A 72,089-nucleotide genomic window follows, 5' to 3' on the forward strand; every position below is an offset into this window, starting at 1 on the left:
TATCTCTCCATCTCTTTTGCAATAATATAGGTGAGAAAAGGATGATTCATTACATAACAAGAGTACTATCTGCCAATGGCTCCCCTGGGTGGCCAATAGAGGGACAGCTGTGTGCTCACTTTTCCATCTGGGATTAGCTCAAAATACAGGCAAGGAATTCACATGCAATCTTGGCTGTCCAAAACTAGGAATCTTTTCAAAGGCTTGAGAAAACCATCATGAGACCAAGTAGGACTCCTTTTGACACTCTCAGTTCAGAATTTTGAACAAATTTGTACTTGTAGTCATGCCCTGACTGGATAAATAATAGCATCTCCTGGTTGTCATAATTATTTGTATTAAAACTCAGTATGGGCAATGCAATAAAGCACCCTTCTTAGCACATTGTGTCCTGATCATAATGAATAGTGTGATTAAACCTTGTCTGTCTTCTCCTAACATGATTAAAAAGGATCAGTTATTAGGTAAAGGTACAGAGCAAAGACAAATGCTTCTTTGTCAGCAGCAGAAAATCCTGGCCTAAAGAGATACCCCCAAGTTGTAGGTACCAGTGACACCACAGCACATTCCTGGGGTAACCACAGAGCTCAAAGCACAGTTTGGGTCTTTGTATAAACAAGAGAGCTACACTGGTCTGAGAGAAAGTAAACGAGTGGGGAAGTGTTAGAATGAACTTGTGCAGAATAAGAGGCGGCTGTCACTGAGAATCAACCCCAAAATGTAAAAGCATTTTTACATGGGATCCAAAGCTTTTCATCTCTAGTCATCTCATAACAGGGAGTTACACTGTGTGTGGAGTTAGTATTGGGAGATCAAGTTTTCCCTAAGGAATTCAATTGTGCTCTTTTATGAATGGATCAACCGAAAATATCAGTCTCCATAAATAATAAAGGCCTGTGCTAATATAATGAGCAATGTGTATAGTTATATGTCTCAGCCTCTGGCTTTAAAAGGCTCTTACTTTAAGTGGGAGAAAATCCTCACATCTTGGTTTTCCCACTTATTAAATAAGACAGAAAGAAACTTCCACTTACTGAATGTCAAGCATTGTGAGAAGCAAATTCTGCATATGCCATCTCATTTCATCCTTACTCCAGACCTCCACAGAACCAAGTTTTATTCTCATTTTTCAGATTAGGGAATTGAGAAGAATGGATCTGGTGCCCAGTCTTGCAGCATGGCAGAGTCACCCAGCAGTAAGACTGTAGGCTTGGATTGAGATCAACTCAACTGAAACATGTCCTGGCCAGGGCTTTTTTAAACAAGCCGCTCAGCACCCCTCAATCTCAAGGTTCTCATCTATAAAATGGGGATAACAGCACATACCCTCTGGGCTTGTCAGTACTAAAGTAAAATACTATCCATTAAGTTTCCAGATTAGTTCCTGACACTTAGTTGATGTGCATTAAAGGGTACCTATGAGGACGCAGACCACAATCTGATGTTAAATGGGCCAGATGACAAGGGTGCACTGCAAACATATGGATCTAGACACAGTTTTAGGGAAATAATATTGGCTTTGATGAGCTTCTTTGAAAGTTCTGACATCATCTCTTGCTCCTCTGCCTCTAACCCTCTTAGAGCAGATAAATTGCATGGTTGCTTCTGAGAGAAGAAGAGAGCCTTGAACTCAGTTCTCCTGCCTTCCTGTTTAATGACTGGTGTTGATGGAACTCACATCAACCTCTTCTTGCAGGTGTATATAGAAAAAAATATATCTACATAATACAAGGCTTCTAAGTTTGCCTCCTCAGGGCCGGAATATTCATTACAAAGCATTTTGCGGGAACACCTAGTTACTATGTGCCAGGTACACTTCTAATTGTGAGGTCACATCAGTAAATAAGACAAAGATCCCTGCACTCATTGAGCTTACTAACCAGCAGAGAGAAAGATGAGAAATAAATAAGTAAATTATACAATATATGAGAAAAAGATCAAAGTGCCTCAGGAAAGAAGAAAAGAGATGAGGATAAGAGATTGGGCACATGGGGATGGGACAGATTGGGACAGCTCTTCAATTGGGTTTCAGAGAGTCTCACCCAACTGGCATCATAATTAATATCCCCTCAGAGATAATAGCTCTGAGCTTAATCTGCAGGTGTTTAATGCTGCTTTGTGTGAAAAGTGGATTGAGATGATAACGTATGAATAATTATTTTAATTGATGTTTGAGTATCAGAGAGGCATTGAGCACACTGGTGGGATTATGGCAAGGCATGTTTGTGCCCAGGGATCCTTCATCTCTTTAAATGGATTTTTCCATTCACGCCTCTTTTCTGAATGCACAGTAACTCTTCCAGGTGATCAGAAGCTGTTATCTTAACCTAGAAATATCCTCTCATTTATTCTCCCCTCGTTAGCAGAATGGGTTGAAAGCAGCTGTGAGAAACCTCAAAATTAGCAGCCAGAGATTAGAGAAGGAGAGTGTTTAGTCAGGTGGCTAAAATAGCACCACAGTGCCTGTTACTCTACCTGTCCATATCCAGGTGGCAGAAACTCATGGGAAATTTTCTGCCATTTGGTACTTAATAGTCACATCTTTCCAATGAAAAAGATGACACTATGCATAATGCTTGTAATCAATGCTTGCCCTATTGTTGCCAAACAACCACTAGAAGGAGTGTTACAGAGGAATACATAATCTCCTAGAAGAAAATGATCCAAACGTGTGGTCTGATACTAGTGTTGATATTCTCATTTGCATGAAAAAGAAAAGAAAGCAAAATATTGACAGAGGTTGTCTTTGGTATTGGTGGACTTACGGGTCATTCTTATTTTTCTTCTTTTTATACTTATGGTCATTTTTTGGAACAAAAAAAAGACATAAATAAAATTCGTATTTAATATACAATAAAAAATAAATCCAATCTTGTTCTCACCAAAAAATCTGAACTCCTTGACTAATGGGCTGAACCCATATGGTGTGTATGCAGTGTTAGTAGAAGGTTACACAGGTGATGTGCTAATAAATATTTTAAAAATGGCTCTCTTGGAGTTCCCATCGTGGCGCAGTGGTTAACGAATCTGACTAGGAACCATGAGGTTGCAGGTTCGATCTCTGGCCTTGCTTAGTGGGTTAAGGATCCGGCATTGCCATGAGCTATGGTGTAGGTTGCAGACATGGCTCCGATCCTGTGTTGCTGTGGCTCTGGCGTGGGCTGGTGGCTATAGCTCCAATTCAACCCCTAGCCTGGGAACCTCCATATGCCGTGGGAGCAGCCCTAGAAAAGGCAAAAAGACCAAAAAAAAAAAAAAAAGGCTCTCTAGCCTGCTTCTTTATCCCTCAAAAAGCCCTAATTTTTAGTTTGCCAATTTTGATGTAAGTACTCCTTCCATGTCAATTTCAAGCTACTGATGTCATGTCACTGAATGTGTTACCTCATGCACTGAAAAAATCCAGAATTTGCAATCTCTCATTTTATTTCACGAGGAAATAAACCTTACAAGAACAATTACTTAAGACATGGAAGAGCAAATGACATTCTACCAAAAGACCCTCCATTGTGTCACTGAACAAGAATTTGGGAAGATATGCTCACATTTGGTACTGTGGAGCCTTCATGTGTACTCTCATATCAACTGGGTTTGTGTTCACATCTGCCTGAACAGGGTTATGCATGGAGCAAATATGATCTTGCACACTGTTGGCTCACTGAGGCTTTTTTTTTTCTCTGGGAGAGGAAGAGGCAGATACAACTACTTCTTGTCTTCTTCCATGTTAAGCTCTCCGGAGAGCCACAGAATCTTTTGCTAGCAGAAATCTGCTGCTCTATTTCCTTAACTGCCTTTACAAGGTTTTGTGTTTTCATTTAAGTATGGAGATTCAGATTCATAATTTTTCAACACAGGAACTTTCTGATCCAGCATTTCAGGAATATTGCAAAGATTCCCTCTGCAAAACCAAGGACAGGGATTGAACCCACAATCTCATGGTTCCGAGCCAGATTCGTTAACCGCTGAGCCATGATGGGAACTCCTAGAGTTCTAGTTTTTGAGAAAGGCAGTAGACATTCACCGTGAAGCCTGATTATTACATAAAAATCACAGGGCAATGGTATTTGATGCAGATGGGGATAGGTTATGGCAAGGAATACATACTGTGAAATAATGTTTACTACTTATTAAACACACACTACATGACAGGAACAATCTTCAATTAAATCTTTGTGGCCACCTTATGACCTAGGCACTGTTATTAATCCCTACACTATGGATGAGAAAACTACTTGAATTTATAAAGATGGTAAACAGTGATTCAAAACTAAATCAGCTTTATCTGAATCTACTTAAGGGGATTCTCAAAAGCACAACACCATGTTGCCTCCCCAGCATGTGACTCAATCCCTGGAAAACCTGAGAGTGAGAACATACTCTGTCAGAGACACTACTGTATGGTTGCAAAACCCATGTCATGTCCACTTGGTTACATGGCTAAACTTTATTTTTTAGGCTCCTTAAGATGTGTTGGAGCCATGTGACTGAATTTAGATCAAATGGAATGAGGTCAGAAGTAACGTTAGTCACTCTTGGCCAATAATAACCTCCCATGCCCAATGCTTCACTCTCTTTTCTCCTTCCATGATGACCATGGAAGACACATTTTGAATATGGAGGTGACACAAAGTGTAAGGAAGCTGTTTCTGAAGGGTTGTTGTTAAGCCACAGAGACTTGGGTATATTTGCTAATGTAGTGTGACAGAGACTACCCTAACTTATTCATAAACTCACTGAAACTTTTTGGTTAAAAGAAAAAACAAACAACCTAATCAGAAACTGGTCAGAAGATCTAAACAGACATTTATCCAAAGAAGACAGACAGATGGCCCAAAAGCACATGAAAAGACTCTCAGTATCACTAATTATTAGAGATGATAGGTACAAACTACAATGAGGTGTCACCTCACACCAGTCAGAAAGAATGGCCATATCATCAAAAAGTCTACAAACAATAAATTCTGGAGAGGCTGTGGAGAAAAGGGAACCCTCTTACACTGCTGGTGGGAATGAAATTGGTGCAGCTACAATGGAGAAAAGTATGAAGGTTCCTTAAAAAATGAAGTATAGAAATACCATATGATCCAGCTATTCCACTCCTGGGCATTTATGCAGATAAAACTCTAATTTAAAAAGATACATGCACCCTAATGTTCAATGCAGCATTATTTACAATAGACAAGACATGGAAGCAACCTAAATGTCCATCAACAGAGAAATGGATTAAAAAGATGTGGTACAGACATACAATGGAACATTATTTGGCCATAAAAAGAACAAAATACCATTCGCAGCAGCATGGATGAACACAGAGATTATCAGAGAAAGTCAGAGAAACACAAATATCATACGAGATCACTAATATGTAGAATCTAATAAAAAGTGATACAAAAGTATTTATTCACAAAAACAGAAACAGACTCGAAGATTTCCAAACCAAATGTATGGTTACACTGGGGGAGGGATAAATTGGGAGGTGGGGTTTGGCATATACACACAACTATATATAAAATAGATAAGTAACAAGGACCTACTGTAAAGCACAGGGAAATCTACTCAATACTCTGTGATAGGCTATATGGAAAAACAATCTGAAAAAGAATGGATATATATACATGTATAACTGACTCCTTTGTTGTGCACATGAATTTAACACATCATTTAACACATCTATTACTCTAATAAGATAAAGGCAATGTTAACTCTCCAGAAAATGTGCATAGAGAGAACATATTTCAAGATAGTAAAGGCCATATATCACAAACACATAGTGAACATCATATTCAGTGATGAAAAGCTGAAAGCTTTTCCTCTTAAGATCAGGAACAACACAAGGATTCCCACTGTCACCACTTTTATTCAACATAGTTTTGGAAGTCCTAGTCATAGCAATCTGAGAAGAAAAAGAAAAGAAATCAGAATTGCAAAGGAAGAAGTAAAAATGTCACTGTTTGCAGATGATATGATGCTATACATATAAAATCCTAAAAAGGCTACCATAAAACTACTAGAGTTCATCAATGAATTCAGTAAAGTCACAGGATATAAAAATATACAGAAATATTTTGCATTTATAACACAAATAATAAGATATCAGAAAGAGGAATTAAAGAAACAATCCCACTTATCACTGCATCAAAAAGAATAAAACATCTAGGAATAAACCTACCTAAAGAGGCAAAAAAACCTGTACTCCAAAAACTATCAGACATTGATGAAAGAAACTAAAGATAACACAGATGTAAAGATATATTGTGCTTTTGGATCGGAAGAATCAATATTTTTAAAATCACCATACCACTCAAGGCAATCTACAGATTTAATGTAATCCCTATCAAATTACCAATGACATTTTTCATAGAAATGGAACAAGAAAATTTTAATTTGTATGAAAACACAAAAGACCCTCAATAGCCAAACCATGCCTGAAAAAGAAGAATGAAATTGGAGGAATCAGGCTTCCTGACTTCAAAATATACCACAAAACTACAGTAATCAAAGCAGTATGGTACTGGCACAAAAAATAGGCACATAAATCAGTCAGACAGGAGAGACAGCCCAGAGATAACCTCATGCATTTATGGTCAATTAATCTACAACAAAGGAGGTGAGAATATACAATGTAGAAAAGACAGTCTTTTCAATAAGTGGTGCTGGTAAGATTGGAAACTACTTGTAAAAGAATGAAATTAGACATTCTGTAACACCATTTAAAAAATAAACTCAAAATGGATTAAACACCTAAATGTCAGACCAGATACTATACAACCCCTAGAGGAAAACACAGACAGAACACTCTTTGACGTAAACGACAGCAATATTTTTTGGATCTACCTCCTAGAGTAACAGAAATGAAAGCTAAAATAAACAAATTGGACCTAATTAAAAGCTTTTGAATGGCAAAGAAAACCATAAACAAAACAAAAAGACAAGCTACAGAATGGGAGAAAATATTTGTAAGTGATGTGGCTGACAAAGGATTAATATACAAAATATACAAACAACTTATACAGCTCAATATCAAAAACAAAAGCAAAAATAAAAACAAAAACAAAAACCCCAAACACAACAATACAATCAAAAAAATGGGCAGAAGACCTAAACAGACATTTCTCCAAAGAGGATATACAGATTGCCAAGAGGCACATGAAAAAATAATCAATATTACTAATTATTAGAGAAATGTAAGTCAAAACTATATGTACCACCAGTGTAGGGTGGTACTATATGAGGTACCACCGTACACTGGTCAGAATGACCATCATCAAAAAGTCTACAAATAATAAATGTTGGAGAGGGTGGGGGAAAAGAGAACCCTCCCATACCACTGGTGGCAAAGTAAATTGGTGCAGCCACTGTGGGAAACAGTATGGAAGTTTCTTAAAAAAAAATCTAAAAATAGAGTTACCATATGATCCAGCAATCCCAGTCCTGGGCATATATCTGAGGAAAACTCTAATTTGAAAAGATACATGTACCCCAGTGTTCATCACAGCACTACTTACAATAGCCAAGACATGAAAGCAACCTAAATGCCCATTGACAAATTAATGAATAAAGATGATGTGGTATTTACATACAAGAGAAAATTACTCAGTCATAAAACAGAATAAAATAATGCTATTTATAGCACCATGGATGGACATAGCGATTATCATAGTAAGTAAAGTGAGGCGGACAGAAAAATAATTATCATACAATATCACTTTAGAATCCACAGAATTTTAAAAAGGATACAAATGAACTCACTTACAAAACAGAAATAGACTCACAGACATAGAAAACAAACTTTTAGTTACCAATGGGAAAGGTGGGGATTGAGAAATTAAAGATCTGGAATTAACATATATATATTAATATATATAAAATGCATAACCAATAAGGACCTACTGTATACACAGGGAACTATATTCATATCTTGTTAATAACCTATAATGGAAATAATCTGAAAAAGAATATGCATACACACACATATATACTCACACATAACTAAATCACTTTGCTGTAAACCTGAAACGTTGTAAATGAACTATACTTCAATAAAAAAAAAATTTTAAAAAAAGAACACAATGTGGCCAGAACCTTGCTGTGTTCAAATGTCTGTCTCAGAGCTGTCTTCCAGACTTGTAGAACATAGTCCTTATACCTCTATTTTAACTCTTACTCTAACAAATTGCAATTTACTGCTTGCATGTTTTTCTGTAAGTTCTGTCAAGGCAGGACTAGCCTTTATCATATGTTACACCTGTGTATTTCCATGATTATGTGATATGTGTTTATCTCCTGACAGACTGTATGCTAAGGACAGGGATTATATGTTTTTCTCACACTACAAGCCCAGTGTCAGGCACAGGCATTGTTTTGTGTTATGTTATGTTACGGGGGCTGAATGTCTAAGACTGTCCTGATGCCCAGACTTGGGCTATGGGGGATGAAGAGGCGACTGGATTAACACCTGTGGGCACTGTGCTGGAGAGCTGGTCTCTGAGATACTTGGTGTTTCCTAATTTCACAGAATAGAAAACTGTTCTCTGCCAGCACGTGATGAAACTGGGATGTGGCCAGAGTCAGACAGAACCTGGGCTTCAACTCTTGCCACCTAACTCCTCTCCTTCTACTGCTGAGTATCTCTTCCCATACCTCCTCCAAATTGTTCTCAGTCAGGCATGGTCAGAATAGAGTCAGGAATAAGGGGTTCAGCATCTTTCTGAGATATTGGCCCACGAGCCTTCAGGAGGCCCCTGATCCCTACATCTACGGATACCCTGGATGGATCTCCATATGGCACTGGAAAAATTCATGCATTCTCAATAGCACCTTTTCAGTTCTGGTTGTTGAAAGCAAGCACTAAGTGAGTGAAAAGGCAAGGTGAAAACAGAAACTCTTCTGAGTGGGCCAAGTGAATGAGGTACCTTGAGACCGATGAGAAATTTATCATGGCATTTTATGTATCATAACGATCTTTTTGGCCTTGCCTCTTTCTCTCTTTTCATGTCTTTTGTATATTACTAACCTTCTGCTATGTGTGTTAGGAAAGACCTACCCTATTTGAATGGACCAAGGCTTTGTACACAGGGCACTTCTGGAGACCACTGAGCCTAGCGCACCACAGACTACACATCTCCTTAGTTTGAACTGCAAATAGCTACTTTGCAAAATGCAGAGCTGTCTTATTTCTCAGCTGGTGAGGACCTATTCCTTTGAGGTGTAGAGAATTGGCATCAGGCTCATCTGCTTTTTTGCAACTTAGCCTGGCTATCAGAATAACAGGGGACACCTTAAAAATCTTTAGGGCAAATTCGGAAGTCTACGCTTTGTAGATTCAAAATATAATCAGGAGTTCCTGTTGTGGCTCAGCAGGTTAAGAACCCAACATAGTGTCCATGAGGATGTGTGTTCGATCCTTGAACTTGCTCAGTGGGTTAAGGATCAGACATTGCTGCAAGGTGCAGCATAGATTTCAGATGTGACTCAGATCCGGTGTTCCTGTGGCTGTGGTGTAGGCTGACAGCTGCAGCTCTGATTTGACCCCTAGCCTGGAACCTTCCATATGCCACAGGTATGGCCATAAAAAAGAGAAACAAAAACAAAAAAAACCCAAAATATAACTTTAAAAAATCTTGGAGTTGTATAAATAAATCACTCTTTAGTATCCCTCCTCTCAAAATATACCAGAAACAATGGAATCATGCTCACTTTGAAGACAAATTTTTTGTCTTTGATCCCATTTAATGCTTCTACTTTTATTTATTTGATTTGGTTTCCTGAGGGAATTGGGAAGGTGACATTTTATTTTCTGTGGTCCCATTGCTTTGAGTTGTTGGATTCGAGGGTCCCTATGCTTCTATATTGAATTAAATGGTGTACAATTAAGGGTCTGCAAGCAAATCTTCACTCAAGATAAGAGTCCCATTTCATCCTGTATCATTCAGAAGAAATCAAAGACTCTGTCAGTTAATAACATACAAATGTCATGGACTTAACTTGCATTCTCTCAGGGGAATCTAAAAAACAAACTTGGCCCTCTTCCCAGCTCATTTAAAAGTGAGAAGTCAAAGGAATGAAGCTGTTTGCACCAAGCAGAAATAGTGATAAATAATGCATGGGCATTTATTATTTCCGCAGTTCCTCACTTTCCTCTTGATCAAGGTCCTGAGAAAACTTTCTCTACCTTATGCTGCTTCTCAGCCAGCAGAATAGCCCAATAAGAAACACCAGGTAGTTCACGCCTCACCTCATTTGTGACAGAACCTGGGAGTCACGAGTACTCTGCAGGCCACACAGAAGAATGATGCCCCCTGCCAGGCTCTGCCCCATATCTCCACTTCACCAAGAAAATTCCTCTTAATAGCATCTTACAGCAGGCTTATGTTTAGGGAATTGGCCTGATGGGGGTGGGGGTGGATCAAGTTTACACAAAATTATGTAGCCATTGGAAAAGAGGGGAAAGGAATGTTCTGTGCAGAAGAAAGGGCAGCCAGACTACGAACTGTCACCTAACTTGTAGCTCATGGGTCCACTGTGGGCCTCATAGGGCAGTTGGACACTGTGCAGTTCATGGGGCCTTTTTGGAAGAGCAAACTCCAGGTTCTTTCCTTATGGCACTGGGAGGAACTGATTGGCTTGAAAAATATGATCCAGATGTTCCCAGCCAGAGGTCCAAGGAACAAGTCCCTCCACATGCCAGAAGACAAGACAAAGTTTTCCACGGGGAAAATATGTTTAGGGGAGAAATAGCAAATGATGGCTCTCAAACATAATTGATCATCTTGTTAACTTTTTTTTACGAGAGTCATTCATGCTAACAGTGTAACGTTAGGCAAGTTACCTAACTGTATCCTTTATTTTCAATCTGGGAAAATTAAACTGACGACATGAGTTAATATCCATAAAGAAATAAGAATAATGCCACAATATAGTGAGTATCATATAAGTAATAAGTGATTATTTATTATTACATAATAAAGTGATCTTTGTTGCAGAATCCGGCATTGCCATGGACTAAGAGTTTAAGAGTTTATGACACATAGTTTAAGCATAGTGGGGGGAAAAAAAAACATGAACTTGAAGGTCAGACATCCATGGTTTCTAGTACTAGCCCTCACTGGTATTTCTAGCTCTGTGCTCTTGAGAAAGTTTACTTCTGTACCTCAGTTTCACCTCTGCAAAATTTGGATTCTCTTAGTACCTTGCTGAAATATTTTGAGAACTGAATGAGGTGAGGTTACATTTGTAAGGTTCTTAGCCCTGTGTCTGCCTGCATATTTTAAGCCCCATCAAGTTATCACTTGCTATCATAATCACCTTTATCACCACAACCCTCATCTCAATTAATATTCACAACAAACCTACAAATTGAGAATTAGTATAGATGGAAAGTTAAGGCTCAGAGGAGTTAATCAATTTGTCTGAAACCACACAGCTAGTAAGAGACAAAATGCAGATTTGAACTCAGTTCTGTCTGGCTTGAAGATCTCCATGTGGCTGAGACATTAAGTGCTTAAAAAAAAAAAAATCCATGTGGTCCCTATAGTCCCCAAACTTGCGTGCTATCAGGTTGGGCCAAATGAAGGAATCTAGCAAATGGAAAATGATGAGTCATTTCTGGACTGAAACACTTTCACTTTGCTGACACTCTTTCATCCCCCTCTTCCCTGCTGTGGCAGAATTGGAAAGCATCTACGCTGATATGATGTGTCATAGACTGAGGGAGGCTGAATCCCAGGCTTCTAATACTTCTGTCACAGCTGCCAGTGCCGGAACCATTGCTGATACTGTCATTGCCACCAACACACCTCCTGCAACCACTGGGGTTCCCGATGCTGCTTTAAGACACTTCCAAATGCCACCTGTCAACATCCCACTAGGGGCCCCACTGGCAGAATTTAGTTGTTTTCAAGGGAGTCTGGAATACGTTGCCTACTTTTCACAGAAGTGCAGCATAGAGGGTTGGAGGAAAGCTGAGGGCACATGATTGGCATGGATTCAAATAGAGCAGTAAAGACAACACTTGCCAAGGGAGCTTAGAGCAGCAGTTAGGATAGGCTATCTGGTCAAGGAGAGATGTATTAGTTTCCTGTTGCTGCTATAACAAATTATTATAAACTTAGTGGCTTAAAACAAGACAAAGTTATTCTCTTATAGTTCTGGAGATCAGTAGTATAAAATGAATCCATTTTACTATGTAAGCTAACATAGTCACAGATTTCAGGAATCAGGGTACATACATATTAGGGGTCCATTACTCTGCCTACCACAAGAGATTTGGGCCAGCCTCTCTGAGGCTGCATAGAATTGAGATGAGTAGAGAAGGGTAAGGAAAGCAGTGAATTCTAGGCAGGGGAATTTACAAGTGCAAAGGCAGAGGGGCAGCAAAGCACACAGTCTGGTGGAAGGCAGTGTTTAGATAGTTATGACTAACAAATGGCTCATGTGGGGCCATGATGAAATATCAATCTAGAAAGGAAGGTATGGGCCAGATGCTAGAAAGCACTGATTTCAGAGTTTATGTTGCAGTTAGTAAGGAAGGTTTTTGAATAAGGGAATTATGTTTAAAAATAATAATAAAAAAAACTCAAAAGAAAGTTAAAAAAAAAAAAAAGCTCCTATCTAATAATGTAAAGAATGACAATAGCTAAGATTTACCAAGACTTTTAACTCCCAGGCACTGGGTTTTTCATATTTAATAGCTCATTAACCTACATGATAATCCTGTGAAATGGATACCCTTAAGATCTGCATTTTGCAGATGAGGAAACTGAGCCCGAGAGAGGCTTAGAAACTTTCCCAAGGCCATTTGTTTGGTAAGGCAGGGAGTCACAATGGAAACCAATTAATCTGACTGTGGGGTCTAAATTCTTAATCTTGTCTTAGTCTTCTTGGGCTCTCATAACCATATGACACAGATATGAGAAAGATACAACAGACTGGGTGACTTAAACAACTGAAAAGTATTTTCTCACAATTCTAGGGGCTGGAAAGTCCAGGATCAACATTCTGGCTGACTTGGAGTCTCTGGTATCTCTTCCTATAAGGGCACTAATCCTATCATGAGGGTCCCATCCTCAGAGGCTCATCTAAACCTAATTGTCTTCCAGAGTCCTTATCTCCAAATACTGTTAGACGAGAGATTAGGGCCTCAACACATGAATCTGTGGGACAACACTCTTCAGTCCATAGCGCCCCCCTGAGTGAGTGCCCAACACAGAGAAGACCTAAATTAGATCAGAAGTGGACTTCTCAAATGCTTTCATTTACTAAAATCCCCATAGGCCAACTCTGGAAAAGTTCATTTGAATTTTCATCAACAGAAAAAGAAAGGAAATTAATACAACAAAGTATCACTGCAATCCCATCACACGACTTTACATTTACAACTCTAACACCAAGTGTAGGGCACAGATATGGTATATGGGAACTCCTGCCTGGTGACAGGAAAGGCTTTGCTCCATTTGGGGAGAGCAAATGCAACACTTCACAAAAGTGGAGATGCTTATACCCCATAAGCTGGCAGTTCCACTCCTTAATATATTAATAGAGGAACTCAGTTACAATTACAGGGGAAGACACTTACCAATATGTTTACTGTATGTATATTTTTCTGTGTGTGACAGCAAAACAGAGAAAACAAGCAAGCTGCCTATTAGTAGGGAGAAAGATAAATAATTGATGGTTTAGTCCAATGTTAGAATAGCATTCAGCAGCTAAAATGAATCAACTGGGACTCTTCTGTCAACATGGATACATTTCAAAACTGAAATGTTGAAAAAAAATGTAGAACAAGGCATACGATATTGGCTAAAATGCATGTAAATTTTTAAAACAAAATCTAGCATGTATTTTTTATGGATATATACACACATAGTAAAATGATAAACACATCCACAGGAGGAATGAACATGAAGCACAGGGACATGAAAAAGGTGAGGAGAAGTGAGAGTAGGGCTTTGGCTTTACCTATAATATTTCTTGGGGAAAAAAAGAGATATCTGGAGAATATTTGCAAAATGTTAACATCCGAAAATTTCAGTGTGAAAGACGCTTTTGTTGTATTGTTTTCTGAATTAGTGTGTTTTCATGCTCTAAAATATTCAGATTATTTCATAATTTAAAATAATGGGGGAAAAAAACCTAGGAGGATCTAATAATAGTAATGCTCAGCTCCCCCTGACCTGATGTGCAGATTAAATGAGATATACCTAAACCCTTTTTCATGGTGTCTAGCTCCAGGGGCTAGATTCAGGTCTCAAAGGAGCTCCAGCTTTCAGATTTGCTGTCTCATCTTGATATTTGTGGAATGATTATGGTTGAAAAAATACTTTTATATTCATTATTTACTTTCATCATCATAATAAGCCAGTAGATCTTTTTTCCCCAATTTAAGACACGAGGGTCTAAGAGATGAATATAGATTGTTTGGGGCAGGCTCTCAGGGAAACCAGGTCTCCTGCTATCTAGCCCTTGATGTTTCCTGCTCTCTCTCTCCAGGAGCAGTGGTGGCTTATCAAGGGACCAAGAAAGCTCTTCTTCCTACAGTGGGAAAGCCTTACTGGAGGCTGCAAGGGAGAGAGCACGGGATTGGAGGGAACAGCCCCACCTCCTCAGCAATTCCTTCTCTCATGGCCAGCAACCCCCACACCCTCCCAGACTTTCTGCCTGAAGACTTCAATTCATAAAATGGATATAAAAATGCCAGTTTCTCCCTATCTAATAGTCTTGTTCCCTATAAATGCTTTAGAATGTTTTGCAGTTCTAATGAAGTCACATGCATAGTCATGCTTTAGAAATAATGATGTGATAATAAATATAAAATGCTAGTGTTTTTGCATAAGTGGGCTGCTGGACTGAAAATTTTGATATTTTAGCAATTCCATATGGTTCAGCTCCTTCTTAAAAGCCTAAGAAAAATAGAAGGGTGGGAGGAAAGCCTCATCCTTTTAGAGACTAATCTAATAAAAAGAGGATTTCTAATTGCAAAGAACCAATTCAACTGAGTCTAGAAAACACAAAGCTGGGTTTAAATGTGTGTGACATGTAGGCACCACAATATCTTCTTCAATAAGTGGCTTCAATTTATGCACATCATCCCCATGCTGTAAAAGTAGTTTCTAATTTACAATATCTGATATGATTCATTAATCTAGAAAATTAGATTTCTGACAGAACATGGTCTGTGTGTCCAAAAATTGAAACCAAACTCTTTGTGCTCTTTTGTTTTCCTTCAAAGAAACTTTTAGGTTTGCAAAAGCAAAACAAATTACCTTAGCAAAACAACTGCTCCCGTATTGATAGAATTCCATGTTTAACTTGGTTGTCATAGAACTATAGGGAGTGCTGGACACTAAGGACAAGGGGGCAGATTAAAATGGAAGAGATTTTCGTGGCAATCAGAGGCATCTTCACAATGGAGATGGCATCCTAGATACAGGTAAAACAACCTGCTGAAGGACTTAAAAGCTAACATCTGGGATGAGTAACTTCTGGTAGCACTACAGGGCTTGTCACTGAGATTTTTCAAACTAATACTTTATTGGGGAATCAAGAAGAAGCAGGAGGGAGATATCCAGCCAATTAGGAGCATGAGGTAGTTGGTTATAGTACCACTAGTTAGAGTAGAACTATTAACAAGGGGACAGGAGCATGGGTGCTGACCAAGTTTCCTGGTCTAAACTTTCTCATATGTACAAAGGGAAAGATACCTATCTTCCGAGGACAATGATGAGGTTTCAAAAGATGACACACTGTGAGTGCTTTGTAATGCCTAACATATACATTCATCTAGAGTGGCATTTTCCCTGAGAACTATTTGGGGAAAGAATGTGACTCAACATCTACCATGGGTTAGGTAGGCACTGTTCTTTCAACTGAAGTTCTCATTTTTCTCAGTCTACCTGAAGCACTTAATCAAGTCTTGTTGAAGTGATCCTTTGGGAACAAGACAAAGGGTTGGCCGGAGAATCAAATTATTTCTCATTGATGACAGTAATAGAAAACAAACCTCAGGAGAAATTCATAATAATAATTCCTGTTTTTCTAGGCAACAAATTTTATTTGGATTGATCTTTACTGACCATAATTCCCCAGCTCCTTACTATTTTTCTCATTTCTAAAGTAATTCTTTCCAAGTTATACATCATGTGCACTAGTTCAAACTAATTGGGTATTGCTTGGATTTTTTACAAAAATGATTCAGTTCTCTGAGTCTGTTTTTGTATCTAGTGTACCATGTGTCTTTAGAACTACTTTAATTTAATATTAGAGAAATTAGATATGCTTATAATCAAACTGCATTATTCATACTATTTAAGCAGCCACACTTTTCAATGCTTTCAATTCATACTTCAGTTTGTTTTCTTTTAAGGATTGAATCAACTTGATTAGGTATTCTTATTGTTCCATGTAAGCTTTGCCTTTCTTTTCAAGCCCCTTTCCTGGTATACCACATCTCTATTCATATGCATTTCTATACATTTACAGCTGATTATAAAATTCACATAAGCTTCCTGCTCTGAAGAATGGATGTTCAAAAGATTCTAAAGTTTTATGACATTTTGGTCTCATAGTCCTTTAGTCATGTAGCAGTTTAAGGTGTATAATAAACCATTGCAAAGTTTATCACTTTAAGTAACAGCCATTTCACCAGCTCAAAATTTAATGGGTAGGCATTTTAGACGGGGCCCATCTGGATGGTTCTGATGATCTCAGCTGGGCTCACTCAGGCATCTTCCATCAGCTAGTGGTTGATGATCTCATTCAGGTGTGGGGCAGTTAGCTGGCTGGCTGTTAGGATAACTGGGCCAAATGTCACTCATCATCCAGTAGGCTAGACCAAGCTTGTTCACATTGTATCACATTGTGATAGTCTCGAGGTTCCCAAGGGCAGCAAGAGAAATCAAGTTCAAATGTGCAAGCGTTTTTTCAAGTCTCTCCTTGCTTGACCAAAGCAAGCCACATGACCAAGCCCAGAGCCAGTGTGGGAGGGGACAGCCCAAGGGAGATGCAAATAAATTGCAGGCCATAACTGCAACCACTTGGCACAAGCAGCAAGGCCAATTATTATCCTAACATTCCTCCATTGTTCTCTCCTCCTGAATGAACCCCTCTGCCCCACCTTCCTAGGGTAGTTTTCAGAAGGAAGTTCTTACATACATTCTTCCATTCTGCTCTAAACCTAAAAAGGTCTTTTTCTCTCATCATTTCAGCCTAAACCCAGAGGTCTAGATACCCTGAGATCAAACCAAACATGGATGTTCTTCCTAAGTTATCCTCACCTGAGCACCAAGTCCCAGAGACATTTCAGGTTTGACATTTCAAAGTCAAACCAGGGTAGCACTGAGAAGCTGCAGGTCTTTCTCAATGATGAAAGGAAACTCGCCACAGAAATAAATGTTATTATTTTTGATTCTTCAAGAATATTATAGATTGCCAAGTTCACTTTGTTTTCCTGATGGATTGAACCACTTATAGTGTGAGATGTGGTTTGCTTGTTTCTTTGCAATTGCTGGGTCAAATGGTGTGTATTTTTAAATAGATTGTTCCAGATTGCTTTCTCCAAAATATATAACAATTCAGGTTTCTACTAGCAATGTATGAATGCATACTTAAATTCTCCATCAGAAATAGGTAATAGAGGCTTTTATAATTTTTGTCAGTTTGATAAGTATGTGATATTTCACTGTTACTTTAATTTGTATTTCCCTGACCACTAGGTGAGTTGGAGAAGTTTTAAATATATGTATGCTAGCCATTTGATTTCTTTTAATTGCTTATTCATGTTTTTTGGCTCATGTTTCTGTTTGGATATTTGTTTTTTTCATCAGTTTGTAAGACCTCTTTGCATATAATTAAAGTTCTTGATGTTTTTGTTGGTGGCACTGTAATTTCTACCCAATAGGGTTTATTGATTTGGTTTTACTATGCAGAAAGCATTTAACAAATTATCTTTAAATAAGTACACTTATTTGTTTTTTAAAATGGTCTCTGGTATCCCTGTCTTGGAAAATAAGATTGTATATGTAATCTCCTTGATTTTTACCAAGTTTTTTTTTTTTTACATTTTTGTTATTTACATTTAAGTGTTTTATCCATCTGGAATTTATTTTTGTAGGTGATACAATATAAAAGTCCAATGTTATTTTCTTCATTAGATAAGCATTATAGTACCATCACCATTTGTTTAATAATTCATCCTTTTCTCACTGACTTGAAATAGCATTTCTAACATCTTTTAAAATTTAATATATACTGGGATATTTTTGGATGCTCTATTTTTCTGATATTTTCATTTTAATTTGACAGTAGTATATTCTAATATCCAGTAGGGCAATCCCCTCATGTTGTGTTTTTGCAGACTAATATTGGGCAGTTTTTTTTTAATATCAATGCCTAACTAATTTTAAAAAATGAACTCTTGGGGGTTACTAGTTCTGGGAGAATCAACACTATTATGCTAGTAAGTTTTTTCTAAGAATGTACATATTCATATGAATATACACACACATATATGCATATATGTATGTTAGTTTTGTGTGTATATTAGTTATTATAAATATAATTATCTTATATCCAGGTTCTACCAAATACTCTAAGTTTAATTTGAATTTTTTCCTACAGTCGCTGAAATTTTCTGGATATGCAATCACATTATCAGCAAAAAAATAGATTGCCGTATCTCCTCCAATATTTATACCAATTATCTTACTGTCTTAACTTACTACATTAGTGTAAATTGCCAAAACAATGTTGATTAATAATCTCGATAGCAGGTGTTCTATTCATTTTCTGTTTTTATTATAAATGGTCTATTATTTTACCCTTTAGACTTTATGCTAAATAAAAACTGAATTGGATTTGGGGAAATATTATATTTAAGTAACATTATTGAGTAATTTTTTGTATAATGATTTTTTTTCCATTATAGCTGGTTTACAGTGTTCTGTCAATTTTCTACTGTACAGTATGGTGACCCAGTTACACTTACATGTATACATTCTTTTTTCTCATATTATCATGCTCCATCATAAGTGACCAGACATAGTTCCCAGTACTACACAACAGGATCCCATTGCTAATCCATTCCAAAGGCAATGGTCTACATATATTAACCCCCAAGCACCTATCCATCCCACTCCCTCCCCCTCCCCCTTGACAACCGCATGTATATTCTCCATATATTTTGCATATTTTGCATATGGGAAAATTTACACATTTTAATAAAAAGATAGTTTTTAAACACATCTGGTCTTGATCACTTTTCAATAGTAGATCTTTGTATACCTTATAAATCTAAGCAAATTTATCTATTTATCTATCTATCTGGCAATTTATATAAGCAAATTTTCTGCTTCTTTGGTCACACTTGGTAATTTAGTTCATATTTTGGAATTTTTAGTTTAATAATCAAGAATCTTGCACCTGAAGTTCCTTGAACACTTTAATTTTGTTTTTATTCGTCTCCTTTCCCAGTAGTTGTATTCCTGGATATCTCTTCTATTTGATCTTCCTTTCTCTGGCTCCTGAGTTCCCATAGGCGAGTTATTGTTTTACTGTTAGCTTACTAGGTCACAGGTTGTGGTAGTAATCTAGAAATAGATGGGAATTAAAACATTATGTACTCTGTGGGCTCTTGTGTCCTCAGTTTCCTTGAACTCTCCCAGCCTTGGGAGTAGAGATGCCTCACACAGTTGCTCAACTTCCCTTTAGCTTCTTGATGACTAAGGACACTGAAGATACTTATGTGTTTCCCCCAGATTCATATTTTGTTGGGCCAAAGTTTGCCCAGAATCCACAGCATTTTGATTCTCTGGGGATCTCTGAAGCTGCTATGCAGACTCTCAGGTGGATTCATCTTGCTGAGACTAGAACCCAGAGTCCAGAACTTCATAACGGCTTGGGCCAGAGGAGAACTGTACATTAAAGACAGGAATGGAGGGAAGATGTGGTACATATATACAATGGAATACTACTCAGCCATAAAAAAGAACAAAATAAGTCCATTTGCAGCAACATGGATGCAACTAGAGATTTGCATACTAAGCGAAGTCAGTCAGAAAGAGAATGACAAATACCATATGATATCACTTATATGTGGAATCTAAAAGAGAACAGATTTGTGGTTGCCAAGAGGAAGGACTGGGATGGATGGGGAGTTTGGGGTTGGTAGATGCAAACTATTACATTTAGAATGGATAAGCAGTGAGGTCCTACTGTACAGCACAGGAAACTACATCCAGTCTTTTGGGGTAGAATATGGTGGGAAATAGTGTGAGAAGAGAATGTGAATATATATATATGAGACTGGGTCACTATTCTATAGGCAAAAACTGACACAACACAATACAACAACTATACTCTAATAAAAATATTTTTTTTAAAAAATTGAGTGTTTCTCTTAAACAAAAGCAGACTTTAGAGGTCTGAAATCCAACTTAATGATGTTTACTTTTGCAAAGGTTCCTTTTCCCCTTCTTGTTTCATTATTTCTTCCCAGGTTGGCTTCTATGATCCATCATCTTAATAACTCATGTACACTGAAAAGCAGTTTGAGATTCATTAGCAACAGAGTTCTGATTTCTCTCACAATTCCAATAAGAACATCCAGCAAATCTTATGTGGAGACCCACAGTTGTCTTTCCCAATTTGTGGAGATTTCACATATGATATTATTTTAATAAAGTACTCCATAAGTTCAAAAAAGAGCCCTGCAAACCATTTTCTAAATATAGAGAATTCATATAATTTTTGCATCTGTCTGATTTTTTGATAATGGATATTAGAGAGATCTAAACAACACCTTGATACCATGAAGGAAGTTTTATCAAGTCACACCTTCTTTGCTGGCTTTTGGAGGCTTTGTTAGACTGTTTAGAGCTCTATGACCACAGCATGAAAACTAGAGACCCAAGAAAACGGTTAAGGCAAAAGAATTGAACCTGTTTAATAGATGAGAAAACTGGGAACTGAAATCATGAAAGGGGAATATTATTCAAACCCATCTGATTTCAGACTACTGTACTTAAGCAAGGTAGTTGGGGGTCAGCCTGATTCAGATTCAACTTCTCTCTTTACCTTAAGTATCTGTTGTACTCAAGACACTAGGGAACATGAAATCAGATTTAGCTTTGCCTTCAAGGAGCCAGGAGATTTGGGAAAAAAAAAAGAAGTGGGATAGTATGAAAATGCAGAGGAGAAGGATGAATCCCAGGAGCACTTTAGGGAGGAGAAGGACTTTCTCAAGGAGAAAACATAAACAAAATTATGAGCAAGTGATTGAATACTACTCAGCCATAAAAAATAACAAAATAAAGCCTTTTCAGCAACATGGATGCAACAAGAGATTTTTATACTAAGTGAAGTAAATAAGAGAAAGACAAATACCATATGATATCACTTATATGTAGAATCTAAAATATAGCACAAAGGAGCCTATCTCCAAAACAGAAACAGACTCATAGACATAAAGAACAGACTTGTAATTGCAAAGGAGGAAAGGGAAGGGAGTGGGATGGATGGGGAGTTTGGGCTTGGTAGATGCAAATTATTACAGTTAGAATGGATAAGCAATGAGGTCCTACTGTATAGCACAGGGAACTATATCCAATCTCTTGGGATAGACCATTATGGAAGATGATATAAAAAGAAGAATGTGTGTGTATATATATATATATATGCATGCATGCCTGGGTCACTTTGCTATACAGAAGAAATTGGCACAACATTGTAAATCAACTACTCTTTAATACATTTTTTTAAAAATATGGGCAAATATATGTGGCCTGCATGCATGACTTCACTATAACATGCTTAGGTGGTGAATGTGAAGAAATTAGTCATAAAACAAGAAAGGTAGCTTGGAATTAGATCATAAAGGATCTGAATGCCATGAAAAATTTGGTACAATAGGAGGATAAGAAGATAAGGTCAAGAGGTCTACTCAGAACTGGTTGATTCCCATTGGTCCTTAGGAAATGCCTGTGTGTTTCTGAGGGCACTCTTTCATCATGGTCCCACCTTCCAACAAAGGTGATTCTAATAAAGGCTATGCTATTCATAGCCTTAATCATAAGACCCTTCTGACTGTAACCAGTCTAAGCCAAAACTTGCATCTTTTTCTGTGTTTATCACTATCTCATTCCGACTCAGGTCTGGGGCTGTACATCTGGTCTGTACCCTCCTACCTCTGACTCTGCCCATTGAGAATGACTTAAAGTGATAACCTCCGCCCCCTGCTCTACCTTGATCTCAGAATTCAGTAGCAAAAGCTCAACCTAAATAAACAAACAAACAAAAACCACTGCAAGGGGAGGGAAGGCCTTGAACAATCCTATCCAGAAACTACACTGGACTTTTGATTCCAATCTTTTTCTAGCCAAAGTATATTTTGAAGAAGGAAATTTTTTTAAATGTTTCAAAAGATAGAAAAACAAATTCTATTTTATGTATGTTGCAAGGAAGGAAAGAAGAACAGATTGCAGACAAGTGGCAAGATTCCTTTACTAGGTTTGTCTTGTTTTTTCTTTTCTTTTTTTCTTCTTTTCTGATTATATCACTTCTCAGGGCAGTGCCATTCAAAGCTTTTTTTCTGTTCTACACATCCCTGTGGGCAGCTGGTCTACAAAAATACCCAAAATTGCTCCCTATAGGTGGCTACAGTTGGAAAGTGCTCCTTTTATATGGCAACATCTGGATATACTAAAGTTACATTTTCATTTTCTAACAAGATGACTTATTTTGAAAGATTGGGAACGTGTGCTTTGAAAACACGTTTTTGCTCAACAGAAAAGATAGTGTGAGTAATAACGACCCACAGAAACTGATTATTTCAGCTGTAAAATACAAGCTCCATGGAGAGTGATGTTTTTGAGAATAAGATGGTGTTCTCAAAAATAAAAAGTCTATATTTTCAACCCAACTTTTTCCACTGTTCAACAAAGGACCCCATTACCTGAATCACATTCTTAGCAACTTTCATTTCCTGGTGGCACACAGGACAGTTCATTTGGAAGACTCTTAAATCAACGAACACTATAACTACCAAATAAAATAACAACCACAGGCATACCTTGGAGATATTGTGGGTTTGGTTAAAGACCACCACGATAAAGCAAATATTTCAAGAAAGTAAGTCACACAAGTTTTTTTATTTCTCAGTACATAGAAAAGTTATGTTTATAAAACATACTATAGTCTATTAAGTGTGCAATAGCATTATATCTAAAAAAAAGCCAATGCGCATACCTTAATTTAAAAATACTTCATTGCTAAAAAATGTTAGCCTTTACCTGATAACACAGGGTTACCATAAACCTTCAATATGTAAAAAAATGCAATATCTGTGAAGTGCTGTAAAGCAAAGTGTGATAAAATAAGCTATGTTTATACTGTTTTTCATTAATCAACTCATTAAATGTATTTATTGATTTGATGGATGTACAAAAATTTGATGCTATGGCAAAAGTAAAATAATGAGATGTAATTTCTGCTTTCTAGAAGCTTATAGTGCAATTATAGACAGAAGATTTGTAGACTAATAACTGACAAAAAAGAGTATATGATAAGGGCCTTGTGAGTGACTTAGTATGGCATAGATCAGGAGATAAAAACACAAATGGCTAGAGGATCCAGCAGGAAATTAAGGATAGGTAAAGCTGGCCTGTAAAACAGGTAATAGGGATTGGTGGGGATTATGACAAACTGGAGAATTTATACTACTTAAAGAGAGTAGCTTCTACTCAATTGAGCTGTAATGTTGTAAGGCAAGAATATGGGCCAACTTCTGCCAATCATCTTATTTTTCAAAAGAATTCAATGATCTGGATTGTCAAAATATCTGCAAAAAAATCTTTAAAAAAAATCTGAACTCTAAAATCCTAAATACCAAAAAGAAAACAAAACCCAAAATCCCAAAACAAAAGCAAAAACCCCAAATGAACAAAAAAAACCCCTAAGTCCCCAGTGTGGAAGCCAAATGGAACATGTCTACGTGTCATATTGATCTCAGAGGCCACCAGTTTTTAAACTCCTTTTATAGTTATTCAGAGAAGGAGGCAATTACACTGTACCAGATAAGAGCACAGGCTTTGGAATTGAGCAGTTGGGATGTAAAGCAAGTCACTTAACTTTCAAAGCACCATCTATAAAATAATTCACAGATCTTGTTTTTGTATCCATTCAGCCAGTGTATGTCTTTTGGTTGGGGCATTTAGTCCATTAACATTTAAGGTAATTATTGATATGTATGTTCTTATTGCCATTTTATTAATTGCTTTGGATTTGTTTTTGTTGTTCTTTTGTCTTCCCTTCTTCTCTTGTTCTCTCCTCTTCTGGTTTGATGACTATATTTAGTGTTGAATTTGAATTGATTTTTCTTATTTGTTTATCAATTGTGTATTTTTGGTTTGTAGTCATTCTGAAGTTTTGATATAAAAGTCTCTCTCTATATATATGAGATTGTTTTAAGTTGCTGGTCTCTTAATTGCAAGTGCATCTCCAGTGTCCTGCATTTGTACCCTCCTCTTATGATTTGTGACTTTGGTGGCATAATTACATGTGGATGATTTCATATCTTTACTGAATATATACCTTTACTGGTGAGCCTTGTCATTTGTGGTATTTTTGTTTCCTGTTGCAGCCTTTTCTTTTCTGCCTAGAAAAGTTCCTTTAGTATTTGCTCTAAGGCTGGTTTAGTGGTGCTGAATTCTCTTATCTTTTCTTATCTGTGAAGCTTTTGATTTCTCCTTCAAATCTGAATGAGAGCCTTGCTGGGTAAATTAATCTTGGTTGGAAGTTTTTTCCCTTTCATCACACCACTACAATTCAACATTGTTTTGGAAGTCCTAGCCACAGCAATCAGAGAAGTAAAAGAGATAAAAGGAATCCAAATTGGAAAGGAAGAACTATCACTATTTTCAGATGACATGATACTATACCTAGAGAATCCTAAAGACTCTACCAGGAAACTGTTAGAGCTCATCAATGAATTTGGCAAAGTTGCAGGATACAAAATTAATACACAGAAATTGATGGCATTTCTATATACTAAAAAAGAAAGATCAGAAAGAGAAATTATGGAAGCAATCCCATTTACCATCACATCCAAAAGAATAAAATACCTAGGAGTAAACCTACCTACAGAGACGAAAGAATTGTACTCTGAAAACTATAAGATACTGATGAAAGAAATAAAAGATGACACAAATAGATGGAAAGATATACCATGCTCTTGGATTGGAAGAGTTAATATTATCAAAATGGCTATTCTACCCAAGGCAATATACAGATTCAATGCAATCCCTATCAAATTACCAAGGACATTTTTCACAGAACTTGAAAAAAAATATTTTAAAGTTTTTTTTGGAAGCACAAAAGACCCAGAATAGCCAAAGGCATCCTGAAAAAGAAAAATGGAGCTGGAGTAATCAGGCTCCCTGACTTAAGACTATACTACAAAGCTATCATCATCAAAACTTTATGGTACTGGCACAGACAGAAATATAGATCAGTGGAACAGGATAGAAAGCCCAGAATTAAGCCCACACACCTACAGCAAACTAATATATGGCAAAGGTGGCAAGAATATACAATGGAGAAAAGACAGCTTGTTCAATAACTAATCTATGACAAAGGAGGCAAGACTATACAATGGAGAAAACTGGACAGCCACATGTAAAAGAATGAAATTAGAACACTCCCTAACACCATACACAAAAATAAACTTAAAGTGGTTAAAGACCTAGATATAAGACCAGTCACTATAAAACTCTTAGAGGAAAACATAGGCAAAACACTTTCTGCCACAAATGAGAGCAACATCTTCTCAGATCCACCTCTTAGAGTCATGACAATAAAAACAAAAATAAACAAATGGGACCTAATTAAACTTAAAAGTTCCTGCACAGCAAAGGAAACCCTAATAAAAAAATGAAAAGACAACCCACAGAATGGGAGACAATCTTTGCAAACAAATCGACTGACAAGGGATTAATCTCCAAAACTTATAAACACCTTCTGCAGCTCCATACCAAAGAAACACACAACCCCATCAAAAAATGGGCAGAAGATCTAAACAGACAATTCTCCAAAAAAGACATCCAGATGGCGAAAAAAAACACATGAAAAGATGTTCAACATCACTTGTTATTAGAGAAATGCAAATCAAAACCACGATGAGGTATCACCTTACACCAGCCAGAATCGCCATCATCAAGAAATCTACAAACAATAAGTGCTGGAGAGGGTGTGGAGAAAAAGGAACTGTAGTACACTGTTGGTGGGATTGTAAATTGGTGCAACCACTGTGGAAAGCAGTATGGAGATTCCTCAGAAAACTAAAACTAGAACTACCATTCGATCCAGCAATCCCACTCCTGGGCATCTATCCAGAGAAAACCATGACTCGCAAAGACACATGTACTCCAATGTTCATTGCAGCACTATTTGCAATAGCCAAGACATGGAAATGACCTAAAGGTCAATCGACAGAGGAGTGGATCAAGAAGATGTGGTATATATACACAATGAAATATTACTCAGCCATTAAAAGGAACAAAATACCGGCATTTTTAGCAACATGGATGGACCTAGAAATTATCATGCTAAGTGATGTCAGCCATACAATGAGACACCAACATCCAATGCTTTCACTGACATGTGCAGTCTAAAAAAAGGACAGACTGAACTTTGCAGAACAGATACTGACTCACAGACTTTGAAAAACTTATGGTTTTCAAAGGAGACAGTTTGGGGGTGGGGGGATGTGCTGTGGTTGTGGGATGGAAATCCTATAAAATTGAATTATGTTGATCATTGTACAACTATAAATGTAATAAATTCTTTGAGTAATAAAAAAATAAAATAATAAAATAATTCACAGAGTTGTTACAGTGATTAAATAATAGAAAATACACAAAGTATTTATTAGAGTACCTGGAAAATTACAAATACTTATCTAAAGATAGTATTCTCTGGCGTGAGCACGTGCATGCGCTCTCTCTCTTTCTCTCTCTCTCTCTCACACACACACGCATACACACACACACGTTTTGGAGATCTTTAAGGCAAGAAGATCTATGGCTTCTATATTTATCCTTAAATTACATGATAATGCCGCATTCAGACTAGGGTTTGAATTAAACTGACCACTAAACTTAGTGAAATAGTTCTATTATAGTTTTATCCCTCTATTAATTGGTAGTTTAGACCTAGAAATTTGATCAGATACAGGTTTGATTTTGTCATTTTTGAGGCTGTCAGTCTACTTTATAAGTGAACTTCCACCAGTTAATATATAATGTAAGTTATCTCTCTTTTTATGATAGCAGCAATGATTGATGATCAATGCCTGAAACCATTAATTCATTAGTGGTTGCAAAATGGTGAGATTATAATTCTGTTATTCCCTTTTCATTTGTTAGTTGAAAACTTCAAAGAAGGAAAATTTTCTCATTAACCATTTTGTTATCCTAAGGTATAACTCTTATGGGAAAATATTCTTTAATTACCCGTTTTCAAAGTAAAGGATAGTTCTCTACCATCCTGAAATGGTCAACAACTAGTTTATCAGTTTTATCATTGTCATTATCATAAATATCACCATTATAAACTCATGGATTCAAAGATATTTAATATCATTTAGCCTACCGCAGTTATTATTCTTGGGAAGGACAAATTTTCCTTCTTTGGTCAGTAGAAGTTTATTCAGCTTGGCTTCGAAGTCCTTTTGCCACGACTCTACTTGACTTCAAAGCCTTCTCTGCTTTCTTAATGACAAAATAGTCTAAGACCATTTTGAACACTTTCTGGTGTGAACCTCAAAAGAGCTAATTCTTCAAGAACTCTTGGTCCTTTTAATGGGAAATGAAAAAATCACAATCTGGAAGTTTGAGGTGCTTATTCCAACTGACCTGGTCATGATTCATAGTAATTCCAATTGACAAAACCAAAAATAAATAAATAAATGAAGTGCATGATTTTTAAGATACCAATTCTTCAAATTCAAATTCAGAACTACTTAACTTGATGTGTTTACTTAATAGCAAAACCACATCTGTATTCTCTTTTAGCCATATTGAAAGTCTTGGTCCTCAAAGATATCGACATACTTTTTTTTCTTTTCTTTTTTTGTTGGCCACTCTCAGCATATGGAGTTCCCATGCCAGGGATCATATCTGAGCAGCAGCTGGGACCTAGATTTTAGCAGCAGCAACACCAGATCCCTAACCCACTAGGCCCCAGGCAGGGATTGATCCTGTGTCCCAGTGGTCCAGAGACACCACTGATCCCATTGTGCTATAGCAAAATCTCCTCAAGATAAATAGTCTTCATTTATTCTCTCAGACACAAACCACCTATCTTAGAAGAGCATCACCCATGCTATTGTTGACATTATATTAAATTGTTGTTTTTGACCATTCATTTTGTCCTTATATCCTCCAGGGATATACAGTCAAATAACCATGTTTTCAAATCACTTTGAATACTTTCCAAGTGATTATGGCACCAGCTTTAAACAGAGTCATGTTAAAATTTTGTTTTAAAGTTAAGTAAAACATACATAAAAAAGATATTTCAAAGAAGTCTAGCTTCTACCCATGCCCATTATTTTCTCTCTAGGTGAAAATATTTTAAGTTTGTATGAGTTATCTTTCCATTTCTTCCTTTCTTTTTTTTTTTTTTTTTTTTTTTGTCTTTTTACCATTTCTTGGGCTGCTTCCATGGCATATGGAGATTCTCAGGCTAGGGGTCAAATCGGAGCTATAACCACCGGCCTACACCAGAGCCACAGCAATGCAGGATTCGAGACACATCTGCAACCTACACCACAGCTCATGGCAACGCCAAATCCTTAACCCACTGAGCAAGGCGAGGGATCGAACCCGCAAACTCATGGTTCCTAGTCGGATTCCTTAACCACTGAGCCACGACGGGAACTCCTCCACTTCTTTTATATAAGTGTGTGTGTTTATCTCCCCATCTTAGATAATCCGTAGCATACTATTTTTTTGTTATTGTACCCTTGGTACAACAAAAATGGGAATGGTTACAGTGGTCATGCTTGATTTTTTTATAATGTTAGGGGGAAAGTATTCAGTCTTTCACCATTAACTATAGGTTTCTGAAGATGACCTTCATCATTTTTAAAAAGTACTCTTCTATTCCCGTGTTAAGAGTATTGCTTCTGAGTTTCCTTTTTTTAAAACGCCTCTTCTGCATCTATTGAGATGATGATGTTTTTTAAAAATTTAATTTGCTGGTATAGTAAATTATATTGATTGACTTTTGAATGCTAAACTAACACTGCATTCTCAGGTAAACCATACTTGGCATGATGTGTTATTTTACAGAGTATTATATTTTATTTGAGAATATTTTATTGAGTGTTTCTGCATCAATATTCATGAAATATATTGCCCTGCAGCTTTTTCTTCTAATTTCTCTGTTTTGGTATAAGGGTAATTGTGATCTCATAAAATGAATTTGGAGGTGCTCTCTCCTCTTTTATCTTCTTTTCTCTGTGAGAGTTTGTGTAGAATTTGAATTATTTCTTCCCTTAAATATCTTCCTTTATTTGGTAGAATTTCCAGTGAAGCCATCTGGGCCTAAAGTTTTCTTTTTAGAGAAGATTTTAGCTACAAATTAATTTCTTTACTGGATATAAACCAACTCAGGTTATCTAATTCTTTCTGAATTATTTTTTTTGTTCATTTGTACCTGTCAAGAAATCTGTTTGTTTCATTTAAATTGTTGAACTTATGGACATACAGTGGCTCTAGTATCCCACTTAGTCCACAGAAACTTCAGTGCTGTCTTTTATGAATGTTGTTGACCCTTTCAAAGATTCAAAATTCGAATTCATTGATTTTTTTATTGTTTTTCTGTTCTCTATCTCTGAACTAATTTTTATTATTTCTTACTCTCTGTTAGATTTGGGTTTAGCATGCTCTTAACTTTTCTAGCTTCTTAAGGTACAAATTTAGGTTATTGATTTGGAATCTTTCTTGCTTTTGATGTGGGTGCTTACAGTTATGAATTTTTGTTAATTCTCCATTTGTATTTAGGGCTCATGGAGATAACCAAATCACCCAATTTTGCTCTATAGACCCATAGGTCTTCAGTTCATTTCTTCTAGCTATTCTGCTAATTTAATGCAGAGGTTCTGGGAAAGCTGAAAAATTACACAACTACTGCTATTTTTACAGGAACTAGAGCTACTTCTTATTACTACTTAGTCCCAATAAAATGGCTATTTTCTGAATGCCCACTCTAGATCAAATACTTTACCTAGGTTATTCCTAATACTTTTTTTAAAATCAAACCTAAAAGCAATATTAACGTTGTTTTAGAGATGAAGTAACTAAGTAGACTTACCTACCTAAGATCCCATATCTAGTTAGTGGTAGAGTTTGAATTAGGTCTGTCAGACACCAATACCTGTTTTTTTTTTTGACGATATCATATTGTTACTTCACCTAAGAATATCAGCACAAGCCAAGGCAATGTTAAAGAATCCCAAAGTTAACTTCTCAACTATGACTTGCCCACACAAGCTTTCACTGACCCTAATAGGTTTATAGTCACTCATTCAATCAACATTTACTGAGTTATTTCATATGCCAAGAATTGATATAATGACAAGTATCATGAGTATTATCAATCAGAATCTCTGCCTTCATGTTATGTAATTTAGGACATATGCTCTAAGAGTAATATATCCTAAAAATAGCAATGACATAGTAAGGATGCTGACTTCAAAGGCAAGAGAGGGGAGCTTAGGCTCAGGTTAGTAAGAGAGATACCCTGAAGAGGGTAAAAATTAACTGACGCAAAGGGCATAAGAATGTCCAAGTATTGGACTTGAGCGTTCAATGGGGACTGGAGGTAGGGAACAATTAATAATGTTATTTGTTAAGATACTATGGGAATCTGATTAATAAACACTAAATTTAAAATTTGAAATATTAAAATATCATGTATATAAAGAGTTATATAAATAAAAAGGAAAGTGGTAAGTCTGATTCATAAACACTAAATTTAAAATTATTTGAAATGTTATATCATACTTATAAATAGATTATATAAATAAAATGGAAAGTGGTAAGCATTCTGGGTCATAAAGAATAATTGCAAAAGCGTAGATGTGGGAATGCTGTGGCCAATTCAGGGGACAATGAGGAAGTGAGCCTGCCCTAGAAGAGTGTATGGGATGGAAAGGTTGAGGCTATTACCATATGAACATTGAGTTCCAGTCTAATTACTAACTTCATGACCTTGGACAAGTGACAATCTCCCTAAGCCTGTTTTGTCACCTCTAATATAAGGATAATAATAACTCTTTCTCATAGAGTTGTAGTAGAGCTAAAACAAGATGAGGCACATAAAGTGTGCTTGCATGTTTCTCACAATGGTGCTAATGTTAGAGATAATGAGTGTAAAGAGACTCTTTCCCAGGCATCAATGCCCAGCTAGAGACCAAGATGTTGGAATCCTTTACCATAGCAGATGGGAACTGCTGAAGAGGAAACTGTAAATGACTGAATTGACTCTTTTTTTTTTTTTGGTCTTTTTAGGGCTGTACTTGCAGCACATGGAAGTTCCCAGGCTAGGGGTTGAATCAGAACTGTAGTCGCTGGCCTATGCCACAGCCACATCAGATCCGAGCTGCATCTGTGACCTACACCACAGCTCACGGCAACGCCAGATCCTTAACCCACTGAGCAAGGCCAGGGATCGAACCTGTGTCCTCATGGGTACCAGTGAGATTCATTTCCACTGAGCCACAATGGGAACTCCTGAATTGACTCTTTATGAAGATTAATTTGGCTATAGCATCAGAATGAATTAGTAAGTATAAATCAGAAAGGCAGGGAATCAAGCTAAAAGTTTCTGTCTGGCAAAAGTTCGGATGTAAAAAGTAAAGAGCATGGAGGAAATATAATCATCTACATTTTTCTCTCCAGGGAGGATGCTTTGGTTTTTACCTGGGGTTTTGTTCTGACTGAGCATATACACTGCTATCTCAAAGATATTTTCCCACTCGCTCAGAATCAATATCAAATTACTTTTTTTCTGCCAGTTTTGGAGTTCTTATCCTATAAAGGATTCAACTCCAGGCAGTAAAACTGAAATCAAATAAATAGAGATTTAGAACTGATTATCAGATGCTTAGTGTTCTTTTTCAAACCAGTACTCCTGGGACTGAAGAGAGGAGTGTAAAACAGAAGTGCACTTTGCCTAAACAAAACATTTCCCATGGCTTCCTAGAACAGTGTCTGTGTAGGAAATATAGCCTTGTTAACTACCCTGAAAAGGAGGTAAAAAAGAGGTCACTGGTCTGGTGAGATGAAATAATGAGGACGAACTGGCAAAGGCTCTGGATAGTTCATGACTTTAGGTGAACAGGAAGCATTAAACATATTCACCTTAAGAAGAGTGAGTCAACAACTTCCTTTTTGCTACATAGTTCAATAACACGGAGGTGGCTGTTTTAAGGAATTTTACTATCACCACGATGATTTCTTTGATATGTTCTCCAGTAGTAAGCATGCATTTTCACTAAACCACCAACAAATCATCTCCTTGGTAGCACAAATTGTCTACCTTTTGACCAAAAGCATAGATTTATCAGCTGTAAAATTGAAAAAAAGAATCATTCTGTGTATAGAGCTGGTCTCAGAAACTGAACAGAAAACAAATGGCTCATGTCACTACTCTACTGTGACACTGCCCTCAAAAATGGGATCTGATTGGGTTTTCTTGGGACTTGGACTGGATCCATGAGAGATTTTTTTTAAACATGATTTTTATTTTTTCCATTATAGTTGATTTACAGTGTTCTGTCAATTTCTACTGTACAGCACAGTCAAGCCTGGGAGTTTGGGGAGACTGTGAGAGATTGTTCATGCTTCAGTGTCTGTGCTGACACAAACCTTGACCATGGTCAAAATAAAAAAAATCACAGAAGACAGTTTTCCATCCTGAACCTGAGTCAGCTTTTATCCCACCCTCTCTTCTAGTGCCAAACTAAACCTTATTCATTTACTCTACATGTATTTCTCAAGTGTTGAATCTGAGCCAAGGATCCTGCTTAGAGCCGGAGAAATCTAGTTAGCCAAGAGATGGATTCCTACTTTCTCAGGACTGGTGTGTAGTTCCACACCATACATATGCCACAGCCTGTTCTTCATTCATTTATGTTTCCAGTCTCAAGAAGGGAATCCTATATTTTCCTCTCCTGTGATAGTAGGAACTTATCTTATTTTCCTAATATTTTCATATCTAATCCCCTAAAGCAGCGACTATTATTACCCTGAATTTCTCATTCTTATTTCATGAGTACAAACACTCTTGTAGCTCAACAAAATGTAAGGATATCTTATTTACTTAGCAACAAATAGTACTTTAATTTGGAGAGTATCCTGTTAGAATAGTTATTCTTTTAGCTATTTTTCTATTGTCAGGTGGAAAAACTCTAAGAACACTAGTTATTATTGCTCAGTAAAAAGGACTTATTTGAGACACTTTCGAATCATCAGTTATACAAACCTATTCCCTGAGTTCATTCTGTTTTATTGTGAATAAAACAACAACAACATTTTAAAATTAATATTATTGTCAATAAATGGAATAATAATAAACCATGGTGCAATACTTTAAATAGGCAGGCAGAATAGCCCACTCCGGGAAGGAAAGGACCTTGCCCTTGTGTCTGAGAGTCAGGAACGGTAATGCTGGGAAAGAATACAATATATACCTCTACCCTAGCAGAGTCCAGCCTTGCAGGAGACCTGGTACAACCTGGAACAAAGACAGCCTGTGTTCACATTACACTCTCTTGCTTGTCCCTGCTTCTGTAGGAGCTGACCTGTATCCCAGAAACTTCTGCTAGAAGACCAAAGCCTAAGACATAGCAAGCAGACAGGATTAGTAAAGACAGTGAACAAAGTATGGTATCATAAAAGGAAGCTCTCCATCCTGCACATCTTTGGGTTGCTGCACTCAAGGGGACTACCCAAGAATTCCCATCCAGTGAATTCCTGCTGCAAAACCTTTGCTGCAAAAACAGCATTTCATAACAGAGAAAAACAAACATTATGCCATACTGGATCTCTAACCTTTGCGTTCTATTGTCTGTGCTTAGTCATGACGGTTCTGTGCCCTTCCAAAAGAATGTTGCCTGTACCCTGAAATATACATGATAGCCCATTTTCAAGATTCTGCCTACCAGGCCTGACCTTTATAGATATAATACTTTTCCTCTACATAGAGATGTAAAGCTTTAGAACAGAGGATAACATTTGTCTTGTCCCAGGCTTATAGAAACATTGTGACCAGACCTACATGGATAGCAGCAAGAAAAAAGAATTCCTGCATCAAGATATTGGCAACAACTAGCTACATTCCTTTTCCTTTTGGTATAAAAAGAAGCCTGAATTCCAACTTGGGTAAGATGGTTCTTTGGGAAATGAGTCCACCATCTCCTTGGTCTGCTGGCTTTCCAAATAAAGTAGTCACTCCCTGCCCCAACACTTCATTCTAGATTTATTGGCCTATTATGTGGTGAGCAGTATGAGCTTGGACTTGGTGACAGTTTACCATACTTTGTACACTCAGAAAGGATCTCTCCCTTCTTTGCTGTCTTTTACATCAGTAGTCTATAGCAGTCTCTATAATTTTTCTGGATAAGATTTGGTCAGCTTTGAGGCTAAGAGAAGGATAGTGCTATGACGGATGGTTATGTGGAAAAGGCAAAAGGGTTTGTGTTTCCTCTGAAGACAGGGAGCTCCTGTTCTTCAGATCAAGGAGAATATCCATGATGACTCAGCAAACATTCCTAGCGATGGATGCCCTGGTTCTAGAATCCAGAGCCTCTTTTCAAGTATCCCTTCACTATTTCCTTACCAAATGAAAAAATTTACTGTGATATAATCTACTAGGGGAAGAGTACTTCCCTTTGTATCTGGTGTACACAAGCAGTGGTCACCTACCATCCAGTCCATCAGTGAAGGCTGTCAGCTCCAACTTTGAAATGCATCTGGTATCTGAACACTTCTCACGCTCACCACCTCCTCTGCTGGGACCTGGACTGAGCCACCACATCTCTTGCCTCAATTATTCCTTTATTCTCCTTACTGATCTGTCTTCACACTTGCCCCATAGAGTAAAGTGTCCCTTTCAAAGCCAGAATGATGTCATCACAGTGTAATTTTGATTGTTTCCTTCCTTCTGCTCAGCACACTCCAATGGCACCCTCCCTTCTCAGAATTAAACCAGCAGTTTATTTCATGACCTCAGATGTCTTATATGACCCAGCCGTCTTTTCCCTCTGATCTCATCTCTTACTAGTTCATACCTTTGTGGATCCACCCCAGCCACACTTGTCTTCTTGCTCCTCCTCAAACATGGTAGCACATTCCCACCCAGACCCTTCACACCCACTGTTTCCTCTGCCCAGAGGTGTCTTTCTTAGATAGCCAGTGCTAACTGACTGACTAGGCAAGAACAACTCCTCTCTCTCTCTTGCTTCCTTTTTCACTCCAGCCACTCCTTGTCGGAACTGCTGCAGCCACTGGCCTTCTTGCTGATCCTTAAACATGCTGAGCCTTTCCCTACCTCGGGGCTTTCACCTTTGAGGTTTATTTTTCCATGCCCTTCCCCAGACATTTGGTTGGGTCACTGCCTTACTTCATTCATGTCTCTGCCCAAATCTCACATTCTGAGAGGCTTACCTGACTATACCTTCTAAAAATGACCATTCCTTTTCCTTGTAACTTTCTTTTTTAAAAAATTTTTCACTTAGCTTTTATTTTTCTCCTTAGCATTTATTACCACCTAATACATATTTGTTTCTTTGTCTCTATCACCCCACTAGACTATAGCTTCCATGGAAACATGGACTCTCTTTTTTTCCTCTATCATGTCATTTATGAAATGAAAGATTAATAAATATTAGTTGACTGAGAGAGTTGACAGGTGAATGAAGAGCCCTACAAATCAGGTATAATCCACATGTTACAAATGAGAAACTAAGAATGGATAGCCAACCTAACTCTGCTGGTAATCAGTGCAGAGGAGATTCAAATCTAGATGGAAAAGCGACAAAATGGGAGGGAAGCCTGTTGAATTTCTTAGATTCTACCAAATGGAACAATAAAGCTATTCAGCTGTGAATGTGCACTATTCTTCAAAGGAAGAATGATTTGAAGGTGATTCCAAGATAACCCCCTAATTCCCATTTCAAAGGGTGGGACCACCTTCCTGGTTTTAAAAGGCCAGCCTATTCCTGAAAACTGAAAGGCCATGGCCTGTAGGGCCTCCAGGGCAGGAATTATGCCAAAGAGGATTATTGAGCCAAAAAGGGTTATTTTCAAGGTGTAAGGTATAACAGAATTAGCCGTGCTAAGTGTGAGACTTACTTGGAATCTGCTGCCCATTTTATGTTTCTCCCTTTTGAAGTGGGAATGTCCTCCTTTTGGATTGGGAATGTCTCTTATGCTTGTTCCACCAGTTTGTGTTTGAAGCACAGAACTTCTCAGGTTTCACAGGCTCACAACTGGAGAGGAATTTTGCCTCAGGTTAAATTATACCTCAGGTCTCCGTCAAACCTGATTAAGATGTTATTTAAATGAGACTCTGGACTTTAGAGTTGAAGATGGAATGAATTAAGACTTTTAGGTCTGTTGAGAATGACAGGAATGCATTTTTCATATGAGAAGGATCAGGGGTGGAATGTTATAGACTGAATATTTGCATCCCTTGAATCCCCAGTGTGGCTGTATTTGGAGATGAGGCCTCAAAGGAAATAATTAAGGTCAGGTGAGGTCATAAGGGTAGGACCCTGATCCAACAGGATTAATGTTCTCTCAAGAAGGGACATCAGAGAAATCGCTTCACTTCCCCCACCCACCTGTCTCTCAGCACACACACCAAGGAAAGGCCATGTGGGCACATAGTGAGGAGGTAGCAATCTCTAGTCCAGGTGGAGAGATTTTACCACAAACCAAACTTATTGGCACCTTGATAAAGGAATTCTAACTTTCAGAACTGCGAGAAATTAAATTTCTCTTTAATACATCCAGTCTTGTATTCTGTTTTGGCAGCCCAAGCACACTCAGACAACATGTCAACCATAACTATTACTGGGAGTATCACACAGAATTACATCTCTGAGAAGAGACCTTTGCTTTCAGTACCATCCGTAATATTGGCTTCAACCGTTCTCATACTGTGGTGGCTTTTCATGTACATTCATGTGTTTGCACAAGAATGAATAAAGGTATCGACTTATACAAAGAAAGCCCTGTTGAAAGAGCATTTCTTTTGTCATACAAAATATAAAAGTGGCTAAAACATTCAACAAATACTAAGCTTTGCACCTGGCTGCAATACCTTCTCAGAAATCTCTCTTTCCATTTGGACTCTGCCCAATCAATCCTTCTTCTTAAAGCACCTTCCAACTCATCCCCCACCCTTCATTTCCAAGGTCCACACTACCTGAGATGAATTTATCATTAGCTCTCACCTGGAGACTTGCTATGGTTTACTAATTAGCCTCCTGGACTCTCCTTGCCTCCAACCTCAGTCCAACTAATCCATCGACGGTCCTCACTGAATAGTCTTCCTGATTATTTCTCTCCTTTGCACAAAATCTTCCAATGGCTTCACATTACCAAACAGTGGGTGCCACACTTAGTATACTAGCCATTTAGAGTGTTTGTAAAAATACCTGGTATGAAGTCCTACCTCTGGAAATTTTGGATTCTGTCAAGCAAGACTATCAAGGAAATCCTGAGGTCCATACTTGGAGAAAATAATCCTAGAAGATAAAGTTTAAATTCCTTAGCATGGATATTTATGATCTTACTCCTTCTGTCCCAAAAATCATTTCTAGCCCTTTTCTCCTCCTCTACCCCATTATCATGTCTTCCAGTTATGCTGAACTACTTCAGTTCCCAGAATGTGTCTTGCTATTTCAGAATTTACGGCTTTGCTCCATTAGCCTAGAAAGCTACCCTTCTTCCAACTTGTCTGCCCAATGAACACCTTTACATCTTTCACTATGTGAAAATATTTATGGCGACTGCCATGCTCCCCAGGGAGAATTGATTGCTCTCTCCTGGCTTCATGTTATCCCTGTGGACCTCTTTCATAGCTTCTCGAACACCTAATGGCACATATGTGTCTTCTTAAGAGATTAGAAGTTCCTCGAATTCAGAGACCATGTCTTATTTTTCTCCAGAGCCAGACAGCCAGTATTGTTGCTGGCACACAGAAAGTGCTCAATAAATATATGTGTTAAAGAATGAATGAAAAAAAGTGATACAATTTAAGAAACAGGTGAATTCTTCCAAATCAGATTACAACTGGGAGTCCATTTCCTCCAGCCAATGACTAATGAAAAAAAAAAAAAAAGCTTTAGGTTCATGACACAGAAGGTCATGAGCACTGAGTCTTCAGTAATTTGGGGTCTTTCAGTGACCCTCAAACTTTAGATTTTGGGGGGTTTTCAAATGCAGGTTCTTAGGCCAGCCCTTGAGAGAGTCTAATTCTGAATGTTTATCCTGGGGGACCAGAAAGCCACATTTTATACAAGTGCTTCATGCGGTTTTCATACAGATTATTCTAAGAGCCTAACACCATGACTGTCCTAAATGTTTGTTCCTACATAGAAAAAAAGCATCCAAAGCCTGACGCAAACCTTAAATCCTACAACTCAACACCCTGGGGCCCACTAGCATTAATATAAGTATGCTCATCTATAACTTTGAAACTGAACAGGGCCCTGTGGGGCTCCTGGGCACAAGCCTTCCTATGTCCCCCATTTCTTGTTTTTAGGGAATAAGCTTTAGCCTCTTTGACCTTCCCTGAGTTCCAAATGTTCAAACAATTGCTAATCAGGGAAGGGAAGGGTTGCAGAGACCAGAGAGGAGAGTCAAAAAGCAAGAGTGCTGTCTTGGGGCAGTGTCCTGGCTCCTCTTCAAGGAATATATGCATAACAATATCTTTGAGTTTTTCTGCAGAATTGAAACCTCCAAGTGAAAACCAGAGAGGAGAACCACCAGAACCAGTCCTGGGGACACTAAACCCTAATTAAAGAATGAAAACTTGCATCTACCCTGATCCTTATCTGTGGCCCTATATTCCACTCCTAAACTATAAAACCACTTTCTATTCTCTCCCAAAGGAGGGCACAGTCTTTAGGAAATTAGTCTGCCGTGGCCTCTTTGCCTGGCAAAGCAATAATGCTACTTTTTTCTCCTTCACCCAAAACTCTGTCCTCACATTTCTATTCGGCACCTGTGGACAGAGGCTGAGTTAGGGCAACAACTTGAACACGTTCTCTTTAATCACTGATGAGAGGTTGTAAGTACAATTCAGAATTGTCAAGCTCTGGTTGGTAAGAAAGCACTGTTGTTAAGATACGACTGTCAACCTGTTAAGCATGGCAGGTGAAGTTGTAAACTTCTTGAATAGTTAATTGCCTGAGCCAGTGCTCTGCTCAAGCAGCCTCTAGTCTGCACACACTCAGGTGTGTGGGCTCTCCCAGTTTCCCTCTGTCCTGCAGGAGAGAGGGACTCCAGGAAGCTTGGGGCCAAGCCTGAGACACTGTGCCTTCTGCAAAGGTTGGAACTTTGTCATCACCTCTTCCCTACTCCTGGAACTATTCCTCATTGACTTTGGGACTGAGAAATCTCAAGCAAACAGAATTGCTGGGAAGATTTCTCTGTTCTACTGCTAGTCATAATAGGAAACTGCATGAGGGTTGGCCCCTCCCAACATTACCCCAGCCCTTCCGCTACTAGGCTTAGCATAAAAACTAATCTTATCAAAACAGGCAGACCTTCAGGGAGGTAACACTTGTAGGAAGGGAGGTAACCCTTGTAGGAGGGGAGGTGAGGTGAAGTGAGGTGAAGTGTCTGTGAGTTCCCAACTCTGCCGCAATACCTGGTTAGCTTCCTACACACATTGGTCCTTGCCTGGGTGAATAGTACATAATAAGAAGGCAGCACCAGGGAAAGGGGTAAAAAAATGTATATTAATGAAGGGATTCATGATATTTTTTGGGTCCTTCACATCAAAATGAATAATACTAGGAGTTTCCATTGTGGCTCAGTGGTTAAGAACGCGACTAGTATCCATGAGGATGTGGGTTCCATCTCTGGTCTCTCTCAGTGGGTTAAAGGATCCGGCATTGCCATGAGCTGTGGTGTAGGTGGCATATGCAGCTCCAATTTGATCCCTAGCCTGGGATCTTTCCTTTTGCTGTAGGTGTGGCCCTAAAAAGAAAAAACAAAGAAAACACACACACACACATACCCTGAGTAGTACTAATTTAGAAAAACATGATAGGTAAGCATCTAGGTTCCACCAGAGACAAGAAGGAGAATTCAGGGCTGGTTTTATAAAAGGAAAAACACCAACCATCATTACTTGGTATTTTTAGAACATGCTCTGTCCATCTTCATACAGATTTAGCCAGCAAATAATATCTAACAACAGTAGCTACTCCATTTTATGTGCAAAGTACTCAATGGAGCAAACACATTACATTTATTGTTGTAATTTTCACAGAAATCCAGAAATGCAGATGCCTCTATTTCCATTTTATAGCTGAGGAAATGGACATTCGCAGAGGAATAGCTTGCTTAATCTACTAGAGCTAAAGCTAGCACGTGCCTATCCAAGAGAGAGTAAGTGATATTTGTTTGAAAATCAATAATACAAGCAGCTTGGGGAATTTGTTCATAGGCATGTTCTCAAATAAAGAAAAAGCCGTAGGAGTGTCATAGGTCAAAATGTCAAATCCAAAAGAAGAAAAAGAACAGCAGTCAGGGTGGTCAGAGAATGTTTCATTGGGCTGAGTGGGCAGAAAATAGTCTGAGAAAAAGAGTAAGATCCTTGAAATGGATGATGAGGGCAAAGCAGAGGCAGGATTTTGGGGTACATGGAGTTGTTCAGTCTGGTAGATAGAGTTTGTATTTGGCATCATGGAGAGTTAGCCAACAGAATCTGTGTTTTTCCTTCCAGACAACTGCAAGTCTTTAAAGATGGTGGTCAACTTCATACAACTGGATACAGAATGAATTAAGTGAAGGCATCTATTTAAAGATAATTTTAGTGGTGGAGGATGAATTTCATGGGCAGCAAAAGGAGAGAAAAGGATGGGGTGGGGCAGGGGCAAAACTAAGAAAGAACTGCCTGGATTTGCTCTCAGAATTAACAAAGACCTGTTTTTGAATCCTGTTTCTACTATCCACATGGACAGGAATAAAAAGAATAGCCAACATTTAGTGAATACCTATAATATGCCAGGCACTATGCTAGTCATTCATTTTATTACACAGGTATGTTAGTGAATACCTATTATATGCCAGGCACTGTGCTAGTCATTTATTCATTACACAGGTATGTTCTGAGTATTTTCTACATGTCATGCATCATTTTAGGGTCTGTAGATATTACTACACAAGACAGAAAACAGCCTGTGCTGTCTCTAATTCTATGAGACAAAAACTACCACTGTCATTGTTTTGCAATGAAAAGATCAAAGTTTTGAGAGGCTAAGTAACTACCAAAGGTCACATAAAAGATAAGTGGCAGATCCATGAGCCTCTGGATTCTAAAATCTATGCATGACACCACCAGACTGTTAGAGCTGGGTGCACTTAACCTTTCCTGAGCTGCAGTGGTTTCTTCTGTAAAATGGGGATATAGAAACTTCTCTTAATATATGGTACTTTTATTAGTTGATTTATTTATTCATTCATTATTGGTGTCTAGTTAGTTTAGAGAACCTCAAAGAGATTCCCAACCCTCCCTTAAATAAGGCTGGCACAACTCTAGGGATATTAGAGAGTGACAGGGCCCTCCTCACATTAAGGATGAGCCCACTCCCTGTATTTTGGCAAAGGCCACTTTTGTAAGAAGCAAAAACGAACAAAGCAGGTATATGCTTTCTCTTCAACCCAAGTTCTGAAGCCTTCTTGATTTTCCCAGGAGTACAAGGCAAAGAATTATCACTGCCTACATTTGTTTTATCCTGCAATTCTAAAAATAAGGCCATGGACACAGGGACATCATTACTATAATTATGGTTTTGGAGAGCTTGGCAAGAAGCCACTTTTCTTAGCCTAGACTCAAAGAAGACAGGCAAGGGCTCCACAACTTGGTTAAGTATGTTGAAGTCAGCATCCTGTGGGGGTAATACCACTTTCTTACATTATATTTGTGAGAAGGTGGCCTTCTCACAGGGAGGGGCCAGGAAGTGGCACACAATCCCTGCAGTTGAGTCTTGCCACTAGGCTACTTCCCAGAAGAAGGGAAATGCATAGAAAAGAAAGTCAAGTTAATTGTGTCACCTTGCAGGGAATACCATTCATAGGCTAGGTATGGAGACAGCTATTCACATTGAAGCCATTTCCCTTTATTTTCACACACAAGAGATGGAGGAGGTCTTGGATGTGAAAGTGGCCTCTGTCTGAGCAATGTCCATCACTCAACAAGATGGCTGAAGATACCTGTCCCAAGTAAGGTCAAGTGTAGAGCACAAGGACTTGGGGATTAGACATCACTTCATGTAATTTAAACAATTATTTAATTCACATTGATTAAGCAATTTTTTAAATTGTATTGGCTAGGTTCTTGAGATTCAAGGACAGATTCACATATGGCAAATGAATGTGTTGCCTATTTCCTGATACTAGTAGAGAGGAGGCCTTGGCTTCTTACTTAATAACTGTGACCCCTACTGTATCATCTATAAAATGTGGGCAATAATACTTCACAGCATTAAGGTTAAGGGATTAAATTAGATAATCTATATATGTCAACAAACCTAGTGACTTGCAGACAGTAAATATTTGGTAAATGTTACCTGCTATTAGCAGTCATTGCGAGATGCTACGATAGAAGGATGGGCAATAGTGACATGCATGCCACCCTCTAGGGGTTTAAAGTCTGTCTCATGTGCTAATTTTCCAGAGAAACTGTGACAGAGGAACCCAAGGGTTATAGTCATCACCCAAGGGAACAGTGCTCAACCTATGCGGGAAAGCCAAAAAAAACTTTCATTAAGTAGACAGATTTGGCAGTGACAGTGCTATGCAAAAAAGGGGATTTTGGGCAGGCAGGTCATTGTGCTAAACGGTAGTATGCAACAGCCAGGACTGTCTAGACATGTACTGAGAGGTAGGCATGCCCGGGATGAAAAGAAAGCTGGAGGTCAAATTTCATGCCATGTGTACTTCAATAAATATTAAGTGACTGCCACGTGCCAGGCACTGTGTAAAGTACTGTAAGAGAACAAAGAAGAAAAGGTCTTTGCTTCAAAAGCTGCCTACAAATAACCCCTGCCCATGGCAGTGGGGCATTAGTACCGTGGTGGAGGAGTAAACAGTGCAGTGGCCATGTTCCTGCCCCAGACTGAACCCCAGCAAGCTAATCTTCTTTGGGGCTCAGCTTCCTTATCTATGAGCCAAGGATGTTCATTCTTCCTGCCTAGCTCACCTGAGAATGGAATGAGAGCTGAGGATATTGGGAGGAGGCAAGGCTGGGAAGACAACCCGGGGAACTGGTAAAGCACCAATGAAATAAAAGATTCAGAGAAAAGGATGATGGTAGTGACATCAACGGTGCTAAAGATGACGTTTGTGTTGACCATAATGCTGGAGGAGATGGTGGTAAAGATGATGAAAACAGTAAGGATCACCGCGACGGTTCATCATGATTCATTCGATCATTGAACAAATATATGCTAAAAGCCGACTCTATCAGGCACTGTTCTACCATTATGTGTATATTAATAGACAAAACAAAGTACTTGCCTTATTTTTTTTATTGGGAGGAATACTAGAAGCATATGAGTAGTCATTTAATTATTAGAGCTTAGGATAGTAAGAAAAAAAAATAGTGATGGAATAGAAAATGAGAAAATGACGAGAGGACGTGATGTTAATAGTGAGGATGGGACCGGTAATGCTCGAAATCTAGCAAAATTAAAAAAAACAAAAAAACAAAACCTGTGGAAGATTTTCAATTAGTCAGGCAGGCTCCCATGGACCCTTCTTCATTTTTATGCTCAGGTTCAATCATTGTCACTCTAGAAGGTACACGGTGGCATACATGTGGTGCCCTGTCATTTGTGTGGGCTCTGAGTTGGGTGACCAGGGGCTGACATGCAGAAGAAAAGACCTTATGGAGGAGATTTCCCTAAGCCTATCCTGAGCCCAAATGGCTAAACAGTCTAGGCAAACAAAGACCTTGTTTCTTTCACATAAAACATGTTTCTGAAGCTAGACTTCCCTGCCTCCAAGAGTGGTTTCTGTGTAAGTTTCAGGAGTCTGGCACTTACTGCAGGTTGGCAACATCAATCTTCCCCTTAAGAAATAATAACATTGTCATAATTGTCTTTGGCTTTAAGCTTAAATTATTGTCCTGAGGGAAACGAAGTTGAAGGTAGGTGGAGAAAGGCTATTAAGAAAGGCTGGGTTCTTTCTGCACAAAGAGCATATAATGACTCTACTCGCCCTGACTTTGGCACCAAGGATCTGAATAAGCTTGGGCAAACCCTGAAGTAAATACCTGAACATCATGAAAGAGAACAGAGAAGCAGAGGGTCTACAGGGATGCCTGGATACAATGAGCACATTCTGTAACATTGTAACAGTTGGTACATTTCCAAGAAAAGGCCCCATTGAACTCTGGAAGTTCCCCAAAAGCAGGAGCCATATTTTATTCACAGTTATATTCCTTGCCGCTTCGTCCTATACCTGGCAAAATAAATCTCCAAACACTCAGTTCTTTGAATGTGGGACAAAATGAAAGACAGAATGGATAAGCAAGTGAAAGAATAAGAGAAACTGGTGTGGAGCAGAAGGGCAAGTGACAGACAAATGTGGAATCCAATCCAGGAATCCTCTTTACCAACTGGAAGACCTTGAGCTACATTTTCCTCATCAGGAAAATGAGGATAATTATCATATCTACCTAAGAGCACTATTGTGAGGATTATGAAATAACAAATGGCATATAAGTTTCCTAAAGCAGTGACTGGAATGTGCTCAGCTAATTGTCAGTATTAGTTATGCTTATGGATCATTGTTAGGAAAGCAGTATTTTTCAGAACTAGAAGAAGAATGAATGATGTAGACATGTTTTAGTAAAATGACTAATCATGTCATCAACACATAAAGGCTTTTATCTATTCATACTGTGTGTCAGTCTCACCCTCTCTGAAATATAAGGTACATAAAGTTATTGATCACTTAATATATTTAAGGTGTTAGGTGATATGGGAGGACAGAAAGAATTACAAAATGTGGGCTCTTTCCTTAAGTAGTTTATTATTTAGAGAGGTAGAGACATATAAAAAACAAAACAGAACTGTGACACTAAGCAGTCTAAATTAAATATAATTAGGGGATCCAAAAATGTAAGGACTACTCAGGGGTAAAGTAGTTGGAGACACTGGAGAAAGTACAGCTAGGAAATCCCACCTTCAAAGAGGCAGAGGTTCTTAAACTGGATGATGGGTACACAAAGCAATGAAAATGAATAAGAAACATTTCAACCTAAAAAAAAAAACCTTAGATATTCTAAACTATCATTCTAAATAAGATTTAGATCACAGAGGAAATGAACACTGCAGTTATAGACTTCCAAAACAGTTACCATAAAAACATTACATATCAAATTTATGAAATGTGGTCAAAGCTGCATTCAAAGGAAATTACACTGTCATAAATGCTTTCATTTTTTAGATGCCAAAAAATAAATATAAAGGAAATAATCATTAAAATCAAGAAGTTAGGAAATTAAAATGTACTTAAGTAGGAGAAGAATGACAAAATAAAAGCAGAAATGAATGAATTATAAAGCAAAGAAACATTATTAATAAACCAGAAGTGTTTCTATAAAACACTCACATGTCTGGAAATGTGTATGTCTTGAGGAAAAAAGAATAAGAGATCATGTGTGTGTGTTGGTAGGGGGCTGTTTTGGGGGTGTGTGTGAGGAGGCTATCTTCTGTTAGAAATGAATGAGTCCGTAACATGAGAAAAGAGAAAATTTTAAATTATTTTTATTTTTTAATTTTTTTTCTTCTTACAGCCGTACCTGCAGCATATGGAAGTTCCTGGGGTAGGTGCTGAATTAGAGCTATAGCTGCAGACCGATATCAAAACATGGGACCTGAGCCAAATCTGTGACCTATGCCACAGCCTATGGCAATGCTGGATCCTTAACCCACAGAGTGAGGCCAAGGATCAAAGTCACATCCTCCTAGAGACTATGTTGGGTTCTTAACCTGTTAAGCCATAGTGAAAACTCCTTAAATTATTTTTAAATGGCCTTAAAATATTTGAATAAAATTGATAAGATTTGTAGAAGATACAAATGATCAAAATTTACTTAAGAATTACAAAAGCTTGGATGCCTAATAAAGGATGCCTTCTTCTCCCTCTTCTCAATGTCAAAAAAACAATTTTTATCTTGTGTAATGGACCTACATGAATTTTATATGAATCCTTCAAGGAATAGATTATACCCATGTTGTTTTAACTCTTCCACAAAAAGAGAAAGATTCCCATTTTTTTAAAGCTAGTATAACCCTGATAACCAGTCTGATAAATATAACACAAAAAAGGAAACAAACTATTTCTGTTGCTGTTTTATCCAGTAACAGAGGTGTTCTTATCCACTGTCCTGGATTCTGATCAATCAGATTAGCCCACAGTAGCTTCTGGGAAGAGTAAGGTAATGGATGGATATAAAAGCAAAAAGAAAGAAGATTTTTGTTGTGGGAAGGAGGGTTTAGACTCACTTCCTTTTACCCATCTTTATCTAATTGGAAAACTCTGAAAATCTACTGGAATTAGCAAAAAGAATTTAATAAACTGACTAGTAACAAACAAAACAATTATCTTTCTATATAACAAGTGAAACAACGCCATTCGTAGCAACATGCATGAAACTAGAGTTTATCATACTAAGTGAAGTAAGTCAGACAGAGAAAAAAAGTATCTGACACCTATGAGTAGAATCTTAAAAAAATGACACAAATGAACTTATTTACAAAATAAAATCAGACTCACGGACATAGAAAAAAACCTATGGTTACCAAAGGGAAAGGGGGGGAAGGTATAAATTAGGAGCTTGGGATTAAGTGATACACAGTATTATACATAAAATAGATAAACAACAAGGTCATACTATATAGCATATAGCACAGGGTATGCATTGTAACAACCTAGAATGGAAAAGAACTAGAAAAATGTGTGTGTGTATATAATGTATATATGTATACATTGTATATATATTAACATGTTTTATACATATCACTTTGCTGTATACCAGAAACTAACACAACACTATAAGTCAACTGTACATCAATTTAAAAAATACATGTGTATATATGCGTGTGTTTAATATAATGAAAAATTTGCCCAATAAAAATACAAAACATCTTAGAATAAATTTAATAAGAATACTTGGAACCTATATGAAGCAGACTATAAATCTTTTCTTAGGGTCATAAAAGGAGGTTTTAATACATTGAAAATTATGCCCTGGTTCCTTGGTAAGAAGACTGAATATTACTATGTCAAAAACACATAAATTAATTTATAAATTTTAATGCATATCAAACAAAATCCCAACATAGTTATTTCTGAACTATAAAAATGATTATGAAGTTCATTTAGAAAAAGACAAATAGATTAAAATAGCCAAGAAAAATTTGGTAAAGAAAGATGACAAGTTGGTACTTATATATTTATTTTAATATACCAGTGTTAAATTTTACAATGTTAGTATTTAAATATATTTTAATGCTAGAATGAGTTCTTAAAGCTTAAAAAGATATTAATTAAGGTGATAATTATGGTTGCCTCTAGGTAGGGGTCACTGTTTGCTTTTTTTTTTTTTTTTTTTTAGGGCAGTACCTGTAGCATATGAAGGTTCCCAGGCTATGGGTTGAATCAGAGCTGCAGCTGCAGGCCTACACCACAGCAAGGCAGGATCCAAGCCACGTCTGGGAACTACACCCCAGCTAACCACAACAGTGGATCTTTAATCCACTGAGCAAAGCCAGGGATGGAACCTGCATTCTCTTGGATACTAGTCAGATTCGTTCCTGCTGAGCCACGATGGGAACTCTTCCTTTTATTTTCTTCTCTGTAATTTCTCCATATTTTCTAAATTTTCACTTGTGGGTATGTATTACTCTTATTATGAGAATAAAAAGTGTTTTATTTTTAAAGGATCTATAGAATTCAGATAGAGAAAGGAAACCCATCTGGCTTGTGGCAACTCTATGAAGAAACAGATAGGATATATCTGCTCCATGAGATTACATGACATTTACACTCTTAATTTGAAAGTGTTTTATGTTTTTCCTTTTTTAATGTTTCTTGTATTTTTAAAATTCCTCCTTTCAAAGCTACATGAGGGATGGGGATTTTTTTTTTTTCCTGTTTCAATTCACTGCTCTATTTCTAGCATCTATAACAGTGTTGGGCCCATATTATGTACTCAATAAATGTTTGATGAATATTAAATGAATATACATTAGGTGTGGTCGGTTTCTTAGTTTGGATTCCCCCCACCCCCAAACCAGAGTCTGAGACAAAGATTTGGATAAGGCAGTTTAAATGGGAGCTAAGCTCCAAAAGTAAGAGTGAGGAAGTAGGTAAGTAAAAGAGAAAAGCAAGGTCAATCTAAGTACACCTGCATTATCTGAAGTACACCTGACAGTAACAAAAGCCCAATTCCTCTGGTATCCACTAGGAAGCATACAGAAATTGACACGTGAAGGATGAGAGGCCAAGGGATTTGTTTACTGGCTTCCATCCCCATTGACTGAGGTTTGCCCTGAGGGTATTGATTTCTCTTCACTATAAACAGGTAAGGTTGAAATATCTCAGGGAAAAAAAAGAAAAAGAAAAAAAGACACAGTCACCAAGAGGACAGACTTTATTCCTAGGAACTGTTCATCACAGCAGAGGCTAACATCAGAAGTGATCAAGGCAGGGGTGTGCTTGAGGTACCAGAGGTATCTCCCATATCTGATGAAGGATATAATGATGCCATATTGAAAAGACCTTGAGTCTCAGGTGAGGCAAGTTGGCCTTTACTCTAAAACATACTCATGCTAGTACCACTCAGAGAACCACAAGGAGAGAAAAGCCAGAGTAGCCAGGAGCACTAATGCTTTCCTTTACCACCAAATGGTTAACTACCACTGTGGGTGGAGAGATGATATGCTCTAATCTTTTTTTTTTTTTTTGTCTTTTTGTCTTTTAAGGGCTGCACCCGCAGCACATAGAGGTTCCCAGGCTAGGGGTCCAATTGGAGCTGTAGCCGCTGACTTACACCAGAGCCACAGCAACGCTGGACCTGAGCTGCATCTGTGACCTATACCACAGCTCACTACAAAGCCAGATCCTTAACCCACTGAGTAACGCCAGGGATCGAACCCCTGTCCTAACGGATGCTAGTCGGGTTTGTTTATTGCTGAGCCATGATGGGAACTCCTATGCTCTAATCTTGAATTGTGGGGTTAAACAGCCACATTACAAGATTCATATCCTGAATTAGAAGGTGGCTGCGTTTGCCGTGGTTAGACTCTGAAGGACAGAGAATTGCCCCTTGAGGTCCTTGTTCCTTATGGCTATTTCCTCCACTCCTTCTACTCATTGACCTTGGCCCCTAACAGTGACATCCCATTCTCTTGATAAACCTGAAGTGCCCAACCAAAGGCTGCAAATCTGTATTTCTCTCTCTTCTTTTAAACATTTTTTGTCCAACTATCCCCAAAGCAGACTAAACTTATTGATTCCTCTTGTTAAAGCTCTTAAAACTCTTATTTACCTTTCTCCGTTTAAATGATAATGTTCTCCTAGAGCCTTCTTGTGCCATTTTGAACAAAAGCTTAAGCTAACCATGCTCAGGTTGATTCTGCTGCAAAATTTTTAATACAATCAATTGGATCAGGATTGAATTTCTGCTGAGCAGCCTTGGGTACTCGGATGAGAATAAAGACTTTCAAAGACGCTTTGATGGTTCACATTGCTGAAGGCCCATGGCTGGTCCGCTGAGTGAGTCTTGCTGTCTCTTGCCTGCTCTCATCAAAGAAACCCTTTATAATCTGGCTTCTCCATTCTATCCTGATCTTACTAAAGACAATTATCTTCAGTGATGCCTCTGGAGAATTTATAACATGCATGAGAAAATCCATTCTTAGAACCTGAAAATCAGGAAGAATTCAAAGGTTCCAAATAATCAATGATGAGTAATTTTTTATTGGTATAAAGAGGCATCTGAAGGACAGGGAAATTCTAAAATTACTCCTCTTAAGAACTCCTTAGATAAGGCTAAAACATGTATTATGTAAAATTCTAGGAGTTACCATCATGGATCAGTGGAAATGAATCTGACTAGTATCTATGAGGATGCAGGTTCAATCCCTGACCTTGCTCAGTGGGTTAAGGATCTGGCATTGCTGTGAGCTGTAGTGTAGTTTGCAGACACAGCTTGGATCTGGTGTTGCTGTGGTTGTGGCATAGGCCAGCAGCTACAACGCAGATTTGACCCCTAGACTGGGAACCTTCATATGCCACTGGTGTGGCCCTAAAAAAAAAAAACAAAAAATAATCTAAGCATAAATTCCCCTCTTCCCTGTGCCCAACTCTAAACTGGCCTCCTTCCTGTTGCCCTAAACATCAATCACCTCCACCCTCTTGATCTGTTAACAATTCTTCCTCCTGAACCTTCACCAGACCCTTTCCACTTTCTTTCATATCCTTCTCACTGGATGATATGTGTTCATAATGTCTTACAGTGTAGATGGAGATGGAGATTAGCATTTTTGCTCTTATAGCTTTTAACTTGATCTAATCAAGATCAGATTTGAATAGTCTAGTAAAGAGTTACCCAAACTCTAGACAGAAAACTTTGCAATGAAGAATTTGGAATTGTCCTATGATCTTAAAATCCTGGACTCCCTGATAACTATCAATTGGCTATCTTGTGAGACCTAAAAATATTGAAACCTGGTTAGAAATTGCAAAATGTATTCATCATAGAATAATTAGCTATTCCTTAGGTCCTTCCTGCTAAAACTGACTAGTTAGCAATACAGCCTTATAACAGAAATGAATACATTAATTCCTAATTTCCAATATTGCTTCAAGATTATCTGCAAGGAATACTATATTTTTTATAGGGACAAAGATACTCCAACTGCCTTATCTACCTTCTTTGCTGATGTTTTTAAAGAAGTGGCATGTCTAGGTAGAAAACGGAGACAGAAAGTCTGCCCACCTCCTAAATTCACAGGGCTTGCTGGGTACTTTGCTGATACTTTGACTCAGAAAAAAAAAGAAAAATTACAGACCAAAATAATAGCTCCTCATATGAAGCAATTAGGTAAATCCAAGAATAATGCCTCCTCTGTGTCTGATAAAGACCAAGACATTGGCCAATACAGTAAGAAAAGGAGATACTGGAAGAATAATTCCCACCTTAGTTTGAAGGATGACATCTCAAAACTTTGACAGAAAGACAGCTGTGTGAAAAAGTTGCCTTTCAACTCTTAACATGGAAGGGGAAATTTTCAATGCATTTTCAAATGTGGAAGTTTCTATTTCTGGCTGATTCTAAGCTACACACTTTACCCTAAACCTTTCCACCTTTCAATCATTTCTTACTCAGAATAACAAAACATTTCCAATAGTTAGAATCTCAGACACCCCTTAGATTACCTTTGGGTCAGCCTCTCTTGTCCCTCTGGGTTCTTTTGCAAATTGGCCCACTTTACTAGTTAGTGATCCTGCTCCAGTGAATTAGTTGGAATGAGATCTATTTTCTAAATGAGGTGCCACTATTAACTATGGACTGACGGCCTCTTTCTGGAACATCCAGAAGAAGGATTACCAGCCCATAATTTAATGATTACACACTAAAAACATCTCAGACCTGAAGTCTTCCCCTGAACGCTATGGGTCAAAGACAAATCAGATGTGGGACATGTTAAGGGGGCTGAATACTTAAATTCTAAACCCAGCAATGCTCTTACCAAAACTGCCCCAAGACCCACACAGAAGGGAGGATACTGAAGGACTTCAGGCCATCATATATGCATATGACTCATTATCCCCTGTACCTGCCCCTTTAATGTCTCTGCTTACCTGCCTAAATGACAGATGCACATGGGCATGGCTCTGTTTAGGATTTCAGGATCATTAATAAGAATATGCCTCTTCACCTTCCTGCAACCCCAAACCCTAATACCACCGTGTTCTCAATCCTCAAGATAGCTGCGTATTTTACGTTGGTATAACTATGCTCTCTGTGTTCTTACCCTTGCACAGAGACTCACAGTATCTATGTGCATTTACTTGGGGTAATCAATAATATATAATATAAACACTTTGCCCCAATGGTTTACAAAGTACCCTCTTACTTCTTAAAAGAATTTAACCATAGATTCAGAAGTATCTAAATCAGCCAGAACTCTGTTCTTTTTTTTTTTTTTTTCATTTTGGTTTTTAGGGCTACACTTTCGGCATATGGGAGTTCCCAGGCTAGGGGTCAAATTGGAGGTGCAGCTGCTGGCCTATGCCACAACCACACTGTGGGGACCAAGCTGTGGGATCCGAGCCACATCTGTGACCTACACCACAGCTCACAGTAATGCTGGATCCTTAACCCATTGAGCAAGGTCATGGATCCAACCGACCTCCTCAAGGATATTAGTGGGGTTTGTAACCTGCTGAGCTACAATGGGAACTCCTAGGACTCTGTTCTTAAATAATATGTGTATGATCTGTTACACCTCCAAAGAAAAAGTTTTGTGGAATTGATTCCCTTCATCTGCAGGCAGTGTCAGCATTAGAGAGAAAGTCTCTAAGGATTATTTCCAATTTTATCATATCAAAGTACATTATCTAGGCTATGATATAACACAAAATGGAAAGGCTTTTTCCTCTCAAAGGCTGTAAGCTATCTATGACTTTCATGGGCCAATTATCAGCAGACAACTTCGCTGCCATGTACTAAATAGACATCTGATTTGTAACGTTCCCGAATTATCTTCTTTCTATGTGATCCAAAGAAAGTTGATGCACATGAGCCCTTGCTCTGAAAAAATCAGGAGAAACAGTCTTCTGTAACACAAAGGATTCCTTTGAAAGCCTGCTAAGCTTTTTACTATTAACCCACTCCATTTGTATATTTGTATATTAAAGATCAAGCCTTTTTTTGTATATTAAAGATCAAGACTAACTTTGGGGTATATACACCAGAATACAATAGACATCAATGATCTATATCACTTATTAGAGCCTCTCACTTTACCAGCTCTTCCACCCACCTCTGTTATTTGTGTGCAGTGGCAGCAGCTACAAACATAACCAAGGCTTCTCCTGACTTTGGAGCTGCGCTTAGCCTCATGATCCCTCATATTGTTCAGACCTGACTCTTAACTGAAAATACCCAGACTTTACTGCCTCTAGAATGACCTCCTATATAAAAAAAACATTTTCCCATCCACGCATATTTCTACCCATCATTGCAACACCCTAACCCCTATCACCCTTCTTCCACTCTCAAAGGAGAGAAAAATCTCATGACTGCTGTGCTTGTGTTCAGTTTTTCTTGCCTTTCCCTGACCTCCTTGAAACCCATTTAGAAAACCAAGATTCAGAAGTTTGTAAATGACCTTTTTTAAGAACTCAAGAAGGAAGCTAAAAAGATCGATATGCAATCACAACCCATTCAGTCTTGCTTGAATCTGTTCTTTTCCCAGAAACTGATTTTAAACAAGTTGATGAACTTACAGCTGTTACTAGGGCCTGCCAGTTAACTAAAGGCAAGAAAGTATCTTTCCTTACAGATAAAAGATATGTTTGCAGGAGTTCCCCACGTGGGCTCAGTGGCAACAAACCTGACTAGTATCCATGAGGATGAGAATTCAATCTCTGGCCTAGAGGGTGAGTTAAGGATTTGGTGTTGCCATAGCAGAGGTGTAGGTAGGTTGCAGATGCGGCTCAGAACCTAGCTCTGATTTGACCCCTAGCCTGGGAACTTCAAAATGCCATGCCACGGATGCAGCCCTTAAAAAAAAAGAGAGAGAGAGGTGCTTTCAGATAGAAGATATGTTTTGGGGATGATTAATAATTTAGGTTTAAGCAACATGGCTTAACTTCCCCTGTGTATGATTATGAATATCTTCATGCAAATGTCTGTTTTCTGGTTGTTCAAGAGCCTGTCCTTACTGTAAAGCAACAGTTTCTCATTTAGTGAATATTCACATATTGATTTTGTGGTGAGGTACCTATTTCCATGAAACAGTAATTAAAGAATTTGCAAGGCTCTGCTCATCACACAGAAGTTTTATTGCCTCTATTTCCCCGGGAAAAATAGAAAGAATGAATAGTAAGTTAAACTGAATCTTGCAGTAACTTAAGTTCTTAACATTACAGAAACTTAAAGACCTTGACTTGGGCTTTCATGGGTGTTAGATCTACTCTAAACAGGAATTCACAGACTATTCCTATATGAGCTGGTCAATGGATAGATCATATATCTCAGCAGATCAGGTCTTATCCTTGACTTTGTTCTTTCATGAAGTCAAAATGACCACATACTATAAAAGATTTAATGCAGTTTATCCAAGCCTATTCACAACAGGTCCAGGTAGCTTTTCTCAATTCTAAACCTTAAGAACCCTTGCCTGACTTTCAGCCTGGAGACCATGTGTACTTAAAATGATACTAAAATAAAATTTCTCATGAACTTCTTTGGAAGAAAACTTATCAGGTACTGTTAATCACAGGTACTGCAATAAAATTCCAGAGAACTGACTTTCAGATTATTATCTCCCATTTTAAAAGGTATCCTATATCTACTTCCTGGACTTTCAAACAATTGGCAGATTCTTCAGAAACATGCTATCATGAAGGAAGCAGCCTTCCCAAGATGAAGAAGTAGGCTGCTGTGGGTTTAACTATTAGTTGGGTTCTCCAGCAAACAGAACCAATAGGCTATGCATAGGAGATTGATTATGGAGACTAAGTTCCATGATACACTGTCTGCAGTGAAAGATGGTGGAACTCTCACCATCAGTCTGAGTCCAAAGGCCTGAGAACAAGAAGAGCTGATGGTATAAGCTCTAATGCCAGTTTGAAAGCCTGAGAACCAGTAGGTCTGATGTCTGAGGGGAGGAGAAGATGATGTCCCAGTTCACGTAAAGAAAGTAAATCTGTTCCTTCACCTTTTTATTCTATTTAAGCCATCACCATATTCGATGATGCCTGCTTGCACTGAAGAGATAGTCTTCTTAGTCTACCAATTCAAATGCTAATCTCTTCCAGAAACATCCTCATAGACATATCCAGAAATAATGATTTACTAGCTACCTGGGCTTAGCCCAGTCAAGCTGGCATGAAAAATTAACCATAACAATGTAGATGGTTCCCACCAAGGACCCTCAAATCGATATCTTGAGTAAGGCAGGAGTTACTTATTGCCAGATCTTTCTTTATAATTTTTCCATCTTTTTTTTTTGTCTTTTTGCTATTTCCCTGGGCCGCCTCCACGGCATGTGGAGGTTCCCAGGGTAGGGGTCTAATCGGAGCTGCAGCCACCAGCCTACACCAGAGCCACAGCAACGCAGGATCCGAGCTGCGTCTGCAACCTACACCACAGCTCACGGCAACGCCGGATCGGCAACCCACTGAGCAAGGGCAGGGAACGAACCTGCAACCTCATGGGCAACCTCATGGTTCCTAGTCAGATTCGTTAACTACTGCGCCACGACGGGAACTCCTCCATCTATTTTTATCCCGTGTTTAACTTTGTTTTTTTTTTTAACAATTTTACTCAGATATAATTTGAATACCATGAAATTCACTCAGTTAAAGTGAAAAATTCAGCTTTTTCAGCACATTTAAAGACTTAGCCAATCATTACCACGACTTAATTTTAGAAAATTTTCATCACCCTGAAAGAAACACTATACCCATCAAAGTCCGCTCCTCTTCCCCAACCCTCTGCAGTCCTAGGCAATCCTTTGCCCAATTGTCTTTACTACTTAATTGTAAGAATTCTTTATGTATTCTGGAAATAAGTCTTTCATCAGATATATTTGTCCTATATCATGTGAGTTTTCTTTTCACTTTTTTATGTCATTGTTTACTGTGTAAATGTTTTTAATTTTGATGAAGACTAGTTTACCTATAATTTTCTTCTGATGTTTCTGCTTTGAGCATAATATCTAAGAAACCATTGACTAACCCAAGGTCATGAAGATTTACTCTTGTATTTTCTTCTAAGAAATTTATACTTGGAGTTCCCGTCGTGGCACAGTGGTTAACGAATCCAACTAGGAACCATGAGGTTGCGGGTTCGGTCCCTGCCCTTGCTCAGTGGGTTAACGATCCGGCGTTGCTGTGAGCTGCGGTGTAGGTTGCAGACGCGGCTCGGATCCCGCGTTGCTGTGGCTCTGGCGTAGGCTGGTGGCTACAGCTCCGATGGGACCCGTAGCCTGGGAACCTCCATATGCCGCGGGAGCGGCCCAAGAAATAGCAACAACAACACAAAAGACAAAAAAAAATAAATTTATACTATTAGCTCTTACATTTAGGTCTATGCCCCATTTTCCAGTAATTTTTGAGTGTTACATGAGATAAGGGTCCAATCTATTATTTTATATTGAATTATCTTGGTATTCTTGTCCAAAATCAATTGGCCATAAATATATGTGTTTATTTCTGGACTCTCAATTTTACTCCATCAACCTACATGTCTATACTTAAGGCTATCACATTATCTTGATTAATATATAGTGAGTTTTGAACTTGGAAAGTGAGAGTCTTCAACTCTTTTTTTTTTTAAGAGTTTTTGGCTATTTTCAGTCCTTTGTGCAGTCATATAACATTTAAGATCAGCTTATCAATTTATGCAGCCTCGGCAGCTTAGATTTCAATAGGAGTTGTAATAAACATGTAGATCAATTTATGGAATGTTGTTATCTTAATATTACTGTTTTCCTACCCATGAACATCAGCTATCTTTTCATTTATTTAAATCTTTTTCAATTTATTTCAACAATGTTTTAGAGTCCTAAGTGTATAAGTCTTGCCCCCCCCCCTTTTTGTTAAATTTATTCCTAAGTATTTTATTCTTTTTGATTCTATGGAAAATGGAATTGTTTTCCTAATTTCACATTTTGGTTGTTCATTGCTAGTGTACCAAAATACAAGTGATTTTGTACATTGATTTTATATCTTACAAACTTAACTTACTAGTTATTATTGTTTTTTAGTGAATTCCATAGAATTTCCTATATATATAAGATCATGTCATCTGTAAAGAGAGGTAACTCTACTTCATCCTTTCTAATATAGATGACTATTATTTCTTTTTCTTGCCTTATTTCTCTGGATAGAACCTCTACTACAATGTTGAACAGAAGTGTCTAGAGTGAACATTCCTGTTCTTGATCTTAGAGCAAAATCATTCATTTTTAATTACATTGTTCTAGAAAACATTACAGGTCTAGTAAAGTACCATTTGAAGAACACAAAAACTGTCTATGTGCTTGGCTAGGGAGAGCGGTGCAATTAAAAAAATCAATCATGATATAAGCTTTAGTGTTCTCTCCAACCATGTACTTTGAATAATGTATAAACTCCTTCACCATCTTTAGCAGGAAGAAATAAATTTAGCTAAATAAGTACACAATTTAGGGGCAAAGTTAAGATCTGAGGCTGAGTATGGAAAGAAAGGGAGAAAATGAGGAGTGATGTTTTATTTTTGATGGCAGACACAAACTTCCAAGAGTAGAAGGTTGATGCTTCAATGCCAAGGGTAAGATATTGTGCCTATGAATAATATCAGAGAGGCTTCCTTAGATGACCAAGGATTTTCATAGCCCATGGACCCCAATATAAATCACCGGCTCCCTTGACTCTGCTTACATCATACACTGAGAGAGCAAAAGAGGAGACTGTAATTACAGTTAAAACCCTCCAATAACTGAGGTCTATCCTAAGAAAAAAAGAGTTAAGATTTATTCTAGAGACTTCAGAAGGCAGATCAGAAATGGCTTACTGAAATTAACATAGAAAGGAATTTGGTCACTGTCAGGGGGGAAAAATGGGGGTGGGGGAGATAATGCTGGTCAAAAAATGAAACTGAACACACCACAATGGCAAGAACAAACATTTCTGGAAATATTTCACCTTACTTACCTCTAGAGAATGTTACAGAAGGGGATTCCTGCAACTAGTTAACATAGAATCAAATGTTCCACGTGGTCCCTACCAACTATAAGACTGTAGGATTCTAGAAAGAACTAAACTGGGAAGTCAACACAACTCTTTGAGTAGAAAATCTAGGTTCTTTGCTCAATTCTCCTAATAAAAAAGCTGTATGACCTTGAGCAAATTACATGTTCACTATGAACAGTAGCTCCTTTATCTATTAAGTGCAAAATGCACCTTCAAGGTTGCAAGAGCCAATCATTATTTAAATTGCCTTTTGGTTTATGAAAATGCTAAGACAGGAGTTCCCATCGTGGCGCAGTGGTTAAGGAATCCGACTAGGAACCATGAGGTTGCGGGTTCGATCCCTGCCCTTGCTCAGTGTGTTGCCGTGAGCTGTGGTGTAGGTCACAGACGCGGCTTGAATCCTGCGTTGCTGTGGCTCTGGCGTAGGCTGGCAGCTACAGCTCCAATTCGACCCCTAGCCTAGGAACCTCCATATGCCATGGGAGCAGCCCAAGAAATGGCAAAAAGACAAAAAAAAAAAAATGCTAAGATTAAAATGGAGATGTAGAGTGGTCTAGCACAGCAGTATTCAAATTGGCATAAAGGAAGACCTTCTCAGCAGTACAGCACAGTGGTGTTCTAGAACCAGCTTCTACTGGCTCAGCAGAGCTGATTGTGTATCTTTTTTCTAACTCTGTAGTTCAGTGATATCAGATTAGTATCACAGGAAAACTCAGCAAATACTATAAATCTTAGCTAGTAAGTTCCAGAGAATAGGCTTATCAGAGCAACCTTGGTTACCATGCAGGTATAGTTTTATGGAAATCAATCTTCAGAGTAAAGACTGTCTGATAAAGTGGCTAAGGTGGTGGTAGTGTTTCTCTCCCAACTTTTCGAAATGAAAGTGTATCTCCTAATTTTCACTAAGCAGCATTGCCTTGGGGAGAAGAAGCCTCCAGAGCACTAAACAAAGACACATTTTGAAGTGCTGTTACTGGTTTTGAGAAAGTAAACACCTATGATTTAGAAATCAATGCTTTTGTAAGACAAGTAGTTTCTACTTTTTTTCAGTAAAATTGAAGGACAATCAATCTGGCTGTTAATTAATGGATGATTAACAGTAATTTTCAATGGTAAATCCCTAAGATTTTTAGTATGCAAGTCAGAGAGCGTTCAAATAATTGAGTGGCATTGTTACAACAAATCTTGAATATAGCTTGTGATTGTTTATATTTTAAAGACAAAAAGAGAGAGAGAAATAAAAACTGGTGGTGAATCCTCACTCATTCTAACATTAAATGATATTTGTTTAAATATGTAGAATCTAATCTAAAAATCCTTTCATCTCATTAAGAAATACATTTACTGTGAAATGTTATTATTTATTTATTTATTTTTGTCTTTTTTCTAGAGCTGCACCTGCAGCATATGGAGGTTCCCAGGATAGGGGTCTAATCGGACCTGTCTGCGACCTACACCACAGCTCAAGGCAATGCCGGAACCTTAACCCACCGAGCAAGGCCGGGGATTGAACTCGTAACCTCATGGTTCCTAGTTGGATTCGTTAACCACTGAGCCATGACAGGAACTCCAAAATGTTATTTTTTAATTAATAAATATTTTCAGAACTTACTATATATTTGGTTTTTTGTTTAAATACAAAATAATAGTATGGATGATACCTTACACAGAAAAAAAGTTAATAATACCTAGTGTCTAAGGCTCACAAGCAATAAAGCTACATATCCATTTATGTATAATATTTTTTATGCAGAAAAGCATAATAGGGTTTTCTATAAAACAGTTTCAAGCTTAAAATACATTACATAAGGATAAAATTCTATGTGAGAAGTGGAATGGAAAATTGAGTTCAGAAAGCAAAGGAACTCATCTGAAATTTCCAACTGCTGAAGAACTTATCCCTGTGTGTGTGTTTATGTACGTATGTGTGTGTTTTAAACTAAAGATAGTGAATATCACATTGCTAAAGTGTTTAGATCCCTCTAGAAACATTTAAAATAAGAGGTAACATTTACCTAAGATGTTAATAATTACCACACATTGGAAATGATATCCTGGACAGTTTAGTGAGTGAGATGGGGGGTGGGCACACCCTCTCTCATCCCATAATAAATCATACAGCACAGGGGAGCATGATACAAGCCTTCCCTACCAACATAGTGACACTCCTATGTGCTACTATATCACTTGGTACAGAGGAGCCTCTCACTGAATACTGGAGTGATCGATTGGTCTAGCTGGGGACCTCAGAGAGATGAAGTCCTTTCAAAATGCAGCTGGAATACTCAATGGCTACAGCCAAAAATGCCAGCCAGCCAAGGAGTTCTTGTCTTCACTCTCTGCTGAAACCTGGCAGGAGGAAGATTTGAGCAACATATGAAGCAATAATTCAGATGATGCAGTACAAGTAATACTCAAACTGTTTCTCAATCCCAAAATCAAGACAATGGCATTCAGCCCAAGTCAGGTTTGGATATATTTTGGGAGCCAGGAATACTTATGTAGTGGTGATCTTTATTCTTGGGAATTTGGGGTGAGGAACCTGGCTGTCTCAATGCAAACCATAGAAAATACATAGTGGGTTCAAGGAATGGGGAAACCTCTTTTGCCTCCTTCTTTTAATTTTCCACACTCATTCTCACTCATCTCTCTAAAAATAGTAGTTTTCAGAAAAGAAGCAGGGAATTCTTGATTTAGTTTCTCTCTTCTTTCCCTTGGAAACTAGAATTTCAGTTTGTTCCTCTTAGCCTTAATGTTTCAAACAAATCCCCATGAGGAAAGGACTATGGTGGAGCAGCAAAGCCTGTGGCTAGATGGGGAGTCTAATTCTGGTGGGGTTGCTAAGCCCTTATTAAAATGGCCAGGACTAAGAAGGAAGAGTGTTAGATCAGAGGGTTTCTCTCCCTGGGGTCAATGGTGAGTGGAGGTTATGTGCTCTTTCCTCCCTCCCCCTTATTCTCTCTCTTTTTTTTTTTTTCTTTCCTTCTAGTAATCAGTAGTCATGTGTTGCTGTGTATCTAAGCCACATCCTCCAACATGATGAAGCTGATAGTTGGCTCTCCAGCTAATTTTCCTTTGTTTCCTCTTGATGTGACAAAGAAAAGAAGTTCCTAAAACCTCCAAATAAGCATCCATCTGTGGAATCAAATTAAGAGGTAAATGTGACTGATCCAAAGATAAGTTTTATCAGGATTTGGAGGGGATGCAGGTATCATCAAAGCTGCAGTATAAAAGAGGTAATAAGATTAGACTGGGGGTGGGTGGGTGGAGGAGGGAAGGAAGGAAAGAAAGAGAGATGAAATGCCAAGTAGTAAAAGACTTTCCACCAACCTCTATCTATTTACCTAAGTACTTCCTATCTTTGTAGACAAGAGTGTGGCATACGTTTTAAAACCTGACATGAGCTAGCATGTGTCTTCCACTATAAAATGTACAAGATGATGGATATCCTAGGCTTATTATAACATAGTGGGGATTCCTCTTATTTAAATTTCTATTCCATAAAGAAGTAAATAGATGGTTTTATGGGCATAAATACAGATTATGGCTGATTGCAAAAACCTGGCCTATTGGTAACTGATGTTTGAATTCTCTGTTGTTCATTTCCTAGATGGGTAGATTTGTACCTTTTGTGATGTGGTCCAAGGCTCACTTCTCTAGCTTCCTCTTTGAAGTGTATCTACCACTGAGGATACAGGAGTTTTACCAGTACACACCCTACAGAAAAAGCTCTGTTGTTGTCTTTTAGCAGAACTTTAGACTGCTTTAGCTCATGAACTCTTTTAAAGGCAGAAACCATAATCTGATAAACAAGATGCTTAGTATCAGAAACTAGAACTCATACGAAGGATCTGCAATTCTACTCGGTAGACCTGGATAATTGATTTTTCATGTACTCATTCATTTATCCACTCAATAAGTATTTGCTGAGTGACTGCCATGCACCATGTGCCTGTTATAAATTACAGTGAGTTATAAATTCCTCCCCATCTTTGTATCTGCTTTCCCATCCTGTGGCCCCTTTGAAATGTGTCTTTGAAGCTTCTTCCATGAAAAGGGTGTATTTCTCTACTTCTTTAATCTGGGCTTGACCATGTGATCTGCTTTGGCCAATGTGGATATTAGCAAGTATGATGCAATCAGGGCCTTTAAAAAGTGCTTGATCATTGGGTTTTACTCTTTCTTGTTGCTCTTGGGAATCCTGTGACTATTACCATATAAATCAGCCCAGGCTTGCCTACCAGATAAGAGCAACACATGAGCACATGGTTATCTCCATCACCCTTGCTGACAACCAGCCAACCCCCAGATCTGTGAGTGGGCCATTGACCATTAGCTGATTGCAGATACGTGAGTGAATCCAGTCCACACCACGATGAGTTGAAGAAAACTGTCTTGGCAGAGCCCCTACCAAATTGCTGACCCACAGAACCATAAGCAAATAAAGACTGGTTTGCTGATTTAGGCCATTAAGTTTCAGGGATGATTTGTTACACAGCAAGGGCCAACTCACCTAGTGTTGGAGGGTCAATAGAAAATAAAGCTGAAAATGTCCTTGTTCTCCTCGAATCATCTTTCTTTGTGGGAAAAACATCATAAACACATACATACATGCATGCATAATCATAAAAGAAAGTATCACATGTGGCAAATGAGAGAATTGAAATATGGCAGAGGGATAGCAAGTATCTAGAGAACTGCTTAAGACTGGGCAGGAATGGCTCCTCTGAACAAGTGATACTTAAGCTGAGATTGGAATGGCAACAGAGTAGCAAGCCAAGCCTAGGGGTAAGATTTTTCCAGGCTGGTCTCTTTGAACAATTTCTTTATTTTTTAAATGATTTTTATTTTTTCCATCATAACTGGTTGAACAATTACTTTAGACAGGGACCAAGTTTATGGCAAACACTGGGATGGTTTCTAGGTGAGCATAAGGCAATGGCTTTCAAGGCAACTTCCTGCCAAATTTTAGAATGTTCAAGTTTGGTAACATATAGGGTTCTCACTCTGTTAGGACAAAGGAGTCTGAGAAAAGTAGGGAGACACAATTCTCATGAATTAGAATGAGTATTTTATAAGAGGAGTTTCCAAGATCTTGGTGCAAAGTTTGTGTGTTTGCTGTTGGGACGTGGTAGTTTTCTATCTGACAAGTTTGTCCTTGCTATAAAATACATTCCAAATGTGTATATGACAGGGACCAAAATACACCATGAAAAGATAGCAAGATGGATGATGCAGAGACTGCAAGGCTCTACTGGTCAGCATATGGTTTTTGAGAACATATGAAAACTAGATTGTTTTATGAAAACTGAATTGACAAAAGTTTAATTCCTCAAGTTACCACATGAAGGATATCAACCGTCCATTAATTCATTCTTTGTTCATTCACAGTGGCCCAAGCTGCCAAGATGATATCTGGCCTGTGTCATAGATATAAGGGAAAAGATTAAAAGGAAGGGAAAAAAAATGCAAGAAAAATGGGGGTGCAGTAGAAGCAGCATACCGGAGCCTACCATATAACTCCACACCAAGAAAACAGATCAAGAAGCTTGTTCTAAAGAAGGAGGATAATATTTTTCAAAACCAATTATACTAACCTTAGGGTATAATTCCCAACTATAACCTGGTTTTTATATAAAACCTTTTATGTACTGTTGACATCAAGTTGTAGAATAGTGGTAGAATAGATTGGAAAATCAATATCAAATACATGTACACATGCAACCACACAATGAATATTTTTAGTCAAATCAACTGTTAGTCTTTTAAGATCTGCTATACAGGACTAAATTAGGATAAAATTGGCCATAATATGAAGGAAGGAGGAAAAGAAGAAAGAATATGGAAACACAGAGAAGGAGGAGAAAAGAGAAGGTAAGAGTAAGAAAATTACCAAGTTAAATTTCAAGTATCACATGTGCATTAAAAATAAAGTGAAAAACACAGAAAACCATAAAGCACTATTGGACAGACTGAAGCACCACCTGCTGACTGGAAGACTTTTTGTCTGACAACAGCCAAAGGTTTCATGGGCCAGCCAGTGCTTCTCCAGTAAAAGAACAGTGGGCTGGTGGGGTAGTTGCTCCTTAATGCTGACATGCCTTTATGACTCATAATTTGTAAATGCCCAGAAAAGTCTGCCTAAAGAAAAAAAAATTAGTACTTTACCCCCCAACATTTGTTGTTAGGTTATTTTCACCTAAATTTATTTAAAGTTAAATTTGCATTAATTTTAAAGGTCTGGCACTGATGTGAACTTTAACATTCTTTTTCCTTTTTTGTCTTTTTAGGGCCACACCCTCAGCACATGAAAGTTCCCAGGCTAGGGGTTGAATCGGAGCTGCACCTGCTGGCCTACACCACAGCCACAAGGCCAGATCTGAGCCATGTCTGTGACCTACACCACAGCTCACAGCAACACCGGATCCTTAACCCACTGAGTGAGGCCAGGAATCAAACCTGAGTCCTCATGGATACTAGTTGGGTTCATTACCCCTGAGCCATGAACGGAACTCCAACTTGTAACATTCTTAATCATTAACTACAAAATTTTTCAAAGCAAGTTATGGCTGCCAGTATAAGAATACAGACACAAACTAAATACCTATTTTCATCTTATTTGAGAAATCTTAAAATTGCCTTAGGATATTGGCTGAAATGTACTGTCAGACGGAATTTGTGCAATTAAAAAACCTGAGAAAGAACATCAACAACAAAAAAAAAAGCCCACAACAACATATTTCCTCCTGCAGTTGGCTTTTAAGGATGTCAGCAAAGGCTCATGAGGCACCATCCAGTTGTGAACAGAATCCATACGAAAAAATGAAGGACTCTGGTCAAGTCAGCAGTAGCTGACTGGTAGAGGAGACACCACATTCAGGCTTCCTGCCTAGAGTGTAAACTCCCTCCAGTAAGCCCCCACCCTTACCATGAAGAGAAAAGCTCTCCATATCCAGGGCCTCAGGAAGGAAAGACTAACCTAGAAAAATCTAAGGACAAATGGATGTTTTGAAGGGTAGGGGTTGCCTCTGGTCATGAGAATTCTTTCCCAGGTCCAGATAATGTCACACAGGAAGTAGCCCACCATTTCATACCACTTGAAAGTCATGCTTGCTTAAGACTGATTTTTTAATGACCACATTTGCCCTTAGCTTCTATTAACGATGATCATCAGACTCAATCTGCCCACTTAGCAGAGGCTCTGGCCATCTGGACACCCTGAGTGGCTACCGAGGATCCCAGGCCTACGGTGCCACAAGTGGGCCATCCCTGTGCAGAGAGCAATAGCAAGAACTAATGACCCTCCCTGATGCATATCTGTTGCCACATCCTCCTTCCTTGACTTCTGTGGTAGACTCAGAAGACATGCAAATAAAGATATGACCTACACTGAGGTGGGGTGAAATTAATAAAGACTCAGCTTCCCTAAAACAAGGACAGTTCTACCAAGCAGATGGAAGCTGCCCATCATGTCAGCTTCAAAAAGTACAGGGAATGTCATTTTTCTCTCAAAAGACTGCTCAGCTATTACCTGTTGACTGAAGAGATGAAAGTAGCTGGCTGGGATGAGCAAGAGTTTGGAAACTAGGTCAGAAGGTGGTGGAAGGGGGCCACTAGGGTAGATTCCACAGGCAGAAAAAGACAGTCCTGCATATAGGTGGGGGTTATGTCCAGAGAAATGTACCATGCATTTACCTCAATAAGAATAATTTTCTCAACTATAAAATGGGAATAACTACCTTACATGAGATTTGGGGGAGGTGGGGGGAGAGTAAGGATTTAATGAAATAATAGGTTTGAAAATTCCTTCCTTATCTTCTGCACTAAGTGGATATTATTTCCAATTAATCAATGATCAACTGAAGCTCAGGAAGGTGAACTGAGTTCCCCAGGATCACACAGCTAACAAGAAGCAGCGCCAAAATGGAGTCCAGTTCTTCTGAGTCCAGTACCCTTTCCACTAAACCTCATTCCCTCTATCTAGCTGAGAATAGGAAGGGTCAGAAAGCTCATGGATACTTGTTTTCTTTGGTGATTGGAGTGATGACCAGGGACACAGAGAGCCAGAAGGTGAGTGAAAATTACCACATATACATGCACACACATCTCTGGGCCAAAGAAGGCAAGGGATTGTCCAAAAACAATAAATCATGTGGCAATGTATTAATCTCCAAAATATACAAACATCTCATAGAGTTCCATTTTTAAAAAAATCAAAAATTGTCAGAAGATCTAAATAGACATTTCTCAAAAGAAGACATACAAATGGGCAAAACACACATAAATGGGTTCTCAATATCACTAATTATTAGAGAAAGGCAAATAAAAAACTACAATGGCCATCATCAAAAAGGCTACAAACAATAAATGCTGGAGGAGGTATGGAATATTACTTGGTCATAAAAAAGAACTAAATAATGCTATTTGCAGCAACATAGATGGATCTAGAAATTATCATACTCAGTGAAGTAAGTTGGAGAAATACAAATATCATATGAGATCACTAATACGTGGAATCTAGTAAAAAGTGATACAAAAGGATTTATTGACAAAACAGATAAAGACTCAAAGGTTTTGAAACCAAACTTCTGGTTACCAAAGGGGAAATATTAGGAGAAGGGATGAATTGGGAGGTTGTGACTGGCATAAACACACTACAATATAAAAATTGATTGGACAGGTCCCGTCGTGGCTCATCAGAAACAAATCTGACTAGCATCCACGAGGACACAGGTTTGATTCCTGGCCTCGCTCAATGGGTTAAGGATCCAGTATTGCCGTGAGCTGTGGTATAGGCCAGGGGCGGCTACAGCTCCAATTTGATCCTTAGCCTGGGAAGCGCCACATGCCACAAGTGTGGCCCTAAAAAGCCAAAAAAACAAAAAAACAACTTATCGGTATCAAGGGCCTACTATATACATCTGGAAAATCTATTCAATACCCTGTGATAGCCTATATGGAGAAAGAACCTGAAAAAGAATGGATATATATGTATATGTATGGCTTTGCTGTACACTTGAAACTAACACAACATTGTGGGTCACCTGTACCCCAATAAAGTTTATTCAAAAATCAAAAAAGAAAAAGTCAAGTGGGAGCTAAACCCAAAGCGGGAAAAAACACTCCCCATAGTTTTCTTGCTATTACCCTGTCTCCCGTCTGCCCTTCACAGCCACACTTTTCAAAATCATTATCTATATTTGCTGTCTTTATTTTCTAATTTCTCAAGCATTCCACAATCTGGCAATGCATCCCCATTAGCTCACAGAGTGGTTTGTGATGAGGTCACCAATGAAGGTGCTGATACCACAATGGGCATTTTTTCAGTACCCATATGCAATGGTTTGAATGTTTATTTCATATGTTGAAATCCTACTCCCCAAGGTGCAGTAGTAGGTGGGGCCTTTGTGAGGTGATTCGGTCATGAGTGCAGAGCCCTTATGATTGGGAAAAGGGATGATAAGGAGGGATGAGTCCCTAGAGAGCATGCTCATACCTTCTTTCTGCCATGTGAGGTTATGCTTTGTTCATCTAGTAAATAGCTCCTCACCAGATACCATATCTCCCTGCACCTTGAACTTGAACTTTCCAGCCTCTAAAACTATTAGAAAAAAAAATTCTGTTGTTTATGAGCCACCCACTTTATGACATTTTGTGACAGAAGCCCAAACAAGCAAATCCAGCATCTCACTGACCACTCAACAGTATTCGGATGACTACTCCCTTTTTAAAAAACTTCCTTCCTCTCTTTTCCTCAGATTTCCTGTTTACTTGTTTTTAGTCTCCTTTATACACCTTCCCATCTTCCTAACTAGTAAATATTTGAGTTCTAGTTCTTCTCTCACTTGACATTCTCTCCCTAGGTAATCCCTTCTTTATGGTTTTAATTATCTTCTCTATGCCAGTGACTTTCAAATTTATATTTCTGATTCCTAAACTGAAGCCCTGTATATCAGACTGCCTACTTGAACACCTTTATTTCAAACTCAAAGGTGCTCTAAATGAAAAAGTGGTCCAAAACAGTACATGATTTTTGTCCCCAAACCTGGCCCTCTTTTGGCATGCCCTATATCACTGAATGACACTGCAATTCATCCAGGTGTGCAAACCAGAAAGTAAAAACCATCCTTTATGCCTCCATATCAATCTATCAGCAATTCCTATTGAATTTATATTCCTATATTATTCTTATCTAAACACTTATCTCTGGCTCCAATGTCAATATTCTTTTTGCCTGAACATCTTTAATAGTCTCATAATTGATTTACCTAATCCCCTCTTGCCCTCCTCCTAATCCATTCTTTACACAGAAGTCAGAGTAATCTTTTCCAGACCAGAAACTCTGATTACACGAGATCCTCAGCCCTTCCCCCAACTAAACACTTCAGTGGCTTCCTATGCCCTTGGGATAAAATCATGCACATGACCTAGAAGACTCTGCACTGTCTTATCCAACCCTGCAGCTGCTTATTTTGTCACCTTTCTCTGTGGTCTCTGCATTCTGGCCTCAAAGTTGTTCTTTGCTGATCTCTTTACCTGGGATGTTCTGCCCTTCCTCTACCTTCACCAAGCTTATATCTGTTCATTCTTGAGTTTTTGCAAAGGTCTTTTTTTTTTTTTCCTACTCTCTCTGGCAACATCAGGTGTGCCTTCTCAATGCTCTCATAGTATGATCACATGCAACTTCCTTAGTGCACTTATCCAGTGTAAGTTAGCACGTATTTGTATTATTTATTCACTGAGTCCCCCTTTCCAGATATTGGGAGCATATATATCTGTTTACCATTTTATCTCCAGTTTCTAGACCAGGGTTTACACATAGTAGAGGTTTAATAAATATTGTTGAATGAAGGGAAAACAAGGTAGAATGATGAGGAACTCCATAATGCTGGAGAACCAGGTCTGAGAGAGCCAAAGCTCCCTTTCTGGGGTGCCTGTGGCATGGTGCCAGACATCTCCATGTTCAAGGGTATGGAGCTTGAGAAAATTATAATCATCTCTAGGAAGAAGAGGATCAAGGTGATAGTACTATCCTTGTTCCCAACAGCTAGAATATCTTTTGATGACACAAACCAGGGAAAATTGCTGGGCATCTGAAGGGGTTAATGGAAGAATGGTTAGAAGAAAAGGCAGGCAGATAGACAATGCATATCACAAAAGCAAGGAAACAATAAAACATAACTTCTGGGGACTCTTTTCAGCCTTTTCTATCTTTGTAGAGTCTTCTCCCTGCAGGTTTTAATGAGACACACCCTGAGCTTCTCTCTGACCTCATTCTTGCTGGTTTAAATATCTCCAAGGTTAGTTCCCTGCAGTATCTAAATCACTGCATTTTTGTTTTACCTTGATTTTGGTTTTTGGTTTTTTTTTTTTTTTTTTGATACGAATGTCCTCCTTTTCTTAAAAAAGACAGGAGATATCTGAACATGGCCAACGGGTTCTTTTGTTCTCTCCTTGGCTAGAAGGATAGACAAGTAACAACAAATTGCCTATGATACACAAGTCATGGGATTTGCTTCTGGAACAATCATCCTTGGGGAGAGTGGCTCAGCAACTGGAGCAGCAACCATTTGCCAAGAACTAGAAGAAACTCATAGAAGGAGGCAGAACATATGGTGGTTCTGAGCACACTGCTTGAGTCTTCCCAAACCTTACCTCCACCTCCTTACTTGCTATGTGAACTTGAGCAAATGACTTAACTCCTTTGTGGTTGTACTTCATCTTTGCAAGTGGAACCGATGATACTCTTCTTACTTGAGAGAATTGTGAGGACTGAGAGAGATTATGCAGCAAACAATAAATGTTAGCTCTTAATATTTCAAGATATTATGCATAAAATACATATTAGGGAAGGTGTTATTCCTTAAGGGATAGAATGTAATTTTGATATTTGGGGGGCAATTATATATTGACAGTATTGAATATACAATTTTTAGTGATTTCATGTCTTTCAAGAACATAATGGGAAGATCTGACCATCATATCAGATTTACCTGATACTTAAAGCCATACTTCTTTAATCAAGAATGTTTATGACAATGCCCAAAAGGATAGGCGGCAGTATAGCTGGGACAGACGATGTCATCGGATAAAGTTGGCAGCCTTTCCTGCAGAATCCATTTTAGTTCATGAATGGTACAGAAGTTGAAACATTTAAAAACAAATAAAAAAATGCATCGGTTGGAGAGTAGAATGTGAAATTCCATTTTTTTAAAAAAGACTAAAGCCTCCAAAGAAATTTCAATGTAAGTGGGGGAATCTAAGAGTTGTGTCTCTTGACCTCCAGAGGTACAAGTTTACTCTCCTTCATTATTAAGGATATTTGGTAGAAAAATTCAATTGTGTTAATTTAAGGAATAGAAAGACGATTAGAGATGAGAAAACCATCATCTGAGAAAGAAAGTCAAGGTATTTTATTCTTTAAAAAGCTGATTTTATCTTTGTTTTTTCATTCAGACTCTTCCAAAGGAATTGAGAAAGAACAAGAGGAAAAGTGAAGGGGAAAAAAATCAATTATTTTAAATGATCGAAATAATTAGGGTTCTGTGCAACTTTACAGTGAATATTAAAAAAGGGATTCTTGGCCCAGGAATGACAGAAATGCAAATAATGCAATGCAAATAAGGAGCCCAAGATCTTCTCTCCTGCTTTGTAGCACTGAGATTCAGGGAATGTGAAACTGCTCTAGGTGAGAAATACCCAGGACAGCAGGTTCTCATCTATGTGAGACACACTTAAGATGGAGGGTTCAGGAAAAGAATGGTGACCAGGGACAGAAAATCATCATTTACATCACAGCCCTGCAGCCAATGGAGTGTGGGCAGTCTGTTTAACTTCTGCTGTTTGCCTTATCTATATATTGAGGGGTTAGATTCATTACCTCTGAATCTCAGAGTTAGAAAAGACCTCAGGCACCAATGAGTCCAATCCTTCTTTGATACCATGGCTGTAACTCTTTTGTTTGAATGTTTTCAGAGATGAGGTGACATTCCAATCTTTAAATGCCATCACTGGATGAAAACCTCAGAGCTGGGAGTCAAAAGACTTGAGTCCAGCCTCCATTAACCAACTGACTATATATCTAGGTATAGGAACTTTATCTTCTTGAGTTCCAGGTTCTTGATTTGTCAGGCCAGCAGGGATGGATTACACCTTAAAACAGCATTTGTGAAGTTTCAGTGACATTGACTCCCTAATATTCAAAGAATATCCCTTTCTTTCCTCCCCCTTGCATCCTCTTTGCTTAGGACACTATGTCAGAATATAATCACTGTGTCACTCTGCCACTGATCTTAAATGTGAAAACAGCCAAGGGGTATTTTTCTAGGGATAAAGAGGTGAAGCTTAAGCCTTGAAAGAAAAAAGTAGAAGAGGGGGAACAAGCAGGAGGAGTGAAGACAGATTTGACCTGAACTAGCTGGAAGAAGAGTACCAAGCTGGGACAGGAGGGTAAAACCAGCTCAGTGTCTAGATTGAGAAGGAATGGAAAGTGACTGAGAATACTGCACCTTGAGTGTGGCAAGGGGGAAGGTCCCTGTGTGGAGTGGGGGAGGGAAAGTGAGAGAGAAGTCGGAATATGTAGTCAAGTTTCTTCCTCAAAATTATGGATCAGACACCCTGCCCCAACTTTAATCCCACATATCATGCAGACTAAAACAAACACAGCAACCTCTAAGAGGCTGAGAATCCATAACTTGAGATTCCCTGAATATATGGTGGCACTTGTCCTGGAGATCACAGAAGCTGGGGGTATGACCTCGAAGGTTTCTCCCTTCTCTGGGAATCTGTGCTTCAAACACACTGAGTCCCCAG

This window comes from Phacochoerus africanus, chromosome 15 (assembly GCF_016906955.1).
Source record: "Phacochoerus africanus isolate WHEZ1 chromosome 15, ROS_Pafr_v1, whole genome shotgun sequence".
In the NCBI taxonomy this organism is placed as follows: domain Eukaryota; kingdom Metazoa; phylum Chordata; class Mammalia; order Artiodactyla; family Suidae; genus Phacochoerus; species Phacochoerus africanus.